Source organism: Symphalangus syndactylus, chromosome 2 (genome assembly GCF_028878055.3).
Source record: "Symphalangus syndactylus isolate Jambi chromosome 2, NHGRI_mSymSyn1-v2.1_pri, whole genome shotgun sequence".
Taxonomy (NCBI): Eukaryota; Metazoa; Chordata; class Mammalia; order Primates; family Hylobatidae; genus Symphalangus; species Symphalangus syndactylus.
The window spans coordinates 62,082,419-62,154,507 of record NC_072424.2 but is presented as its reverse complement, the minus strand read 5'-3'; the positions used below and the strand labels follow the sequence as shown (position 1 = coordinate 62,154,507).

General features: G+C 42.0%; 1 long non-coding RNA gene across 1 annotated transcript; it reads left to right on the top strand.

Moving 5' to 3' along the window:
• The first annotated feature begins 16,357 nt into the window (after positions 1-16,357).
• Positions 16,358-30,725, top strand: LOC134735810 (uncharacterized). The gene is made up of 3 exons (XR_010119319.1): positions 16,358-16,418; positions 28,141-28,275; positions 30,628-30,725. It is a non-coding gene; the product is annotated as an uncharacterized lncRNA (long non-coding RNA).
• Positions 30,726-72,089: the final 41,364 nt, after the last annotated feature.

The window sequence follows — 72,089 nt, the reverse complement described above, 5'->3', positions numbered from 1 at the left end:
CGGTCGCCCAGCACTGATGCTAGGCAATCAGCCCACCGGTGAGGTGAAAAAAAGGAGACTCAGGAAGCTTAACTGCCTGAGAGACGTATGGAAGCCGAGAGCTCCAGGGTCATCAGACCTGCCCAATCCAGCAGAAACAGGTTTGGAGAGAGAAACAGTGATGACATGGATCTCCAGGAATGCTCTCCCTGATGGACTGCGGAGTCATCTTGGTAGAAGATATTCAGCCTGACCAAGAGGCATCTAGGCCCCTCAGAGGCCGCGGAGACAGAGCAGGAGGCAGGACAGAGCACAGGCCAGGGCCCAGGCAGGGTTCAGCGCCGTGCCATCGCCACCGGCACAAGGGGAGGGGTGCGAAACGGGTGGCTTGTCCAGAGAGGCCAGCGTTCCAGGGACAGGGATTGTTGCCGTCTCCCATTCCCGGCTTCCTCTTCCAGATTGTATCCTGCTGTGGCTTCATTTCGCAGAGAAGAGCCTTGGAAAGGTACAACCATCTTCTTGGACATGGGTCCGCTCCTCTCCTGCCGGACAATGTGCTCCTGTGGGGCTTTTGTCCTGGGCTGGAGTGTGGTCCACGTGATCCCAGAAAAGAGGCCGCTCGGGATGGGGATGGGACTTCCATTGCTCCCGGACAGACGCATCTCCTCACGTGATCGAGGCCTTCACAAACCCGAAGTGGAAGCGCCGCGACAACGATGGACAAACGGCCACAGCACCCAGGCAGAGACGCCGAAAGAGGCTCACCAAAGACTGGCCGACATGCAACAAATCGCCTTCTGAGGCACAGGGAACATTCGTGCAAAGACACACACTCACACGGGCACACACACACACACACACACACAAACACACACACACACCCCGAAGGAGAGAGGGAGAGAAGCACAGAGAGGGTGAGAGACAGAGAGAGAAGAGAGAATGGGAGACACACCCACACAAGCAGTCCCCCAGACGTGGCACAGAAGTAAACGCCCCGAGGCAACACCTGCGGCTGCGGGGTTCTGCTCTCGATGGCAACGACCCTCGGGTGAGAGAACAGCCCACGGACACGCAGGCAGACCTGTCCTGGAGATCTCGGGGGCACAACCTCTGGGGAGACTCACCCGAACACCGTCCGGGCAGGCCTGAGGCTGGGATGCCACGCTGCTTCCCCCGGACTCCGCCTGCGGTTTCGTCATCCTGCTCGGCCCTTTGCCACGCCTGGCAGCCGGAGACGTTCCTGTGGACCCCGTGGAGAGGTCAGGCCAGAGGCTCGGAGGCCCGACACCCAAGCGCTGCCACGGAGGGCTCCCGCGTTGCCCAGCCTCAGGGACTGGTTTCTAAGACAACCGTGGGAACCACTGTGACGCGAGAGTCAGCTCGCGCCTCGCGCATGCGCATTGGCTAGGCCAACTTGCGCTCCGCTCCTGGCAGTCAGGCTGCGTCCCGTTTAAATAGCGGCGGCTGCGGGGCGGCTCATCAGGGGGCTGCTGCTGCAGCCGCAGCTGTGGCCGCGGCTGGATCCGGGGTCCAGTTTGGGGCCGCGTGGGAGAGGGGGCCGCCGGTGTCCCAGGGCCAAGACCCCGGGAGTCCCGTCTTCAGGACCTCCTTGAGCCGACTTCCACCCATGGAGCGGGAGCTTCAGGGCGCCTGCTGGGTTCTCAGGACTCCTCTTCAGATGCGATTTTGGACCCCTCCGGATGAGAAAGGATGGGCTCACCACATCTGGCGAGGCAGGCAGGGCCTCCCTGCAGCACGGAATGATCCCATGGCCCTCAAGGCGTGGTGTCAGCTGAAAGTTCACTGATCCGTGAGCCCTCTGCCTCCCGCCTCCTTTGAAAGAGCGGTGGCCTGCCCCGCTTCTAAAAGGCCTGGCGCTCCTGCAAGCCGACACCGCTTTCCAGGACACATGAAGACAGGTACTGGACGAATGCGAGGTGTAGATAATGCGATCATGCGTGGCCCTGGCGTATCCCATAGCAGATGGCGTGAATGTGTCACCGGAGGCATATGGTGCGATGCGCAAACCAGCAATGGTGTCCAGGCGTGTGCCCCTTGGAATGCGTGCAAAGGTGACATTTCCATCAATGTCGAGGAAAATCAAAGAACACCTGCAAACCACCGCCACGGGCATAAGTGTAGGTTAGCCAAATGGGTGACTTGTCCTGAGAGGCTAGGGTTCCATTCAGAAGAATCATGCCTTGTCCTGTTCTTAGCTTCTTCTTTTAGATTTTGTGGTGTGGCTTCGTTTCTCAGACAAGAACCACACGGAGATATTACGATCTCCTTTCCCGTTGGTCTGCTCCCCTCCTGCAAGACAAGCTGCTCCTGTGAGACTTTTTTTTTTTTTTTTTTTTTTGCCTTTATTGTGGTCCTGTTGATCTTAGAAAAGAGGCAGCTGAGGATCTGGATGAAATTTCAATGTCTTTGAGGCTGACGCATCTCCTCACTTCTTCAAGGCCTTCAGAAACCAATGTGGAACCACCCTGGAAACTATGGACAACCGGCCACATGACCCAGGCAGAAATGCAGAAAGAGGCCCACTAAAGACACGCTGACATGCATGAAACCTCTTTGTAGCTCACTGGGCACATTGTTCCCAACACGCACACACACACACACACGCACACACACACAGAGAGAGAGAGAAAGAGAGACAGAGAAAGCAAGAGAAACAGGCAGAGTGAGAGACATAGACAGAAGAGAGAATTGGAGACACAGGCACACAGATATACAGCAGTGGCAGAGAAACGCACATCCCCAGGCAATCCCTTAGTCTGCGGGGTTCTGCTCTTCGGTAGTATGACCCTCAGGTGAGAGAGCAGCCCACGGGCACACAGGCCGACCTGTCCTCGAGATCACGGGGGGCACGTCTTTTGTGGGGACTCACCCGAACGCTGTCCCTGCAGGCCTGAGGCTAAGATGCTGCGCTGCTTTCCCAGGACTCCCTCTGCTTTTTCTGCATCCTGGTCAGCCCTCTGTGTATCGTGGTGTCCTGAAACTGTTTTTTCGACCCCCTGGATTGGCCAGGCTGGAGCCTCAACACCGACGCACTGACCCGAAGGGCTCCTGCTTTGTTAAGTTTCAAGGAGTCGTCCTCAACCAACCGTTGGTGTCACTACGACAGGAGAATGGGCTTGCGCCTCGCTCATGTGCATTTCCCAGGCAGACTCCAGCTTTGCTGTTCAAAGTCCGGCTGTGGCTCCTTTAAACAGGTTCTGCGATGCGTGGACTGGGGTTTCTGTGGCAGTCGCGGTGGTTGCTGGAGCGGGAATGTAGTAGAGGGCATTGTGGGAATGGGGGCTTCGGGCCCCCCAGGGCCAGACCCCCGGGAGTCCTGTCCTCAGGACCTCCTTGAGCCGATTTCTACCGGTGGAGGTGGACCTTGCTTCAGGGTGCCGGTTCGGTTCTCCGGACTCATAAGCTGGTGTGCATTGTTGTGATCACAGCTCACTGCAGCCTCAATCTCCCAGATTTAAGCAATTTTCTTGTCTCAGCCTCCCACGTACCTGGGACTACAGGCATGTGCCCCCACACTCAACTACTTTTCTTCAAAAACATTTTTGTACGAATGGGGACTTACTATGTTTCCTGGCTCATGTCAAACTCCTGGGCTCAAGCCGTCCTCCTGTGTTGGCCTCCTCGAGTGCTGAGATTACAGGTGTGAGCTTCCACATGCAGCTAAATTCTTCTATCTTAAATCCCTACTTCCCACAATAAGCAGATGTTAGGCCCACTTATTTTATAACTTTTTACTGTTTATGTCTCTTTTTGTTCCTGGACACAGGGATTAGCAGCCCACTCTCCACCAAATTTCAAATCATTAGGGGAATTATGCCCTGTCCCAGGAGTGGCTGAGGCTTCAAGGACCTGCTGCTCTAACATAGGTCTGCTGAGAAGTACAATTCATCTTGTGTTTCTGTGTTGTTTAACAACCTTCCTGAGATCCTCTAAGTCAGTCTATCCTGCCACAACTGGCAAGAATCAAGAAACTCTCCAAGAAAATGTTTATCAACTTGCCTGTTGTCAAGTAGAAGACAGGTCTGCTGACCATGGCGGGCATGGCAGGGCTTGACAGTGAGCGCCCCCGACCGTGTTTGCTCTTCACTGCATGTTCCACCTGAACTTTCCTGTCTGCTCAGTGAGTCTTGACAGTGGGGTCAAGGGGACTCACTCTCAAAGACCAAGGCTGACCCTCTCTGAATACAATGCCATGACCTAGTTACTGTCACTGTGGTTTTGTCTTCAGGGACTAAAGGATACAATAAGAATTTGTTCCTTTAATTTTCCTGTTGATGCACAAAATACTTAAATGCTTCTACATAGGTAGAAGCATTTGCGCCACAGAGCACTAAGGGAAAGTCCCCACAATAAATGTGCTTTTCACCTGAGCTGCTACATGTGACAGTTAAGCAGCTAAAGATTAAAAAAAATCAAAGCTCCCCAAATGTTGTGGGTATGACAGCTGGTCCAACTTCACTGTCTGTACCTTCCCTCTGTAACAGCTTGGATAAATACAGAGATAACTAGCAACTGATACCCTAGTGTGCCAAGCAATCAATGTATCTGTGTGATTAAAAACCAGCATTTAACCATACTCTAGATACATTAAAAATCAACCCCACACTCAAAGACTGTAATTCTACTTTGCTTCCAGATGGCAGTTACAATTGGAAAGGAAATACCTAGTTTACTGGAGGCATTAATACTCCATTGTTGCAGAAATGGAAGCCTTAAAAGAACATATTCTGGACTTTCTGACCTGGATACTAACAAATAGTGGAAAATATGTATCTAAGAATACACTTGGAACAGAAATGTGAAAAACCAAATGTAAGAGATATTATGAAGGATCAAATATAAAATGACCCAGTGCTAAAGAGGCAACAAAGAAAATTGTAGAAGAAAATGACAAGAGGCACTATGCCTTAATGAGTTTGTGCTACTATATAAGAAAATACACTAGGCTGGGTAATTTCTGAAGAACAGAAACGTATTTCTCACAGTTCCATAGGCTGGAAGTCCAAGATCAAGGTGCTAGCAGGATTGGTGTCTGGTGAGGGCCTGGTCTCTTCATCCAAGATGGCACCTGTGCACTGTGTCTTCAGGAGGAGATGCACTGTGTCCTCACATGGCAGAAGGCGGAAGGGCAAAACAGGGGAAGCCCACTCCCTTCAGTCTTTGTGTAAGGACCCTAAACCCATTCGTGAAGACTCTCCCTTCATGACTGAATCACTACCTAAAAGCCCTACTTCCTAATCCTATGACATTGGTGATTAATTTTAGGGGGACACATTCACAACACAGCACACTATATTCAATTTCTTAAAAATTATTTTGTTGTTTTGCTTTTCTGTTTTTCAAATGGCTTAAAGTGCAGAAAATTGGATTAATCATAATCCTTGGCTCATAGCATACCTTGGCTCCTATTTCATCCTTGTCCATGCGTGGGCCTCTATGTAAATGTATTTGGACAATATGGTAATCACTTGTGAACCCACAACACAACCCAAGAACTAGGGTTCTGACCCTAACATCTGCTCCTCCGCTGTCCTTTTTCCTGATTTACACCCTTCAGCCCGAGGGTAACTACTACCCTGAATTTATGTTTAGGATTGCTTTCCTTTAAAAAAAAAACATTGTTTTATTGCATACATATGATTGCCCTAAATGACATATTATTTAGTTTTTAAGGGTATAATTTATTTACCCATTTTTCTATTAATTTACCCATTCTCCTATTAATGAGCATTTGGCTTATTTCCAGATTTTTGCTATTATGAATGGCATTACATGAGCATTTATTTTTTTACTACTTCTGGTGCATATGGGCAGGAGTTTCTCCAGGGCCTATGGTAGAGGAATTACTTTGCCATAACATATGAGAATGCTCAAATTTATAAGATAATCCAAATTGCTTTCCAAAGTGGTTGTTCTAATTTAAACTCTCACCTCCTGTATTAGTTCGAGATGATCTTGTTGATCTGCAGTCTCTCCATATTTGGTGATATGGTTTGGCTGTGTCCACACCCAAATCTCAGCTTGAATTCTATCTCCCAGAATTCCCACATGTTATGGGAGGGACCCAGGGTGAGGTAATTGAATCACAGAGGCCAGTCTTTCCTGTGCTATTCTCATGATAGTGAATAAGTCTCATGAGATCTTATGGGTTTATCAGGGGTTTCTGCTTTGGCTTCCTCCTCATTTTCTCTTGCTGCTGCCGTGTAAGAAGTGAACCTCCTGCCATGACTCTGAGGCCTCCTCCACCATGTGGGACTGTAAATCCAATTACAGTTCTTTTTCTTTACACCTCTTTTTCTTCTCAGACTTGGGTATGTCTTTATCAGCAGTGTGAAAATGGACTAATACAGTAAATTGGTACCAGTGGAGTGGGGTGGTGCTGAAAAGATACCCAAAAATGTGCAAGCGACTTTAAAACTTGGTAACAGTCAGAGGGCTGTTACCAAGTTTTTGGAGGGCTCAGAAGAAGACTGAAAAATGTGGGAAAATCTGGAACCTCCTAGAGACTTGCTGAATGGCTTTGACAAAAATGCTGATAGTGTTTTGAACAATAAGGTCCAGGAAGAGGTGGTCTCAGATGGAGATGAGGAACTTGTTGTGAACTGGAGCAAAGGTGACTCTCATTATGTTTTAGCAAAGAGAATGGCAGCATTTTGCCCCTGCCCTAGAGATTTGTGGAACTTCGAACTTGAGAGTGATAATTTAGGGTATCTGCTGGAAGAAATTTCTAAGGAGTAAAGCATTCAAGAGGCTACTTGGGTGATGTTAAAGGCCTTCGGTTTTATAAAGGAAGCAGAGCATATAAGTTTGGAAAATTTGCAGCCTGACAATGTGATAGAGAAGAAAATCCCATTTTCTGAGGATAAATTCAAGCTGTCCCTAGAAATTTGCATAAGTAACAAGAAACTGAATGTTAATCCCCAAAACAATGGGGAAAATGTCTACAGGACATGTCACAGGTCATCACAGCAGCCTGTCCCATCACAAGCCCGGAGGCCTAGGAGGAAAAAATGGTTTTCTGGGCTGGGCCAGGTTCACTGTGCTATGTGTAGCATAGAGCCTTGATTCTCTGCGTTTCAGCCCCTCCAGCCATGGCTGAAAGGGGCCAACATAGAACTCAGGCCATGGCCTTGAGAGTGCAAGCACCAAGCCTTGGTAGCTTCCACGTTGTGTTGAGCCTGCACATGCATAGAAGTCAAGAATTGAGGTTTGGAAACCTCCACCTAGATTTCAGAGGATATATAAAAACACCTGGATGTCCAAGCAAAAGTTTGCTGCAGGGGTGGTGCTCTGATGGAGAACCTCTGCTAGGGCTGTGCAGAAGGGAAATGTGGGGTCAGAGCCCCTACACAGAGTCCCTACTGGGGGACTTCCTAGTGGAGCTTTGAGGAGAGGGCCTGTCTTCTCTAGACCCCAGAATGGTAGATTCACTGACAGCTTGCACCATCAGCCTGGAAAAGATGCGGACACTCAACATCAGCCCATGAAAACAGCCCAGAGGTGGGCTATACCCTGCAAAGCTACAGGGGAAGAACTACCCAAGGCTGTGGGAGCCCATCTCTTGCATCAGCATGACCTTGATGTGAAACATGGAGTAAAAGGAGATCATTTTGGAGCTTTAAAATTCGACTACCTTGCTGGATTTTGGACTTGCATGGGGCCTGTAACCCCTTTGTGTTGGCCAATTACTCCCATTTGGAACAGCTGTATTTACTCAATTACCTGTACCCCCATTGTATCTAGGAAGTAACTAGCTTGATTTGGATTTTACAGGGTCATAGGCAGAAGAGACTTGCCTTGTTTCAGATGAGACTTTGGAGAGCAGACATTTGGGTTAATGCTGAAATGAATTAAGACTTTGGGGGACTGTTGAGAAGTCATGATAGGTTTTGAAATGTGAGGACATGAGATTTGGAGTGGCCAGGAGCAGAATAATATGGTTTGGCTATGTCCCTACCCATGTCTCAACTTGGATTGTATTGCTCAGAATTCCCACGTGTTCAGGGAGGGACCCAGGGGGAGGCAGTTGAATCTTTGGGGCTGGTCTTTCCCATGATATTCTTGTGATAGTGAATAAATCTCACAAGATCTGATGGGTTTATCAGGGGATTTGTCTTTTGCTGATTTTGCTTCCTTCTCATATTATCTTGCCACTGCCATGTAAGAAGTGGGGTTCATCCACTGCCATAACTCTGAGGCCTCCTCAGCCATGTGGAACCCTTAATCCAATTAAGCCTTTTTTTCTTCCCCATCTCAGGTGTGTCTTTATCAGCAGTGTGAATATGGACTAATACATTTGGTATTGTCAAACTTCTTAATATTTGTGGAGAGAATAGATGTGTAGTATGTTGTGCATTTTCCTGATTACTAATGAGGTTGAGAAAATTTTTATGTTTTGCAGGCTTTCTTTTTTGTGAAATCCCTATTAATGTCTTTTCCCAATTTTCTGTTGGGTTGCTATTTTTAAAATTAATTCATAGGAGCTCCTTATTCAAAATTAATTTATAGGAGCACTTAGTTGGTATGATATTAATCTTTCATAGGTTTTAGGTACTGCAAATATATTCTTCTAATTTATAGTTTATCTTTTCACTTTTTTACTTTTATTTTTTAATTTCTATTTCTTCTTGAGACACAGTCTCACTCTGTCATTCAGGCTGGAGTGCAGTGGCTCACTGCAACCTCCACCTCCCGGGTTCAGACAATTCTCGTGCCTCAGCTTCCCAAGTAGCTAGGATTACAGGTGTCTGCCACTAATGCCTGGCTAATTTCTTATACTTTTAGTAGAGATGGGGTTTCACCTTGTTGGCCAGCCTGGTCTCAAAGTCCTGACCTCAGTTGGTCTACTGTTGGGATTACAGGCTTGAGACACTGTGCCAAGCCTATTTTTCCACTTTTTGATGTAAAAAGTCCTTAATTTTGTGATAGTCAAAATGTCTACTCTTTTTTAATGGTTAAGTGGCTTTTTGTGTCTCGTTCACTTACATTTTCTACTAAAAGTTTTAAAGTTTTTTTTCTGACATGTAGTCTTTTGTCCACCTGGAATTTAATGTTTGTATATAGAGTGAACTAGGAGTATAATTTCATTTTGTTTCCTATATCAATAACCATTATTTTTCTGTTCTATTTATTGAAAAGTCCTTTCTTTCCTTGCTGATCTGCCATGTCACCTACATCACATATCAAAGATTAAATTTGTGGAGATTTGCTTGGGAGCTCTCTATTCTGTTTCATTAGTCAGTTTATCAGTGAAGACCACACTGTCTTAATTGCTGTAGCTTTATAAAAGTTCTGATATTTGACAGGAGCCCAGCTCCTGGGCTCAAGAGCTCCTCCTACCTCAGCCTCCCAAGTAACTGGGACTCTAAGGCATGCACCACCACATCCAGCTAATTTTTAAAAAAATTATTATTTTTTGCAATGATGGGGATCTTGCTATTCTGCCCAGGCTGGTCTCAAACTTTTGGCCTCAAGCAATCCTTCCACCTCAGGCTCTCAAAGTGCTGGTATCACAAGAGTGAGCCACCACACCTGGCTTCCTTTCCATATTTTAAGGCCATTTTTTAAAAGCTGCTCAAGACTGCTTTTTTCTCTTCGTGTTACTTGCAACTCCCTTACTAGCCTTGGAAATGCTGTTAGTGAAGAAAATCTAAAGAGTCAAAAAATAAAATATTCTTTCTTTTCTTCCAATTGCAAAAGAGCAGACACCCTCCTGAATCATAAAGCTAGTTTTGATAAATTGGTGAACTGAGAGCATACACAGTATTATTAATTCTGTTCTAATTTCTGCTTCACTGTGGAGTGTCCTCACAGAGTCTTAAAAGATTATTGCAATGAAATATTCTTATACATGTAACACATAACCTCTACAATTCTGCAGTTGTACTTGGCTGTCTTACCTAATATTCAGTTGCTTTGCTTCATAATATTTAAATTGGCATCTCTAATTTCCAAAAGGCATAAATACTAGTATAGATTTTTAGTTAAGCCAGAAGTATGTAGACTTTATTTACTAACATAACTTATATGTAAACGTTTAATAAATCTCCCTGCTTCTTTTCTTTTGCATCATAACAACCACTGAAAATAATATTTCTATAGCAGTTGGGGGTAAATGGACAATGGCTTTTGTGGCCAGAGGTGAATGGCCCAGGGGCTCCTGCACTCCAGGTCCCACTGAGCCTGCCACACAGCTGAGGGCATCAGTATTTCCACATACCTGTAGTGCACGCTGTCCCAGAACACAGATCAGATGCTCTCCTTTATTCAAATGGGGAGTTGAGAGTATTGTCATTGTAATTAAAGTAATAGATACATATTTATGCACTTAAAATCTGGTTGGATTTGTGTCCCTTCACAAAACAAATCACTTAAATGAAACCATAGAGTTAATATAATTGAGTACATTTGCTTCTATAAGATGCTCTTTTAAATGGAATTAGAATCTAATTTGAAATGTCAGTTTAAAGTTTAAATATTCAACTCAATTACATTTAGATTTTTATTTTGTTTTGTTTTAAGACAGAGTTTAGCTCTTGTCACCCAGGCTGGAGTGCAATGGTACAATCTCAGCTCACTGCAAGCACCTTCTCCTGGGTTCAAGCGATTCTTCTGCCTCAACCTCCCGAGTAGCTGGGATTACAGATGCCTGCCACCACACCTGGCTAATTTTTGTATTTTCAGTAGAGATTGGGTTTCACCATGTTGGCCAGGCTGGTCTTGAACTCCTGACCTCAGGTGATCCACCCACCTCGGCCTTCTAAAGTGCTGGGATTACAGGCATGAGCCACCACGCTCGGCCTTTTTAGATTATTTTACTTTATTTTACTTACTTGTTTTTATGACTTTATTGTTATAAAAATGCTAATTTAAAAAAATCAATCAATATAACAAAGAACATAGAAGATGATCAACAAGCATTCCCACCTCTGTGATCTAGAAATAACTGTCATCAATCCAAAAGCTTACACATGGTGAATCCCTTCACACCAGTTCACAGTACAAAGTAATCACTTGCTTGTAGAAAACATTATTATTATCATTATTATTTTTGAGATGGAATTTGTCTCTTGTAGTCCAGGCTGGAGTGCAATGGCCCGATCTCAGCTCACTGCAACCTCTGCCTCACAGGTTCAAAGGATTCTCCTGCCTCAGCCTCCCAAGCAGCTGGGATTACCAGCGTGCACCACCATGGCCTGCTAATTTTTGTATTTTTGTAGAGATGGGGATTCACCATGTTGGCCAGGCTGGTCTCGAATTCCTGACCTCAGGTGATCCACTCACCTCAACCTTCCAAAGTGTTGGGATTACAGGCAGGAGCCACCACACCCAGACTAGAAAACATTATTCAATAGCAAACAATAGCAGTATTCTTGGGGGTTTTAGGATTGATTATTTTCAAATCTCTAGAAAAGCTCAATGCGTTACCTTGGGCTATAATCTCAGGGCAGAGTCTCATCTGTTAATAGGGGGCTGGTCTAAGAGTCCTTCCAGCTCTCAGATTAATGGTTTCCCATGTTGAACTGCTCCCTGCCACCCACCCATCCTCGGTTTTGTTTGTTTGTTTTTACAGAGACAAGATCTCACTATATTGCCCATGCTGGTCTTGAACTCCTGGCCTCAAGCGATCTTCCTGCCTTGGCCTCCCAAAGTGCTGGAGTTACAGATGTGAGCCTTTGTGCTCAGCCCATCCTTGGCTGTTCAAGTGTGGAGGTAAATAGTAGATGCCAAATTTACCCCCAGGTCAGAAGGGGCAGATGTCCCAGGGCAGAATGATAACCACAACCAGGCCTCCCACTGCATGAAGACATTATGTTCTGAAGCTTAAACATGGACAAAGGTCTGACCAGTAGCACTGTGTTCATGAATATCAGGTCAAAAATTTAAAACTGGGACTATCCAGAAGAACCTGGTAGATGCAGTTGCAGTCCCCAGTCCAATGGTCAGCCACGATAACAGGCCACCTGTACTTTCTCTTTATCATGGAGTCCTTGATGTAAAAATTGATGACACCTTCTTGCTTCTGGTGTGCTTCCCTTTCTTCCTCATTTTCCATAAGTAGCTTCCTCCATTCCACCTCCCAACAGGCCACAGTCAATTCAGGATATTTTAACCATGAAAATGAGTCTCCATAACATGAATTTAGAGGCCAGGCAGGGTGGATCATGCCTGTAATCCCAGCACTCTGGGAGGCTGAAGTGGGAGAATGGCTTGAGCTTAGGAGTTTGAGACCAGCCTGGGAAACATGGTGAACCCTGTCTCTAACAAAAAAATAAATAAATAAAAATAAGCCATATATGGTGATGCATGCTACTAGTCCCAGCTACTCAGGAGGCTGAGGTGGGAGGATTGTGGAGCCAAGGAGGTCAAGCCTGGAGTGGGCCAAGATCATGCCACTGCAATCCAGCCTGGGCAATGGACTGAGACATTATCTCAAGAAAAAAAAAAGATTTAAAGGACAGGCTGACTTTCTTGTTACAAGCCAATGCTCATTTGCCATTCCATAAATCCTAGGGCACCTCTTAAGAATTATGCTAAATCTACTCTACCTGTGCTCTATAAATGGAACAGCAACACTTGGATGATATCAGAGCTGTTTACCACACGGGTTACTGAGTATTTTAATCCCACTGTTGAGACCTGCAGCTCAGAAAAAAAGATTCATTTCAAATACTTCAGCTTTTTGACAATGTACCTGGTCACTGAAGAGCTCTAATGGAGATGTACAGGGAAATGCATGCTGGTTTCATGCCTGCCAACACAACATCTATTCTGTAGTCCATGGACTGAGGCATCATTTTGACTTTCAAGTCTTATTATTTGAGAAATATATTTTATAAGGCTGTTACTGCCATACGTCATGATTCCTTTGATGTATCTGGGCAATGTAAATTGGAAACCTTCTGGAAAGGATTCACTATGGTAGATGTCACTAAGAACATTCATGATTCACCAGAGGAGGTAAAAATAGCAGCATTAATAGGAGTTTGGAAGAAGTTGATTCTGACTCTCATAAATGACTTTGAGGGGTTCAAGACCTTAGCAGAGGAAGTAACCACAGCTGTGGTGAAGATAGCAAGAGAACTAGAATTACAAGTGGAGCCTGAAGATGTGACTGAATTGCTGCAATCTTTTTTTTTTTTTTTTTGAGATGGAGTTTTGCTCTTGTTGCCCAGGTTGGAGTGCAATGGCGTGATCTCAGCTCATTGCAACCTCCGCCTCCTGGGTTCAAGTGATTCTCCTGCCTCAGCCTCCTGAGTTGCTGGCATTATAGGCATGTGCCACCACATTTGGCTAATTTTGTATTTTTAGTAGACATGGCGTTTCACCACGTTGGTTAGTCTGGTCTCAAACTCCCAACCGCAGATGATCCATCCACTTCAGCCTCCCAAAGTGCTGGGATTACAGGCATGAACCACTGTGCCCGGCCGAATTGCTGCAATCTTAATGGAAATAAATGGAATTAGATGGAAAAAAGTTTAGCCTGGGGCTCAGGGTCGGCTCTCCCTTTACTACCACATTCTCATGCAGAGCACCAAGGAATCAGAGAATTCTACACTAGACTTTGACCTTGTGGGTTATTATGGCAGTATATTTATTGAAGTAAGAGAATAAAACATATTTAACTATGTGTTAGCTTCATTTATAACTTATAATTATTTGGACATAATGCAAATGTGGGCTGGAATTCATGTTCTGATTTTTTGTGGCCTTGAGCTAAGGAAAAGGGACCCAGGGAAATGGGCTTTATATGATTGGATGGCTTCATGGACTCCCCAACTGCTTTAGCCTCTATGACGACTCAAGGTTGTCACTAAAATCCACTTTGTATCATCTTTAAAAACCAAGGGATATTATTTTTGCTTTTATTATATTACATATTATATATTCTATCATATAATGTTATATATAATATAATATAATATATATAATTAATATATACTATAATATATATTATATTATTTAATATATATTATTTATATTATATAATTATACATAATTAATATGTATAAAATAATGTATTATTATTGCTTATTATGAATGAGCAAAGAAAGTGGTTTCTTGGGATGGAATCTACTCCTGGTGAAGATGCCGTGAACATTGTGGAAAGAACAACAAAGGACTTAGAATATTCCATAAACTTAGTTGATAGAGGAGTGGCAGAGTTTGAGAGGATTCGTTCCAATTTTGATATAAATTCTACTGTGGGTAAAATGCTACCAAACTGTACAGCATGGTACAGTGAAATCTTTTGTGAAAGGGAAGAGTCAGTCAATGTGGCAAACTTCATTGTCATCTTATTTTAAGAAATTGCCGCACCCTCTCCAGCCCTCAGCAACCACCACCCTGATCAGTCAGTAGCTATCAACACTGAGGCAAGACCATCCAGCAGCAGAATGATGATGACTTGCTGAAGGCCCAGATGATGGTCAGCATTTTTTGGCAATCAAGTATTTTCAAAGTAAGGTATATACATTACATTTTAGACATAATGCTATTGCACACTTAATTGACTACAGTAGTTTAAAGATAACTTTTTTTTTGAGATGGAGTCTGGCTTTGTTGCCCAGGTTGGAGTGCAGTGGTGCGATCTTGGCTCACTGCACTTGACTCTGCCTCTCAGGTTCCAACAATTCTCCTGCCTCAGCCTCCTGAGTAGGTGGGACTACAGGCACGCACCACCATTGTTGTATTTCTGGTAGACACAGGGTTTCACCATGTTAGCCAGGCTGGTCTCGAACTTCTGACCTCAGGTGATGCACCTGCCTCGGCCTCCCAATGTGCTGGGATTACAGGCGTGAGCCACCATGCCTGGCAACATAACTTTTATACGCACCAGAATGCAAAACATTTTGTGTGACTTGCCAAAAATTTTGTGTGACTTGCGCTGTTGTGATATTCACCTTATTGTGGTTACCTAGAACGTGTAATATCTCCAAGGTGTGTCTGTATCCCTAAAAGCAGAGCTGGAATAAGGAACTGAGTGTGGGTGGTTTATTTGGGAAGTGATTCCAAGAAGCAACAGTCAGAAGTGGGAAGAGTGAGACAGGCAAGAAAGAAAACCCAAAATAATGGCATGCTATTGAGACTCCTGCCATGGAATTTTTTCTGCAGGACCTTCTGAGAGGCTCCGGAAAGTTATCCAGAACTGTCCACCTGAAACATGAGCCTCGAGCATTTGCCCACCTGTCCCACACTGGTTGAGGTCTTCCCCTGAGGCTGTTAACCTGCAAGTGTTTCTGGGCTGTATTTTTGCTCAGGAAAATTCTACAATAGTGGAGATGTCCTAGGGCAGAAAGTGTAGCTTGAGTTTGCTGGCAGCACAAGGGAAGCCTGTGCTTCCATGGAACTCCCCACTGAAGGTGGCTGAGACTGAATGAAAGGTGTGCTGAGAAGACATGACGCAGGCGCCATTGCACTAAGCAATCGTAGCCTTCGATCTGGGCAAGAGGACCCCTGCCCTGAATCCTGCCCTTGAGAAGGTGCCTCTCTGGCTCTCCACTGACTGTACCCCGGCCCACCCAGAGCTCCCACCTTCTCTTCTAGGGCACACACTGGGCACTCAGGCCCCTGGTCCATTTCAAAGCGCAAATTGTGCTTGTCCAAATGGTGCCCAAGGCTCTGCTGTCTGAAGGGGTGAGAATTAAAAACCAAGGGATATTATGTAGGTCAGTAGTTAGAAGGCACTTGACTCAAAATACCTATGAACCAAAGGATATAAATGACTAAAAGCAGGAGGATTATTACCTGAAGGGGTGGAGGGTTGATCTCAGGATATGACCTGTGAGATCCTTCCTGCTGCCTCAGTGCTGGCTGAACATGGGTTAGGAGAGCCCCAGGAGCAACACATATCTGGGACAGGAGGGAATGCGGGGAGGAAGGAAAGAGAAATAGGCATTTTTGTTTTTATTGATACATGACAATTATACATATTTCTAGGGTACATGTGATATTTTGATACATGCATAGAATGTGTAGTGATCAAATCAGGATAATTTGCATATCCATCACCTCAAACATTTATCATTTATTTGTGCTGAGAACATTCCACATCTTTCCTCTAGTCATTTTGAAATATATAAGTTATTGTTAATGATTGTCACTCTACTGTGCTATTGAACACTAGAAATTCTTCTGTTCCTTCTATCTAACTGTATTTTTGTGCCCATTAACCAACTTCTGGGAAGGGTAAAAGAGTGAGTGGATGAAAAGGGCCCTTTTTAAGGAAAAGTAAATTTTACGAGAAGGGAAGACATTTTAGGAGGAAAAATAAAAAGTTGGACCATGGGCTTAGAGTGGGGGCTGCAGAAATTGAATGGCAAAAAGAACAAACCAACTTAGCGATGTGAAAATACATCTCAATGTCATTCCTTTCACAGGTCCAATGTCTGATATTCTTTTGGGAAGCTGGATATGAGGTAGGAATCTTTCTCTGAGTTGTACATTTTTATGATTATGATTGTTATTGAATGATAGCTGACAATTATTGAGAATAATTATTGAGGACAATAATTGAGCTTTGACAAGCTCTTTTCAAAGGCATTTACATATATTTTCTCCACTTCTAATTGTTAGATATTCTTATTATTCCCATTTTGTAGATGAGGGATGCACAGGCATAAAGCTTATATGGAGGCAGAGAGCAGCTAAGTAACCTGACCATGGCCCAACAGCAAACAAATGATGGGGCCACAGGCAAATCCAGGCAGAACCCTTCTATTATATGAAGCTCAATGTTTTCTTGTTTTCATCTTGTTATAAAAACACCTATTTGCAAAGGGGTTTTGAAGCTACTTTAAAACATTCTGTGGCTGTGTGTGGTGGCTGACACCGGTAATCCCAGCATTTTGTGATACCAAGGTGGGCAGATTGCCTGAGCTCAGGAGTTTGAGACCAGCCTGGCCAACATGGTGAAACACTGTGTCTACTAAAAATACAAAAAAATTAGCCAGGCATGTTGGTGTGCACCTGTAATCCCAGCTACTCTGGAGACTGAGGCAGGAGAATTGCTTGAACCTGGGAGATGAAGGTTGCAGTAAGCCGAGATCACGCCACTGCAATCCAGCCTGGGCAACAGAGTGAGACTCTGTTTCCAAATAAATAAATAAGTAAATAAATAAGATTGAATTTTGAGCTCCTGACCATGTCCCTAGATTGTACTCATACATATTTTGATGTATAATAAGATTTATTCTTAGTGCATTTTTTAAGTTAAAGTATTTATTGAGCATCAACTGTATATCATGTACTGAGATAGGCAACAGTGGTGCAGGTAACATATGGCACAGTCTCTGACCTCAGGTAACTTTCACTCTCATACATATGTATTAGGACACCAATACATGTGTGAATATAAGATAGCATGATAGGCATTGCAACAAGTAATTATTTACTATACACCTATTTTATAGGATTTTAAACTTAAAATACTTTCACCCTATTTCCAAAAAAAGTATTGCATAACTTTAAATGGATTCTCAGTTTGAAATCATCATACAAACTGCAGTAGCATCTGCTGGTGAAATACTGCTTTGTATCTATTAGAATAGTCCAAACAACTGGGAGAGAACTGCATTATTAGAGCTGTAAAAGTTATTGTCCAGAAATCTCAGAAAAGAAGAGGAAGTTCTATGGTAGATGAATAAGATGACATCTAAACTGTTCTCTTAAGCTACTGAAGTTCTGTGGATATCTCACAGCATAAAGTTCAAGTGTATGCCCACAACTCCTCATGCCACAAGATGTGACACCTTTCCAATCTCTTTTTGCAAAAGTTTCCAGTTATGTCTCTTATAAGATGTACTTTTTATACCCACATATTCCAGATTTTATAGTGCACGCAAAGGCAAGTTGGGAAGGGGCTTCCATTTGTTGATGCCAGCTGCTCTATGGACCAGGCCCTGCCCATGCATCCATGTTGGTTCTTTTATCCCTACATCAGCCATAGCCCGTAGGCATTAACCTCCATTGTACAGACGAGGAAATTGAAACTCTAAGTGAATATGCAATTTACCCAGAGTCATGCAGCTTGTGTATGTAAAGGTTGGAATGAAAATCCAATCTGTGTGAATCCCAAGTCCCCTTCTACCATATGGTTTCCATTTCATTTTGCAATCACCTTGGCTGGGATATGTCTACTCTAAAAGATAATAAGTAGGAATACTTGTCTCTATGCCTTAACCTGACATCCATGGGCTTGCTTTTTGTATTTGGATGTGTCATAATATTATAATAGTAATTTGATTTTGTTTGAACAGTGAATATTATACTACTCAGTCTAGAGATTTATGACATCCCATTCTAAACTGAGTGATAGCAATGAAGCTTCTTCAAGGAGACAAGTATGAGTAATAAGGTAGAAATAAGTTGAATTTCCATGGAGTTGCTACTTCTGAATTTAAAACTAGTTGAGGTTAAGTAGACATTCAAAAAGATCGCTATAATCTTCACTTGAATAATATAAACATTTATTATTTTTTACATATGTATTTATGGAAAATAGATGTAATTTTAAAACAGAATTTTTGCAAATTGTATTAAAATATATTAAAAACATAATACATTATGACCCAATAGAGTTTTTCAAAGTAACTCAGTGTTAGTTTAAAATGTGAAATTCAAACGATATAATTCACCATAGAATACAGTGTGTATGTCAATATAATATATATCAAAATTGGAAAGAAGTAAATTTATCTTTGTTTTTTAATAAGATGAAATTAAAATTTTAATGAATTTCAACTTTCATTTTAGATTCTGGAGGGTACCTGTACAGGTTTATTACATGGGTGTATTGTGTGATGCTGAGATTTGGGGTATGAATGAAGGTGTGAGTGCCTGTCTTGGACTTGCACCCAGAGCAACCTCCCCTGATCAGCAGAGGGTAAACTAGCTTGAATTACACTTGAATTTTTTAGGAGAGCAGGTCACAAAGGGCAAATTGTGGTCCAGAGACAAAAGTGCTCGATGGTCTAAAATGAGCCTGCCATATCACGGAGGGTACAGGTCTTCACACAAATATATTTCAGAAAGGGGTCAAACCTTTGTTTAAAGATAAATGTAAGCTGGGTGTGGAGACACATGTCTATAATTCCAGCTACTCAGGAGGCTGAGGCAGGCGGATCCCATGAGTTCAGGAGTTTAAGACCAGCCTGGACAACATAGGAAGATCCCATTTCAATTTTTAAAAATGAGAAAAAAAATAGATAAACTTAAGCATATTAAAATTTTAAAGAGTTTATTTGAGCGAACAGAGATTCATGGATCAGGCAGCTCCAAGCTGAAAGTGGCTGGAGGATCTACTGAAGGCGTTTGTAGGGAAGGCTTTCATAGGGTGAATATAGACGTAGAGTAGAGAAATTATTTGATTAGCAAAAATTTGGGCAGTTGCATTATTTGAACTACCCTGGTGGTAGGTCTCTCATTACACAGCTAATACTCAGTGGGCCACTTGTTGACGGGCTAAGCTTGTTTCACTTTTTCTATGTAGGAACCCAGGCCATGGGAGCTGTCTCAGCCTAATGCTCTCCCATTAAGTTATTTTACACCTTCTCTCTGTATCAGGGTAAGCGGGGGTCTTCCCCACGAGGGTTCTTACCACCCTGTTTCCCTCAGCAAAATGAAACTGTCCCTTTTGTAGGCAATCTTCTGAACAGGGCTTTCCTAATATTCTTAACTCATCTTATTTTATCTTATCCTCTTCTCTGTACCTTGTTTACACACTTCTGGAACACTTGTGTGTCTTGCAGCCATCCCCTGCATTATTTAGGCAATCCTAAAAGAAGACCTCTAGGATGGATTGGTAGAGAACTGCTGGCATATTAAGCCCTCTCTCTTTGTATCTGGAACTTTCATATTTACCTTAGCTCTCCAGGCCAATTTTGCAATTATCTTTGTTCTCCACCTCAAAATACATTGACCTCTGACAGAAGCTGAGCACATAAAAGGGACCTTGTCCAGTGGTACTTATGAGGCAGGAGACGTGATATATTTAAAATTATAAACTAAAAGCTTTCTGACACCAAAAGCATGAGTAACACAACAAAAAATAAGTAAATTGGACTTCATCAAAATTTAAAACTTTTGTGCAATCAGAGGACAACTGGCAGAATGGAAGAAAATATTTTAAATAATATCTTTGATAAGGGATCAATACCCAGAATATATAAAGAACTCCTACAACTCAGGAATAAATAAACAACCCAATTAAAAAATAGGCAAAGGACTTATATAGAAATTTTCCCAAAAAAGATATACAACTGGCCATCAAGCCCATGAAAGACGCTCAACATCACTGATTACTAAGGAAAAGCAAATCAAAACCATAATAAGATACCACTTCATACCCATTAAGATGGAAATCATCAAAAAACCAGGGAATAATAAGTGTTGGTGAGGATGTAGCCAAATTGAAACTCTTGTGAATTGCTGGTGGACTCTACAGTGGTATAGTCATGATGGAAAAGAGTACAGCGGTTCCTAAATTTAAAAAAAATGGAACATAGGCTGGGCTCAGTGGCTCATGCCTGTAATCTCAGCACTTTAGGACACCGAGGTGGCCAGATCATGAGGTTAGGAGTTCAAGACCAGACTGACCAACATGGTGAAACCTCATCTCAACTAAAAATACGAAAATTAGCTGGGCATGGTGCTGCGTGCCTGTAATCCTGGCTACTCAGGAGGCTGAGGCAGCAGAATCCCTTGAACCTGGGAGGTGGGGGTAGCAGTGAGCCGAGATCACACCACTGCACTCCGGCCCGGGTGAGAGAGCCAGACTCCATCTCAAATAAATAAATAAATAAATAAATACAAACAAAACACAGAATTACCATATGAGTCAGCAAGTCCACTTCTGGGTTTAAACCCACAAGAATTGAAAGCAGGGACTTCAACAGATATTTGCAAATTCATGTACATAGTAACATTATTCATGATAGCCAAAAGGTGGAAGCATTCATTGACAGAGGAATGGATAAACAAAATGTGGTACAGAGATACAGTGGAATATTACTTAGCCTTAAAAAGGGACATTCTGATGCATGCTCCAACATGCATGGACTTTGACATAATGCTAAGTGAAAGAAGCTGGATACAAAAAACTAATACTGCCTGATTCCACTTATATGAGGTATCTAGCATGTAATATTCATAGAAAACAAAAGTAGAATGATGGGTCCCAGTTACTGGGAGAAGAGATTAAGGAAGGGCTATTGTTTAAAGAATGCAGAGTTTCAGTTTGGGAAATTGAAAAAGAGAAACTTCTAGAGATGATGGATGGTGGTGACGGTTGTACAATCAGGTGACTGTATTTAGTGACACTGAACTATGCACTTAAAAATGGTTAAAATGGCAAATTTTATGCTATGTATATTTTGCCAAAATAAAAATTACAAACTTTTTTAAAATTAAAAGCTTTATAGGCCGGGCATGGTGGCTCACGCTTGTAATCCCAGCACTTTGGGAGGCCGAGGCGGGCGGATCACGAGGTCAGGAGATCGAGACCACGGTGAAACCCCGTCTCTACTAAAACTACAAAAAATTAGCCGGGCGTGGTGGCGGGCGCCTGTAGTCCCAGCTACTCGGAGAGGCTGAGACGGGAGAATGGCGTGAACCCGGGAGGCGGAGCTTGCAGTGAGCCGAGACTGCGCCACTGCACTCCAGCCTGGGCGACAGAGCGAGACTCCGTCTCAAAAAAAAAAAAAAAAAAGCTTTATAATAATTAATTAAAATAAAAGTAATTAAATCTATTTTAAAATTAAAGCTAAAAAGAATTCCTCTTCAATCCCAATAACTATGTGCCAAAAGTGCTACTTCTGCTCTGATCATTCTACCTACTGTGAATATCCATGTGTGACTTTTGGCTAGTTCATAAAATAAACTTGAATGAGCATTAATTTTTTCTAATTCTCTTCCTCTATCCACCAGCTACATTCTACATCCTACAACATGCAGACCACACCTGATACAGATGAATCATTTTTCTGCTCCCTCTCACAATTCCCTCTAGTATCTGTGATTTATATATGCCCTCCTTCTGCTCTAGGTCCAATTTCTGTGCAGTCGGATGTCTTGGTATTGGTAACTCTTGGCCTGGGTAAGCAAGAAACACAGTGAAATTGATGTTTTCTCTTTGAAGTTGACCCTGAAATAGGAGAATCCAGATGGTCCATCCATGTCCATTCATTCCTGTTAACAATGTTAACAAATATTTTCTGGCTTAGGACATTAAAGAAGGAGAATTTTATTTTTTTAAATTTTACTTATTCATTTTTTCATTATTATTTTTTTGAGATGGAGTCTCTCTCTGTCCCCCAGGCTGGAGTGCAGTTGTGCAATCTTGGCTCACTGCAACCTCGGCCTCCCAGGTTCAAGTGATTCTCCTGCCTCAGCCTCCCAAGTAGCTGGGATTACAGACTCGTGCCACCACGCCCGGCTAATGCTTTGTATTTTTAGTAGAGACGGGGTTTCACCGTGTTAGCCAGGATGGTCTCAATCTCCTGACCTCGTGATCCGCCTCCCTCGGCCTCCCAAAGTGCTGGGATTACAGGTGTGAGCCACTGTGCCCGGCCTAAAGAAACAGAATTTTATTAATTTATCAGCTGAGTTTGCATTATAGCAGCTTACAAAGCATTTGCCATTGTTTGAGGTTGCAGTGAGGACAACATGAAACATCTGATGAAAAACTTCCACAAAACCTGGTCTGTTTCCAACAGCTTTGCTATGTAAGAATAGCTTTTATAACATGACAACCCTAAAAATAAAACCATTTTAAAGTTAAAGCTGTCCTTCCAGTTGCTGCTTCAAATTTTATCCCAAGAACTGAGGTGCCATTCAGTAAAAGGCAACTAGAGGCTTCTCAGCAGTAAGGATAAGGACTTGTTTTATGTTTTATGGTGATGAATTTATTTCTCGTCTTTGAGTTTGCAATGACAACTATAAAAGTGATTGTCAATAGTATTAGTATAATTTAATTTCTAGTAGAATGAGTTTTCCAAGTATGTGTTAGTCAGAGCTATGATATTCTTAATAATACCAGAACTTATTTTATGCTCTATGATGATGATGATAGTAGTGATCTGTTTTCTCAGCAATATTTTACAGTGCTTCAGACTATTAATACACTTATCTGTGTTTTTGGCTGGGTGCTGTGGCTCATGCTGGGGTTCCAGCACTTTCGGAGGCTGAGATGGGTGGATCACTCAAGCTCAGGTGTTTGAGACAAGCCTGAGCAACATTGCCAAACCCCCTCTTTACTAAAAACACAAAAATTAGCTGGGTGTGGTGGCGGGCACCTGTAATCCCAGCTACTTGGGAGGCTGAGGCAGGAGAATCATCTGAACCTGGGAGGCGGGGGTTGCAGTGAGCCAAGATTGCACCATTGCACTGCAGCCTGGGCAACAAGAGGGAAAGTCCATCTCAAAGGAAAGAAAAAGAGTAAATAGTAAGATCAGGCGTGGTGGCTCATGCCTGTAATCCTAGCACTTTGGGAAGCTGAGGTGGGCTGATCACCTGAGGTCGGGAGTTCGAGACCAGCCTGACCTACATGGAGGAATCCTGTCTCTACTAAAAATACAAAATTAGCCAGGCTTGGTGGTGCATGCCTGTAATCCCAACTACCTGAAAGGATGAGGTAGGAGAATTGCTTGAACCCGGGAGGTGGAGGTTGTGGTGAGCCAAGATCATGCCATTGCACTCCAGCCTGGGCAACAAGAGTGAAACTACATGCAAAATAAAATAAAATGAAATAAAATAAATAAAAATAAATAAATAAAATAAAGAGTGAATAGTATTCCTGTGTGTGTGTGTGTGTGTGTATATAACATTTTCTTTATCCATTCATCCAATGCTGGCCTCCTACATTTCTTCCATATCTTAGCTATTATGAATAATGCTGCAGTGAATATGGTAGTGCAGTTATCTCTTCAGTTTGCTGATTTCAATTCCTTTAGCTAAACACCCACAGGTGGGATTGCTGGAACATACAGTAATTCTATTTTTAGTTTCTGATGAATATCCATATTATTTTCCATAGTGGCTATATTAATTTACATTGGGAAATGTAATTACTTTTGATGCCGTTGGGAATGCACTGGTTTATTCAATAAATCGTGTTAGGTACATTGACTAATAGTGTGTAGGAGTTAAGTTATATTTACTGAATTCTTTACATTAAGGTATAGTTAAAACAGACTGAATAATTAAATGTAAAAATGATCTGGAGAAAACCTTTGTTTTGTTTTGTTTTGTTTTTTTGAGATGGAGTCTCACTCTGTCATCCAGGCTGGAGTGTAGTGGGGCGATCTCAACTGACTGCAACCTCACTCTCCCAGGTTCAAGTGATACTCCTGCCTCAGCCTCCTGAGTAGCTGGGATTACAGGCATGTGCCACCACACTCGAATAATTGTATATGCTTTAAAATAGGAATAGATTTTCTAAGCTAAACTGAAGGGAAATGCTAAGGAAAGAATGAGATTTGACTTGATAATTATGTGTCTGAATGAATCAGCCAATTAATAAAATGAAAAAAGGCCAGGGACAGTGGTGCATGCCAGTCATCCCAGCACTTTGGGAGGCCAAGGTGGGCAGATCACTCGAGTCCAGGAGTTTGAGATTAGCCGGAGCAACATATCAAAATCCCATCTCTACAAAAAATACAAAAATTAGCCAGGTATGGTGGCTCATGCCTATAGTCCCTGCTACTTGGGAGGTTGAGGTAGGAGGATCACCTGAGCCTGGAGATATAGAGGCTGCAGTGAGCTGTGATCATGCCACTGCACATCCAGCTTGGGCGACAGAGTGAGACCCCGTCCCAAAGAAACTAAACTAAAATGAAATGAAAACAAACACAAGACAAAAATTGATGGACTTATTTTAACACATAGCATGATGAACATACATAGATAACAATACTAACCCAATGGGTTTTTGTCGATCAAACTCATGGTCACTAGTCTGAAGGAAATAGGAATAATGACTATGAATTCATAACCATTTACAACATTAGAAATACAAATTATCGTCAGATATATCAGACTCACAATTATTTGACCTTTTAAGAATTCATCCTGCTCTCCATAATGAATAAGAAAATATTGATAACTCTTTTTTCCCATAACTTAGCCCTTTGTGCTCCTGAATCTCTGAATTTGTGTTTATATCTTAACACTCTTTTATGGAATTATTTTCTGCAGCTTTTTGCTCTTCACTTGAAACATCTCCTATATTCTCTTTACACTTTTCCACAAATGACTCAATTTTTTTCATAAGCTTCATTGATGAGTTCCACGTATGTGATGATAGGGTAATGATAAATTATCAATGTGGTTTCCCTCCAGTCTTGTTCATTATTCAAGTAACTCTCCTTGGTTGAGCAACAGGCTAGGAGGTATCTATGACATTTTGTTCAGGTTAAGCAGAAAGAAGAAAACAAAATCTACATTATCTTTTTCATATTTTAAACACAAGCCAACAATTAATTTGGAAGGACCCATGACTAGACAGTGAGGATTTTATGTTCCCTCAAGAGTAATTGAGATTGTTTAATTGTATGGAGGAATGAGCATATCTCAAGGGGAAGCGAGAAGATATAATATTTAGATGACAGAATCACTAAGAAGTGGCTTTGCACCCTGGCTACAACACTGCACACAGGAAATATTAGGGTGCAGTGGTGCATGCCTGTAATCCCAGCACTTTAGGAGGCTGAGGCAGGTGGATCACCTGAGGTCAAGAGTTCAAGACCAGCCTGACAAACATGGTGAAACCCCATCTCTACTAAATAGAAAAAATTAGCTGGGTGTGGTGGCACATGCCTCTAATCCCAGCTACTTGGGAGGCTGAGGGAGGAGAATCACTTGAATTTGGGAGGTGGAGGTTGCAGTGAACTGAGATCTCACCATTGCACTCCAGCCTGGGCAACAAGAGTGAAACTCTGTCTCAAAAAAAAAAAAAAAAAAAAAAAAAAAAAAAAAAAAAAATCACTGCCCCACCAACTTTTTCACATAGGATGATTAAGGATTCCAGAGCCCATGCTACCTCTAGGGACTCCTACCCCTGCCACACCACACATATATCTTGACAGGGCCTGTTACAGAGAAGAAAAGGCCCAGTAAATTAATATCACAATCATTGCCACATACCCACCAAAAGACTCAAATTAAAATTTTAACAATATTAAGTGTCAACAAGAATGCGAAGATTTGGGAATTATCCGACACTGTAAGACTGTCAGTTGGTGTGTTAACATTGGGATGAAACCAATAATACCTAGTAAAACTGACGATATGTTTACTCTGTAACCTATGGTTTCACCTCTTGCTTTATACTGTACATAGATACACACTAATGGTAACCAAATAGAAATACAAACATGTTCACAACAGCATTATTTGTAACTGACAAAAGTGAACACAACCCACATGTCCACCAACAATGAAGGGATACACACTGGTGTACTGTATTTTCATTTACTTTTATTTTTTATATTTATTTTATGTATATAAATATAAATTTATATTTTTTTTTTTTGAGACAGAGTCTTGCTTAGTCGCCCAGGTTGGAGTGCAGTGGTGCGATCTCAGCTCACTGCAACCTCTGCCTCCCGGGTTCAAGCAATTCTCCTGTCTCAGCCTCCTGAGTAGCTGGTATTACAGGCACGTGCTGCCACTCCCAGTAAATTTTTGTATTTCTAGTAGAGATGGGATTTCACCTTGTTGGTAAGGCTGGTCTCAAACTCCTGACCAGACGTGATCCACCTGTCTCGGACTCCTAAAGTGCTGGGATTACAGGTGGCAGCCACTGCGCCTGGGCTTTTTTTTTTTTTTTTTTTTTTTCTGAGACTGTCACTCTATTGCCCAGGTTGGAGTACAGGGCGCGATCTTGGCTCACTGCAACCTCCACCACCTCCCAGGTTCAACTGATTCATTCTCCTGCCTCAACCTCTCGAATAATTGGGATTACAGGTGCACACCACCACGCCTGGCTAATTTTTTTTTTTTTTAACAGAGTCTAGTTCTGTCACCCAGGCTAGAGTGCAGTGGCGTAAACTTGGCTCACTGCAACCTCTGCCTCCCAGATTCAAGTGATTCTCCAGCCTCAGCCTCCCGAGTAGCTGAGACTACAGGCATGTGCCACCATGCCTGGCTAATTTTTTGTATTTTTAGTAGAGATGTGGTTTCACTGTGTTCGCCAGGATTGTCTCCATCTCCTGACCTTTGATCCACCTGCCTTGGCCTCCCAAAGTGCTGAGATTACAGTCATTAGCCACCATATGGCCCAATTTTTGTAGTTTTAGTAGAGATGGAGGTTCACCACGTTGGCTAGGTGGTCTGGAACTCCTGACCTCAAGTGATCTGCCTGCCTCAGCCTCCCAAAGTGCTGGGATTATAGGCATGAGCCATCATGCCTGGCTGGTGTACTGTTTTAATAGAATGCAGAAACAATGCTAAGTGTGAATCTTAAATACTTAATATTGAGTAAAAGGGGCCAGATGCACCAGGATACAGACTTTTACTCCAATTATGTAAGAGAAAAACCAGGCAAAATCAGACTTTAATTTAGGCATATAAAAATGCATAATAAGGCCAGGCACTGAGGTCAGGAGTTCGAAACCAGACTGACCAACATGCAAAACCCCATCTCTACTACAAATACAAAAATTAGCCAGACGTGATGGCACATGGCCCGTGCCTGTAATCCCAGCTACTTGGGAAGTTCAGGCATGAGCATCGCTTGAATCTGGGAGGCAGAGGTTGCAGTGAGTCAAGATCATGCCACTACACTCCAGCCTGGGTGACAGGGCAAGGCTCCGTCTCCAAAAAAAAAAAAAGAAATACATAATAAAATTATAAAGAGAACCAAGGAGAAGACGGCAGGTATCCACAGGTAATGTGGATATCTGTTATACTGTTACTAATAAGGGGAAGGAAGACTTTAGGATCAGTTAGGGGCATACAGAGGACTTCTCAGTGGTGATAGTGCTGTATTTCTTCACCTGGATAGGTATCACACAGATGTTTGTTTAATAACCAATGTATCCATATCTTTGTATATTTTAAAACAAGAATGAAATAGAGGAAAGGAAGGTGAATGGAAAGAGATTTCTCCACTCATCAAAATTTTAAAGTCATGTTTTTCTTCAGGTTCTTCTCCAAGCTCAGTCTGAAATGGTGAAAGCAGCCAAGTGCGGTGGCTCACGCCTGTAATCTCAGCATTTTGGGAGGCCGAGGTGGACGGATCACCCGAGGTCAGGAGTTGAGACCAGCCTGGCCAACATGGTAAAACCCCATCTCTACAAAAAATACAAAAATTAGCTGGGCGTGGTGGTGGGCACCTATAATCCCAGCTACTCGGGAGGCTACAGTGAGCTGACATCATGCCACTTGACACAAAAGAGTGAAACTCTGTCTCAAAACAAAACAACAATGACAAAATGAAACAGGGAAACATCCTCAATAATACAGGACTTATTAAACTAGGATGCAGCCACTCATACTGTGTCTTGATTTGTAGATTAAGGAAACGATGACCCTCCCTAGGTACTGATTTAGAGTGACATTTCTGTGAAAATAGAGAAATACTTATATATGCATAGAACACATATATGTATTTAAAATTGTATGTGAGTATGACATATACATACATATTTGTGTGTATGGCATCTGCATCACTGTATATGAAAATAACTTCTGTGTTCAGCCCTAAAAAAGAACAAGATCTTTCCATTTGCCGTAACACGGATGAACCTGGAGGGCATTATACCAAGTGAAGTTAGCCAACCACAGAAAGAAAAACATTGCATGACCTTACTTATATGTGGAATCTTAAAATGATTTTCACATATAAAGGAATAGAAGGCTGGAAGCGGTGGCTCACTCCTGTAATTTCAGCACTTTGGGAGGCCAAGGCGGGAGGATCACGAGGTCAGGAGTTCAAGTCCAGCCTGGCTAACACAGTGAAACTCCAACTCTACTAAAAATACAAAAAATTAGCCAGGTATGGTGGCATATGCCTGTAATCCCAGCTACTCAGGAGGCTGAGACAGGAGAATCTTTTGAACCAATGAGGCAGAGGTTGCAGTGAGCCCAGATCATGCCACTGCACTCCAGCCTGGGCAACAGAGCAAGACTGTGCCTCAAAAAAAAAAAAAAAAAAAAAAGAACAACGGAGTGGTTACCAGGTAGAGAGGAAGGGAGGAAATAAGAACATGTGGGTCAGAGATACAAAGCAGCAGATATGTAGGATGAACAATCCTATACATCTAATATACAACATGAGGACTATAGGTAATAAAATTGTACTGTATGTGGGATTCATGGTAAATGAGTAGATTTTATCTTCCCTTGCCACACTAAATAAAATGTGGGTATCTGTGAGATGATAGATATGTTAATTTGCTTCACTACAGTAGCCCTTTCACTATGTATATGTATCCTATAACATCATATTGTGTACCTTAAATATACACAATAAAATTTATTTTAAAAAAGAAAAAATTGGCCAGGCATGGTGGCTCATGCTGGTAATCCCAGAACTTTGGGAGGCTGAGATGGGTAGATCACAAGGTCAGGAGTTTGAGACCAGCCTGGCCAACATGGTGAAACCCCGTCTCTACCAAAAATACAAAAAAATTGGCCAAGTGTGGTGGCACACACCTGTAATCTTAGCTACTCAGGAGGCTGAGGCAGGAGAATTGCTTGAACCTAGGAGGCAAAGGTTTCAGTGAGCTGAGATTGTACCACTGCACTCCAGCCTGGGTGACAGAGTGAGACTCCATCTCAGAAACAAAACAAAACAAAAACAAAAAGAAAACATTTTGGCCAGGAGTGGTGGCTCCCACCTGTAATCCCAGCACTTTGGGAGGCTGAGGCAGGAGAATTGCTTGAGCCCAGGAGTTCAAAAACAGCCTACGGTCTGGGCAACATAGTGAGACCCTGTCTCTATAAAAAAGAAAAAGAGGCCAGGCGCTGTGGCTCAAGCCTGTAATCCCAGCACTTTAGGAGGCTGAGGTGGGCAAATCACGAGGTCAGGAGTTTGAGACCAGCCTGGCCAAATGGTGAAACCCCATCTCTACTAAAGATAGAAAAAATCAGCCACGTGTGGTGGCACGTGCCTGAAATCCTAGCTACGTGAGAGGCTGAGGCAGTTGAATTGCTTGAACTCGGGAGGTGGATGTTGCAGTGAGCCAAGATCTTGCCATTGCACTCCAGCCTGGGTGACAGGTGGAGACTCCATTTCAAAAAAAAAAAAAAAAACCAGATAAAGAAAAAAATTATGAAAGTATGCACAACAAAATTAAAATGTTGACTCAAAAGTGAGCACTGAATGACTGGGGTGCATGAGAGAAAAGATTACTTAACATTTTTATACCTATTGAATTGTATCCTATGTATGCATTATAAATTTAAATGTTCAATAATGCTGATAACTGAAATGTGGGTATGCATTGACTAGGACTTCGCATTTCCCATTTGCTCAAATTCCTCATGATTCTAGATGCATATGAATAGAAATACAAAATGTAAGGAGACACAGGACTTCTGATAGCCCTTTCTTCTTTCCACATTTTGTGTCTCTGGCTGTAGTTTACCATATGAGTCCATATGGCTAATGAGCAAAATATTTTTCAGATGGATACCTGTGACCAAACATTGCAAGTTAAAGATATTTCTGAATCTTGGACCTCTTATTTACAGTGAAGCCCGGCCATGCATAATAAAGCAGAGAGAATGTAAAAGGTTGCTGCATCAATAATCAATTTCTGGTGAGCAATAATTATAGGTAATGTAAAATGAGAAAACTATTGCTTTTCATAATATTTTGAAAGAACTCCTACAGTCAATGATTTTGAAAAAAGCATCTAAGTTCCCTCTTTTCTTTTCTATAATGAAAAGACATTATCCAGAAGAAGTTCAAGAGTAAAATCTGAAGGCAACTTATCTGACCTGGCCACATGGTCTTGCCACTTATTAAACATAACTTTCTACACACTAACATCTCCAGACCTCAGATCTTCAACTCTCTAAAATGGAAACCTAGTAGTATTTACCTCTAGAACTGCAGCTGAACTGAGCATTTTAGGGAAGGAACAAACACACACACAATATATATAGTCAGATTATGAACCCAGTGTAGCCCAGAATACAAAAATTTCTCAGTAATAGAGATCAAGAGAAAAATGAGATGTAGCCTATCTCAGTGACCTTTCATGTGGTAAATGAAAAGTGAAAGTCTTTAATGAGAAAGACATGGGCAACCAGTAACACCATCCATTCAATGTAGACTCTCAACATCTCTGACAGTCATTACCTGTTGTACCCCAACCTGCTTATATATTGGGGTGATATTACCTTTTGGTCAAAACATGCATAAACCTTAAGCCTCAGTTAGAAATATTTATGGACAACCAGATATTCTGTGTTTCCAGTCAAAACTTAGGTAGACCACATTTTATGTGACAGGAGAAGGCACAGTTGATGCCAAGCTAACCCTGAGATCATCTCTGCCTGCAGCTTCCTATCATCATAGCAAGCTCTTTCCCTGCAGTCCATCATCTGTAACTGCCCTTTACTATATAGGTAGCAAAAATAAGCATCTGAAAAGATGCTCAACACCATATGTCACTAGGGAATTCAAATTAAAACAATGATGAGATACCACTACACATCTATTAGACTGGCTCAAATCCAAATGCTGACACCACCAAATGCTGGTGAGGATATGGAGCAAGAGGAACTCTCACTGATTGCTGCTGGGAATGCAAAATGGTACAGCCACTAAGGAAGGCAGTTTTGCAAATTCTGGCAAAACTGAACATAGGCTTACCATACGATCTGGCAATTGCATTCTTTGGTATATATACAAATGATTTGAAAACTTATATCCACTCAAATCCTGCACATGAATGTTTACAGCAGCTTATACACAACCGACAAAGATTGGAAGTAACCAAAGTATCCTATAACAGGGAAATGGATAAGCTAACTCTGAAACATTCATACAATGGAATATTCTTCAGGAATAAAAAGAACTACCAAGGCATGAAAAGACACGGAGGAATCTTAAACACATATTTCTAAGTGAAAGAAGCCAATACAAAAAGGCCACATATTGTAGAGTTCCAATTATATGGAATACTAGAAAAGGCAAAACTAGGCAGATGGTACTATAAAAAGTTCAGTGGTTGCCAGAGGCTTGAGCAGAGGGAAGGATGAATAGGTGGAACACAGAAGATTTTGAGGGCAGTGAAACTTTTCTGTGTGACTCTATAATGGTGAATATATGTCCTTAAGCATTTGTCAAAGCCCATAAATGGTAGAACACAGAGTGAATGAACTTAATAATATCAATATTGGCTCATCAAGCATAACAAATGTACCACACTAACAAGATAACAGAGGAAGTGTGTGTACTATGGTGTGAGGTGGATATTAGAGCTCAATATGCCTTCTGCTCTATTTTTTTGTACACCTACAACTGTTCTAAAAATTAAGTCAATTGTTTATTTATTTATTTATTATTCATTTATTTTTTGAGATGGAATCTCACTCTGTCACCCAGGCTGGAGTGCAATGGTGTGATCTCAGCTCAAGGCAACCTCCGCCTCCCGGGTTCAAGCGATTCTCCTGCCTCAGCCTCCCAAGTAGTTGGGATTACAGGCACCAGCCACCATGCCTGGCTAATTTTTGTATTTTTAGTTGAGACAGGGATTCACTGTGTTAGCCAGGATGGTCTTGATCTGCTGACCTCGTGATCCACCCACCTTGGCCTTCCAAGGTGCTTGGATTACAGGCATGAGCCACTGCGCCTGGCCTTATTTATCTTTTTGAGACAGGGTTTAGCTCTCTCACTCAGGCTGGAGTGCAGTAGTGCAATCATGGCTCAATGCAGCCCCAACCTCCAGGGCTCAACTAACCCTCCCGCCTCAGCCTCCTGAGTAGCTGGGACCACAGGCATGTGCCACCATGCTCGACACATTTCTTAGACCTCTGAAAAGATGCTCAACACCATATGTCACTAGGGGATTCAAATTAAAACAACGATGAGATACCATTACACATCTATTAGACTTGCTTGAATGCAAACACCAACACCAAATGCTGGTGAAGATATGGAGCGACAGGAACTCATCTCTATTTCTGCTGAGAATGCAAAGTGGAACAGCCACTGTGGAAGGCAGTTTTGCAAGTTCCTGTCAAACTAAACATATGCTTACCATGCGATTTGGCGAAAAAATAAAATTTTAAAAATATATTTTATATACTTAAAACATACACATTTAAATAAATATATATTTTATATATATTTAAAAGTGTATAATTTTATATATATTTTAAAAGTGTATATATTTTTATTTTTTGTAGAGACAGTCTCTACAGACTATAGCCTGCAGAATCTATTAATTTTAAAAGCGTTTTAAACTCTTGAACAAGAAATTATTTGAAAAGTAAAAAATAAAATGATAGAGTATTGATTGGTAAATTCCAAATGTTGTATATTACATAATTTGGATTAATTTTAAATTCCAAAAAGTGAAACTTTAAAAAATATTTTAAAAATTTCCTAATCCCAAGTCAATCCATGTTCAACACATTCAAGAGCCGATTTCAGAGGAGAGATAAGTGGTCAACATGTTCTTAGGCTTTGACTTTGTTTTCCGACTATTTGTGTTTGTGAATGGTGAATTTTTAGATTTTTTGTTCCTTTCTTCTTAGGGTATTGACTAATATTTTATTAAGCCAGAGAGACAGTAAATTAGAATTATCTGTTTGTCCATTTTATCTGTTATAAATATTTCCTCCAAATTCACTTATCTAAAGTTTTTGGTTTATTTAGTCGGGCGCCGTGGCTCACGCCTGTAATCTCAGCATTTTTGGAGGCTGAGGTGGGGGATCACTTGAGGTCAGGAGTTCGAGATCAGCCTGGCCAACATGGCAAAACCCCGTGCCTACTAAACATACAAAAATTAGTTGGGCGGCTGGGTGTGGTGGCTCACTTCTATAATCCTAGCACTTTGGGAGCCCGAGGTGGGCAGATCACCTGTGGTCGGGAGTAAAGAAACAGAGAGTAAAGAATTTCTGAGACCAAAAAGTCTGAGAACAGCTGCTCAATATATTCATTCAACAAAGATTTGTCTCCTTACCATGTGCATGGTACAGTTCTAGGCTCTAGGGATGAATAGCATTGAACAAAATTGACAATATAGCCTGCTCTCATCAAGTTTACATTCTAGTGGACATAATATAAGAACAGAGATGATTTGTCAAAAAGCAGTCCGGGCACAGTGGCTCATGCCTGTAATCCCAACACTTTGGGAGGCTGAGGCAGGGAGATCACTTGAGGTCAGGAGTTCGATATCAGCCTGGCCAATATGGTGAAGCCCTGTCTCCACTAAAAATACAAAAATTAGCCAGGGCTGGGTGCGGTGGCTCACCCCTATAATCCTAACACTTTGGGGGGCCGAGGTCGTTCGGATCACCTGAGGTAAGGAGTTCAAGACCAGCCTGGCCAACATGGTGAAACCCCATCTCTACTAAAATACAAAAAAAAAAGTTAGCCAGGCGTGGTGGCAGATGCCTGTAATCCCAGCTACCTGGGAGGCTGAGGCAGGAGAATCACTTGAACCTGGGAGGCAGAGGTTGCCTAGAGCCGAGATCACACCAATGCACTCCAGCCTGGGTGACAGAGCGAGACTCCATCCCAAAAAAAAAAAACAAAAAGTTTTAAGTGCTATGGAAAAAAAAGGAAGTGGTAAATAGTTTCAATTTCAGATAGGATGATCTCTGACAAGGCAAGAATTATGTTAAGACATGAAGAAAATTAAGACAATGATCTTTACAGGTATATGCAGGAAGAGCTTCTTTTCTTTTCTTTTCCGTTTTTTTCTTCTTTTTTAGACAGAGTTTTACTCTTCTTGCCCAGGCTGCAGTGCAATGGCACCATCTCAGCTCATTGCAACCTCCACCTCCTGGGTTCAAGCGATTCTCCTGCCTCAGCTACTCTCTCCCGTGAAAGGTGACCAAGAGAGCCATTGAAAATAGTGAGAGTGGCCGGGTGAGGTCCCAGCACTTTGGGAGGCTGAGATGGGTGGATCATGAGGTCAGGTGTTCGAGACCAGCCTGGCTGAGAGGGTGAAACCCCATCTCTACTAAAAATACAAAAATTAGCAGGGCGTGGTGGTGTGCCCCTGTAATCCCAGCTACTCCGGAGGCTGAGGCAGAAGAATCACTTGAATCTGGGAGGTGGAGGTTGCAGTGAGCCAAGATCATGCCACTGCACTCTAGCCTGGGTGACAGAGCAATATTCTGTCTCAAAAAAAAAAAAAAAAAAAAAAAAAGAAAGAAAAAGAAAAAGAAAATGGTGAGAGCACCACATTTGGAAAGTGGTCCAGGCACTGGGGTAAGGGGTGAGTGTCAGCCAAGTCATCAGCTATCAGAACAGGAAGCCATCAGGTAATATATCAAGCTGATATATTGAAAAGGAGCAAGATCTACCTATTATATAATACAGAGATAATCACTCAGATACATAGATTAGAAATAGTTTAGAAAATTTAAACATTTGATTATTCAGGAAGGAGACCTGGGAGCATTGGAGAAACAGGGTGGGGGAGTAGACTGCATGGAAAGCCCTTTCTTAGTTTGTGATTTTTCAATTATGCACATAGATTTCTTACATAACACGTAACATCCAATTAAAGAAGAAACAACGTTGTGTTTCGCTGTACTCCAGCATGGACGAAAGAGCGAGACTGTCTCAAAAAAAAAAAAAAAGAAACAAACAACGTTGTCTTCTGAGGTCCCAAAAGTTTAGTCATGAATTAGAAAGACTCACAAAACCCAGTGAAGCTGTTATACTCATAGTTTATTACAACAAAAAGATACAGATTAAAAGCAGCAGCAGAAAAAGGTGCATAGGGCAGAGTCCAGGAGAGACAAAGCACAAGCTTCCCATTGCCATCTCCCAGTGGCATCATGTGGACAGTGCTTAATTCACCCAGCGATATGTGGCAGAAAGTACAGAATATACTCCCCAACAAAAAGCTTACCTGAGCCTTGGTGTTGAGCATTTTACTGGAGGTTGGTCACATGGACAAGAGCATCCATTTGGATGACCTTAGTTTCTCTGTCTCCACCCTTCCCAAGGTCAAGCTGACACTGCATGGTCCAAGGTCCCCATAATAAATCACATTGTTAACTCCCAGATAGACAGGAGATTCCAAGGACTTAGAAGTTATTTCCCGGGAGCTAGGATAGAATTAAACCTTTCTTTGGCGTGTGAAGGGTTTGGACAATTCAGGCCTACTAAGTTTCCTTGACTGCACACAAGTGGTAGTGAGTATGTAGGAAATGAGTAGTCACATATATTGCTGGTGAAAGTACAGTGTTATATAACCCTTTGGAAAAAATCGAGTGTGTAGCACATAAACATTTTATTTGGTTTATTTTTGTTTTTGTCTGAGACAGAGTCTCACTCTGTCACCCACACTGGGGTGCAGTGGCATGATCACAACTCACTGCAGCCTCGACCACCCGGGTTCCAGCTATCCTCCCATCTCAGTCTCCTGAGTAGCTGGGACCACAGGCACCTGCAACTGCACCCAGCTAATTTTTGTGTTTTTTGTACAGATAGGGTTTCACCATGTTGCCCAGGCTGATTTCAAACTCCTGAGTTCAAACAATCCCCTACCTCAGCTCCCCAAAGTGTTAGGATTACAGGAGTGAGCCACAGCACCCAACGTATATTTGTATATATATTAAATTGTAAATGTTAGGCCAGGCGCGGTGGCTCATGCCTGTAATTCCAGCATTTTGGGAGGCCAAGGTGGGAGGATCACTTGAGGTCAGGAGTTTGAGAGCAGCCTGGCCAACATGGTGAAAACCCAGCTCCACTAAAAAAACAAAGTTAGCTGGACATGGTGGCAGATGTATTCCCAGCTACTCAGGAGGCTGAGGCAGGAGAATCACTTGAACCAAGCGGTGGAAGTTGCAGTGAGCCGAGATCACACCACTGCACTCCAGTCTGGGTGAGAGAGCAAAATTCCATCTCAAAAAATAAAACAAAAAAATTGTATGTGTTATTGTATGTATGTGTATATATTAAGTTGTATATACATATTAAATATATATACATATATTACCTTTTATACACATACACTTGTTTCCTCATGCAATTTGTTTCAGCAGAAGTAAAAATTAATAAAGATATAAGGAAAAGAATATTTACAGAAGCATTATTTTTGGTGGCAAAAGTACTTTAATATCTTAAATGCTCATATAATGAAAGATACTTTAACTCTTACAAAGAATGAGTTACCTTTTTATCTACTGTAAAGGTATCCTAATATCTTTATATCTAAAGTGATATCTGTTGCAAATTGTTATATTAAAAAAGGATAATGCTTTATAATTAAAGAAAAAAGAAAGAAACGTTATATAGTAGCCCTCCCTTATCTGCAGGAGATGTGTTCTAAGACCCGCAGTGGATGCCTGAACCTTGGGTAGCATTGACCCAACTGCCATCAATCAGAACGCATTTCTGTTTATGATTTCCACGCAGAAATTTAATGCCTTTTTCATCTTAACTAAGCACTTATCACACACGTGGCTGTACTTTTTAGAGCTTGGGGTGCAACAAACAAGACTAACAGAAATTTCTTTTTCCTTCTTACACTTTCACCACTAGAGGATTTGTTCTTACCGTCGATCTTAGCAACCTGAGCACACAACTTCTCTCTTTTTCTTTCTTTCTTCCTTTCTTTCCCTCCCTTCCTTCCTTCCTTCCTTCCTTCCTTCCTTCCTTCCTTCCTTCCTTCCTTCCTTTCTTTTTCTTTCTTTCTTTCTTTCTTTCTTTCTTTCTTTCTTTCTTTCTTTCTTTCTTTCTTTCTTTCTTTCTTCTTTTCTTTCTTTCTTTCTTTCTTTCTTTCTTTCTTCTTTCTTTCTTTCTTTCTTTCTTTCTTTCTTTTTTTCTTTCCTTTCTTTCTCTTCTTTTTTTTCCTTTTCTTTCTTTCTTTCTTTCTTTCTTTCTTTCTTTCTTTCTTCTTTCTTTCTTTCTTTCATCTTTCTTTCTCTTTATTTTATGTATTTACTTATTTATTGAGATGGAATCTCAGTTTGTCGCCCAGGTTGGAGTGCAGCAATGTGATATCAGCTCACTGCAACCTTCTCCTCCTGGGTTCAAGAGATTCTCATGCATCCGCCTCCCAAGTAGCTGGGATTAAGGTGCCCGCCACCACGCCCAAATAATTTTTGTATTTTTTGCAGCGATGGGGTTTCACCATGTTGGCCAGGTTAGTCTCGAACTCCTAACCTCAAAAGATTCACCCATTTCAGTCCCCCAAAGTGCTGGGATTACAGGCATGAGCCACCATGCCTGGCCTGTATAATGCTGTTGTTTGCTTGCCAATACTTATATGAATCTTGGAGAACATCATGGAAAGATGTTCATCATCTTGTTAACTGGTTATTTCAAGAGTGGAACTGAGGGAGAATACGCCTTTCCTGTGTATTTATTTGTAATGTTTCATTTTCATTCTGAACATGTGTTATTTTAATATGTTTATTAATAAAGACAGCTAAATACATGTAATTTTAATTCAAGCTGAAATCATCAAGGCAATCATATATAATTAAATAGATGGAGCAAAGAAAACACTTAAAATCCCTGAAGGAAAAGGAGGAAAGGTCAGGCACGGAGGCTCACGCCTATCTCAGCACTTTGGGAGGCCAAGGCAGGTGGATCACTTGGGGTCAGAAGTTCGAGACCAGCTTAGCCAACATGGTGAAACCCTGTCTCTACTGAAAATACAAAAATTAGCCAGGCGTGATGGCATGCTCCTGTAATCCCAGCTACTTGGAAGGTTGAGGCGGGAGAATTGCTTGAACCCAGGAGGCAGAGATTGCAATGAACCGAGATTGCGCCACTGCACTTCAGCCTGGGTGACACAGCGAGACTCTGTCTCAATCAATCAATAAAAGGAGGGAGAAAAATACAAGTGAAAAACAAGTGATTCAAAAGTAGCAATGTATCATAATGCCTAAATTTGTGTAACTGCTGGGGCATGGTGGCTCCAATGTATCATAATGCCTAAATGTGTGGGATTGGCGGGGTGTGATGGCTCCCGCCTGTAATCCCAGCACTTTGAGAGGCCAAGGTGGGTGGATCACCTGGTCAGGAGTTCGAGACCAGCCTGACCAACATTGTGAAGCCCTGTCCCTACTAAAAATAAAAAATTTAGCAAGGTGTGGTGGCAGACACCTGTAGTCCCAGGTACTAGGGAGGCTAAAGCAGGAGAATCTCTTGAACCTGGGAGTCAGAGGTTGCAGTGAGCAGAGATTGCCCCACTGCACTCCAGCCTGGGTGACAGAGCGAGACTCCCTCCAAATAAATAAATAAATAAATAAATAAAACTTTGTGGGACCAATTCCAATCAAGTCCAGGGGAGCACACACTGGCGACCAACATCCCCCCTCAGGCCCCTTCAGGGTCGACAGAGTGCATCTGGAACAGACTGGGAAACTCCAGCAGGCAAAGTAATGTGCCAGGAATAAAGACACTGCCTGATACATTCTTCATGTTCCCTCTACCCACCCTCTCCCCGCCAGGCTTCCATCAGGCTCCAATTCTGCACTCTCCCCAAGAGCCTCAGATTGAAACATTGCAAGGAAGACACCGATACTCAAAGACACAGGCTTAGGAATCTGAGTTACAAAGAAAAATGAGCCCCTGCTACCCCAACTCCCTGGTACTCCTTTCAGCACTGCTGCCCTGCACCTGCCCCCTCCTCCATAATTTGAACTGCCTTCAAAGAAGCTGGAGAGACGGCCCTTCTGTCAGGAAAGAGAGGACCAGCATGCAGCAAATGCCTGGGGTAGGTAGGAGCAGATGGTGAGATTAGCACAGAGATGTAAGAAACAAGTGGTTCTCACCAGAGGTACAAGGAGGAGCTAGTACCATTCCTTCTGAAACTATTCCAATCAATAGAAAAAGAAGGAATCCTCCCTAACTCATTTTATGAGGTCAGCATCATCTTGATACCAAAGCCTGGCAGAGACACAACAATAAAAGAGAATTTTAGACCAATATCCTTGATGAACATTGATGCAAAAATCCTCAATAAAATACTGGCAAACCGAATCCAGCAACACATCAAAAAGCTTATCCACCATGATCAAGTGGGCTTCATCCCTGGGATGCAAGGCTGGTTCAACATACGAAAATCAATAAACGTAATCCAGCATATAAACAGAAACAAAGACAAAAACCACATGATTATCTCAATAGATGCAGAAAAGGCCTTTGACAAAATTCAACAACACTTCATGCTAAAAACTCTCAATAAATTAGGTATTGATGGGACATATCTCGAAATAATAAGAGCTATCTATGACAAACCCACAGCCAATATTATACTGAATGGACAAAAACTGGAAGCATTCCCTTTGAAAACTGGCACAAGACAGGGATGCCCTCTCTCACCACTCCTATTCAACATAGTGTTGAAAGTTCTGGCCAGGGCAATCAGGCAGGAGAAGGAAATAAAGGGTACTCAATTAGGAAAAGAGGGAGTCAAATTGTCCCTGCTTCCAGATGACATGATTGTATATCTAGAAAACCCCATCGTCTCAGCGCAAATCTCCTTAAGCTGATAAGCAACTTCAGCAAAGTCTCAGGATACAAAATCAATGTACAAAAATCACAAGCATTCTTATACACCAATAACAGACAAACAGAGAGCCAAATCATGAGTGAACTCCCATTCACAATTGCTTCCAAGAGAGTAAAATACCTAGGAATTCAACTTACAAGGGATGTGAAGGACCTCTTCAAGGAGAACTACAAACCACTGCTCAATGAAATCAAAGAGGATACAAACAAATGGAAGAACATTCCATGCTCATGGGTTGGAAGAATCAATATCGTGAAAATGGCCATACTGCCCAAGGTAATTTATAGATGCAATGCCATCCCCATCAAGCTACCCATGACTTTCTTCACAGAATTGGAAAAAACTACTTTAAAGTTCATATGGAACCAAAAAAGAGCCCGCATCGCCAAGTCAATCCTAAGCCAAAAGAACAAAGCTGGAGGCATCACACTACCTGACTTCAAACTATACTATAAGGCTACAGTAACCAAAACAGCATGATACTGGTACCAAAACAGAGATATAGACCAATGGAACAGAACAGAGCCCTCAGAAATAATGTCGCATATCTACAACTATCTGATCTTTGACAAACTTGACAAAGACAAGCAATGGGGAAAAGATTCCCTATTTAATAAATGGTGCTGGGAAAACCAGCTAGCCATATGTAGAAAGCTGAAACTGGATCCCTTCCTTACACCTTATACAAAAATTAATTCAAGATGGATTAAAGACTTACATGTTAGACCTAAAACCATAAAAACCCTAGAAGAAAACCTAGGCAATACCATTCAGGACATAGGCAAGGGCAAGGACTTCATGTCTAAAACACCAAAAGCAATGGCAACAAAAGCCAAAATTGACAAATGGGATCTCATTAAACTAAGGAGCTTCTGCACAGCAAAAGAAACCACCATCAGAGTGAACAAGCAACCTACAGAATGGGAGAAATTTTTTTTTAATTATACTTTAGGTTTTAGGGTACATGTGCACAATGTGCAGGTTTGTTACATATGTATCCATGTGCCATGTTGTTTTGCTACACCCATTAACTGGTCATTTAGCATTAGGTATATCTCCTAATGCTGTCCCTCCCCCCTCCCCCCAACACACAACAGTCCCCAGAGTGTGATGTTCCCCTTCCTGTGTCCATGAGTTCTCATTGTTCAGTTCCCACCTATGAGAGAAAAATTTGCAACCTACTCATCTGACAAAGGGCTAATATCCAGAATCTACAATGAACTCAAACAAATTTACAAGAAAAAAACAAACAACCCCATCAAAAAGTGGGTGAAGGACATGAACAGACACTTCTCAAAAGAAGACATTTATGCAGCCAAAAAACATATGAAAAAATGCTCTTCATCACTGGCCATCAGAGAAATGCAAATCAAAACCATAATGAGATACCATCTCACACCAGTTAGAATGGTGATCATTAAAAAGTCAGGAAACAACAGGTGCTGGAGAGGATGTGGAGAAATACGAACACTTTTACATTGTTGGTGGGACTGTAAACTAGTTCAACCATTGTGGAAGTCAGTGTGGCAATTCCTCGGGGATCTAGAACTAGGAATACCATTTGACCTAGCCATCCCATTACTGGGTATATACCCAAAGGACGTAAATCATGCTGCTATAAAGACACATGCACATGTACGTTTATTGTGGCACTATTCAGAATAGCAAAGACTTGGAACCAACCCAAATGTCCAACAGTGATAGACTGGATTAAGAAAATGTAGCACATATACACCATGGAATACTATGCAGCCATAAAAAATGATGAGTTTGTGTCCATTGTAGGGACATTGATGAAACTGGAAACCATCATTCTCAGCAAACTATCACAAGAACAGAAAACCAAACACTGCATGTTCTCACTCATAGGTGGGAATTGAACAATGAGAACACATGGACACAGGATGGGGAACATCACACAGCAGGGACTGTTGTGGGGTGGGAGGAGGGGGGAGGGAGAGCATTGGGAGATGTACCTAATGCTAAATGACGAGTTGATGGGTGCAGCACACCAACATGGCACATGTATACATATGTAACAAACCTGCACGTTGTGCACATGTACCCTAAAACTTAAAGTATAATAATAATAATAAGTATTCTATCAAAAAAATAATAAAATAAAATAAAATGAGTCATTTAAAAAAAAAAAAAGAAACAAGTGGTTCTCAGACCAAAGAAGACTCTGCGGGAGACGGCACACTAGGCCTTCATGGGGGCGTGCACTGGACAGGACCTCCCCAGTTACCGAAATAATTATGTGAGAAAGGCTCTGATCTGGCCCGAAACGCCCTTGGATCCCATGGCAACGCCTCAGCCTCTGGCAGTAATAGGCTTCTGTGCCCAGAATCTCTAGGTCTGGAAGTCCCGCCTCCGCCAGCCTCTCACAGCCCAGAGGTACCTCCCACTGGCACCTAATGGGTTAGGGAGGCTATTCTTCCAGCTGTGATAGATCCAGCCTATGTGTGCTCCTGGGTCTTTCTTAGTTGTTTCTTCTCGCACACCTGCCACTCAAAGCCACAACCCACTTGCACGCCACCGTGAGGACACCTTAAAACGACCGTCTAGATCTGAACTGCACTGAGGGAATGGTCAGCTTCGCTCCCATTAGATGGCTTGGCCCAAAGGACCTAGCAATCGCACAGACAAAAATTTCTTCCTAAAAGCTGCATGTGTCTCTGGTCTCTAAAAGGCAAAACCAAACCCTAAAGAAAAAGCCAACCCACACCCACCCCTATCACAAAACAAAAACAAAAACAAAACCCACCACCAACCCACCTTTCATGTGAGGAGTCCTTGAGAAGGGCCTTTCCAGCCAGGACCAGGTAAGGGAATGTGTGCACTTGGCCAGACCCAGAACACACAGTGTCAGGGAACTGACAGTCACACTCTGACCCCATAGAATTTCCCACACTGACACACAGATCAGGATGTGTCAGCCTGAGAGATGACACCACAAATCTGGCCTTCACAGATTGATTCCACACTTTCTCATTGATTCCACACACATCCCATCACCGACACCAGATTCCCTCATCACTGACCCTACATACCCACAAGAATTGATTCCATGGACCTTATCACTATCCCAAAGACCACCCATCACTAATCTACAGACCCCCATCTCTCACCCCAGGGACCTCACAGATTCCCCATCCCTGATTCCAGGATCTATAGAACCTCATCTCTTACCCCCACAGACCTATTAATAAGAGGATACATTCATGGGAGACTGTGTTGACCATTTTACACACCCATTGTGTGTGTGTGTGCTGATTAATGGACTTAGGTAAACTTTAGTGTTTTGGTAGGCAATGCAATTTTTCAATGTCTTTTCTTTCTTTTTCTTGTAGGCCTTACTCCAGTAAGTGTGCATTGTAGTTTATTAATGCCTATCCCTTATTGAGTCCTTGTCATGCATATTTGTTATTAATCATAATTCACAATTCTTATAACTCAGAGACACCAGAGATTCACATAAGAAGAAGGGCTGTGGGTATTTATTTATTTATTTATTTGTTTTGGTTTCTGCAGGTTATCATTCATTTGTATCAAGTCACTAAGTGTATACTTTGTTTTCTAAAAAAAAATTCTAACTAAAAAAAAATTTTTTAGACAGGGTATCGTTCCTTTAGCCAGGCTGAAGTGCAGTGGTATGATCATGGCCACTGCAGCCTCAATCTCCTGGGCTCAAGTGATCCTCCCTCCTCAGCCTATGTAGTAGCTGAGACCACAGGCATGCACCAATATGCCCACCTGATTAAAATATTTTTTGTACATATGTGTGTCTCATTATGTTGCAGAGACTGGTCTTGAACTCCTGGGCTCAACTGATTCTACCACCTCGGCCTCCAAAAGTGTTGAGATTACAGGTGTGAGCCACTGTACCCAGCTGATAAAATCTTAAACAGAGTAAAATAATTTGGGACCTAATGTAAAATTTCCACTGAGATGATGCATCAGAAATTAAGGTAGAATAAGATGGCCCTAGGGCATCAAAACAATGGAAACTAAATCTTGGGCTGGCACAGTGGCTCATGCCTGTAATCCCAGCAATTTTGGAGACCAAGGTGGGGGACTCACTCGAGGTCAGAAGTTTGAGACCAGTCTAGCCACCCTGGTGAAACACTGTCTCTACTAAAAATACAAAAATTAGCCTGGAGTTTGCAGTGAGCCAAGATTGTGCCAATGCACTCCAGTCTGGGCAACAGAGGGAGATTCTGGAAAGAAAAAGAAAGAAAGAAAGAAAGAAAGAAAGAAAGAAAGAAAGAAAGAAAGAAGGAAAGAAAGAAAGAAAGAGAGAAAGGAAAAAGAGAGAGAAAGAAAGAGAAAGAAGAAAGAAAGAAAGAGAAAGAAGAAAGAAAGAGAAAAAGAAAGAAAGAAAGAAAGAAAGAAAGAAAATCTTAATTTCTTCATCAAATGTAAAAAATGTGGACTGGACTCTGGAGGAATAATACATAAAAAGACACACAGGCACTATTTTTTTTGAAGTTTTATTGAGAAATATTGATAACATACCACAGAAGCCACCGATTTAAAGTGTAAAATTCAATGGTTTTCAGTATATTTGCACTGTTATGCAAACATCACCACTATAAATTTTAGATCATTTTCATTACCCTGAAGTAAACCCCATATCCCTCCATTTCCCCCCAACTCCCCTAACCCTGGGCCACCAATAATCTACTTTCTGTTTCTATGTATTGGTCTATCTTGGGCATTTTATTTAAATGGAATTACATAACATGTGGTCCTTTGTGACTGGCTTCTTTCACTTAGCATAATATTTTCAAGGTTTATTCAATCTTGCATGTGCAGAGGGGGCACTTTACATAAGGATAAACCTGGGGTGGGGGGTGCTTACTGATTGATTTTGAAACTTCCCTCCAAAATTGTAAAGGGAAATGATTGGTTTCAAATAGAGGAAAAACCTATTCAGGCTAAAATCCTGTTTTCAGCAGTTTGTAATGTGGGGTTTTATTGCAAAGAATGGCAAGATTTTTAGGCTTATTTTCTGCAAATTCTCCCTGTGTTTGGGGAACAGTCACAGAATGTGGAGGAATGCGCTTCTGAGTTCTGTGGCTGGAGATTCGCGTCCAGGAGAACTCAGGTCCCAGGGTAGGCAGAGAAAAACAGTGTAAGAGTGCCAATAGAACCCTTTGAAATGGAAAATTTAAAATGTTCCCTCCAAAAGGAGTCCCAGATAACCACACAAAAGAGAACTTTACTGAGCAGGTCGATCGCAATTGTTCAATAACAAGACGCAGACAGACTGCGTAAGAAGGAAGTTTATTTCTGCAGCCGGTTACAGGCAGAAGCGCCAGGTAATTCACCAGATCAACTCAAAGTTACAAGTTTTTTTTCTAGTGCTTAAGGTCCATGTGGGATTGCACCTACAAGCAGGAGTGTTTCATTCAATGAACATCTAATCTTTAACTCGGGTCTAGGGTCTGGAAAGATTTCTCTAGAGTCTTGGAAAGTTTCTGAATCTTAAGACAGGCCGAGGTGAATGTGTAAGAATGCTATCATTATTCGATCAGACTTTAGGGTCTGAGAAAACCCAGGCGGGGTCTCAATGGGTTTGTTCTCACATTCCATCCCTGATAGTCAGGCACCAGTTTCTCCATTTCTTTAGCGTTAACTTATGCATTCATCAAAATTATAGTAAAGGGTTAGTGAAACTGTTCTGGTTGCTGTTGGAAACCTGGCCTGCCACACTGCCATAGGAACTGAAGCCCATTGCAGAACATTGAAAATGCCTGCAAACACTGACTTTACTGACCAGTCAATTAAATTGCAGAAAAGCAAGCTCACGCTGCCTCCCTGATCTGTCCTCCGGAATTGCTAGTTACAAACGTGCATATTGTCCTAGGTTCAGTTTTGCAAAGACGGAGCCTGGCAGTGAAAGCATTTGTTTGAGTTCATGCATTACTGTTTGCTTTGTCTATTTCTTTTATATGAGACAGAGTTTCAATCCTCTTGCCCAAGCTGGAGTGCAATGTCATGGTCTCGGCTCACTGTAACTTCTGCCTCCTGAGTGGAAACGGTTCTCCTGCCTCAGCCTCCCAAGTAGCTAGGATTACAGGCATGTGCCACCATGCCCGGCTAATTTTTGCATTTTTAGTAGAGATGGGGTTTCACCATGTAGGCCAGGATGGTCTTGAACTCCTGAGCTCAGGCAATCCACCCGCCTCGGTGTCCAAAGTGCTGGGATTACAGGCATGAGCACCCTCGGCCGGCCTATTTTATTTTAAGATGGAGTCTCGCTCTGTCACCCAGGCTGGAGCACAGTGGCGCGATCTCGGCTCACTGCAACCTCTGCCGCCGGGATTCAAGCGATTCTTGCGCCTCCGCCTCACGAATAGCTGGGATTACAGGCGCCGGCCACTATGCCTGGCTAATTGTTCTATTTTTAGTAGAGACGGGGTTTCACCATGTTGGCCAGACTGGTCTTGAACTTCTGACCTCAAGTGATCTGCCTGCCTTGGCCTCCCAAAGTGCTGGAATTACAGGCATGAGCCACCGCGCCCGGCCCTGTTTCTTTTATTTTATTTATTATTTTGAGAAGGAATTTCGCTCTTGCCGCCCAGGCTGGAGTGCAGTGGAGCGATCTCAGCTCACTGCAACCTTCACCTCCTGGGTTCAAGCGATTCTCCTGCATCAGCCTCCAGAGTAGCTGGGATTACAGGCACATGCCACCATGCCCAGCTACATTTCCTTTATTTTATTTTTTATAATTTACTAGCCTGTTTGTTGATAACAAGACTGGCGGTGCACAAGGTTGGGTCTCGGTGCTCACTGGGCGGCGGGGATAGACCAGGTGGGAGGGTCTCCAGCGCCTGGTACAAATCTCCAAGAAAGTGCAGGAAACGGCACCAAGGGTGACAGCAAAGTTGTGCTTTGGCAGGGCGGGTAGGCATTCCGGCGCAGAAATGCGCAGGAAAGGTTTTGCTGTGCTTGTACGCAGGTCATCCCCAAGCGCTTCTTATTGGCTTGCAGCAGTGAGATGAGATCGCGCCACTGCACTCCAGCCTGGGCGACAGCGAGACTCTGTCTCAAAAAAAAAAAAAAAAAAAAAAAAAGGGAATGAATATCCATTGATGCATGAAATGGCTGCATTAAAGGAAAACCAGCCAAGAAAAGACAAGACAAAAAAAGTCAAGGATCACTATGAAAAATAAATATATTTTAAAAGATTTGTTTTTAAAGCAACAACACGGGTTTAAATTTTAAAGGGAAAGAAGTAGCTCCAAGATAGAGGAAACAGGATGGCTTCTGAAGAAGGGAACGTTATTCTTTGAAATGGGAGGAAATTATGACAAGAGGGTAGCACAGACTGAAGAGGTGGAGGTAAAAGGGGGTTCTTGGCCAGGCACAGCGGCTCACACCTGTAATACCAGCACTTTCGGAGGCCAAGGCAGGTGGATCACCTGAGGTCAGGAGTTCGAGGCCAGCCTAGCCAATGTGGTGAAACCCCCGTCTCTACTAAAAATACAAAAATTAGCTGGGCATGGTAGCGGGCGCCTATAATGCCAGTTCCTTTAGAGGCTGAGGCAGGAGAATCGCTTCAACCCGGGGACGGAGGTTGCAGTGAGCCGAGATCGCATCACTGTTCTCCAGTCTGGGTGACTGAGCAAGACTCTCTCTCAAATTAAAAAAATAAAAAAAGTGTGTGTGGGGGGGGTATCTTGACTTTTCTCCATGTGTCTTACGCCACAACTCTTACACGGGACCTTGTGGAAGAGATTCCTCAGCCAATACCTTTACGGTGCTGCCTCCCTGATGGGCTGGGTTCTAAACAGCAGTGCCTTCCCCATCTGCTCAGTCCTTCCTTACTCACCTGGGCACCATCCTCCTAGTACGTCCCTTGAAACCATCCAGGGCTCTTTCCCTTGCTCCAGTAAGGAAATCACAGCAGGCTTTGGGATAGAGAGACCTGTTTATAAGAAAAGAAGTAAGATGGCCAGGCATGGTGGCTCACTCCTATAATCCCAGCACTTTGGGAGGCCAAAACAGGTGGATTGCTTGAGGTCAGGAGTTCAAGACCAGCCTGACCAACATGGTGAAACCCCGTCTCTACTAAAAACAGAAAAATTGGCCAGGCGTGGTGGCGGGTGCCTGTAATCCCAGCTACTCAGGAGGCTGAGACATGAGAATTGCTTGAACCTGAGAGACGGAGGTTGCAGTGAACCGAGATTGCGCCATTGCACTCCAGCCTGGGCGAGTGAGACTTCATCTAAAAAAGAAAAAGAAAAAGAAAAGAAAAGAAAGAAAAAGAAAGAAAGAAAGAAAGAAAGAAAGAAAGAAAGAAAGAGAAGAAAGAAAGAAAGAAAAACATACTCATGCTGTTCCTGAATTCGAAGTTAGTCCCTTAGTACTCATGAAGGACTAGAGGAAGGTGTAAAGGTCTGAAGCATGGAGAAGATGGATGGACCCCAAAGAGCTGCCCATCTATTAATCCACAAAACACAAAACAGTTCCCTAGGCAGCAGGTGAAAAGTCACCCAGACAAGTGAAAGCTACACCCAAAATTCATGAGCTATTTGGGGATAGACATCCTTACCTAGTGAGACCAGGCTGCTATAGTTCTCCATCATGACATCTCTGTGTAAATCCTTCTGAGCAGTGTCCAGGCACTCCCATTCCTCCTGAGAGAAGTCTATAGACAGATCTTGGAACATGCCCAACCCCTGAAATGACAAACCCAGGCAGCGCTGTTGAAATTAAAGGAAAAGTTTTTAAGATGAAGGAAGAGATAAAAGGGTGCTGAAGGATGGAGAGAATATAGTGAGCAGACCGGCTAGGCTGAGAGTGGGGAAGAGTAAAAAAATTAGTGTAACTTCAACAAAGTACCGCCATGTTCATGAATATTCCTGTTGCGGCCAGCAAACCTCCTTCATAGAATGGGACATTCCCAGTATTCCATGCTTAGAGCTGGGAATGCATAAAGTACATTGATATATTATTTCCCAAATAAATGAAATAGAGTAGAAAAGCACACAGCAAGCTGTAGGCCTAGCAAAGCTTAAAGAATATTACAGTAAACATCTGATATGCAAGTTACTATTTACAAAAAAAGCTTAATAAATAGGCACTCCCCCCTTACCATTTTTTTCTTGTTTTTTTCTTTTCTCTTGTTTCATTTTTCTGTTTTTGTTTTCACTTTGAGACAGGGTCTCGTTCTGTTGCCCAGGCTGGAGCTCAGTGGCACAATCACAGCTCACTGCAGCCTCAACCTCCCAGGCTCAGGTGATCCTCCCACCTCAGCCTCTGTATTGGCTTTGACTATAGGCGTGCACCACCATGCCCAGCTATTTTTTTTTTTTTTTTGTATTTTTAGTAGAAACGAGGTTTTGCCATTTGGCCAGGCTGCTCTCAAACTCCTGAGCTCAAGCAATCCACCTGCTTTGGCCTCCCAAAGTGCTGGGATTACAGGCATGAGCCATCACACCCAGCCTTTTCTCTTTTCTTAAAGGAAGACAGGATCTTTCAAAAATATCTACAAAAAGTTTATCTATTGGCCAGGCACAGTGGCTCACGCCTGTAAACCAGCACTTTGGGAGGCCAAGGCAGATGGATCACCTGAGATTGGGAACTGGAGACCAGCCTGACCAACATGGAGAGACCATTTTAGTCTCTACTAAAAGTACAAAATTAGCTGGGTGTGGTGGCGCATGCCTGTAATCCCAGCTACTTGGGAGGCTGAGGCAGAAGAATTGCTTGAACCTGGGAGATGGATGTTGCAGTGAGCTGAGATCTCACCACTGCACTCCAGCCTGAGCAATAAGAGTGAAACTGTCTCAAAACAACAACAACCACCACCTCTATTGCACTTTGATAATAAGTACTTCCATAAAATAGTATAGATAGTACTTCGATAATTAAATGTACATTGGCTGGGTGTGGTAACCCACACCTGTAATCACAGCACTTTGGGAGGCCAAGGCAGGTGAACTGCTTGAGCTCAGGAGTTCAAGACCAACCTGGGCAACATGGCAAAACCCTATCTCTACGAAAATATATATCATATACAAATTAGCCAGATGTAGTGGGACATGCCTGTAGTCCCAGCTACTTGGGAGGCTGAGGTGGGAAGATTATTGAGCCTAGGAGGTCAAGGCTGCAGTGAGCTGTGATCCTGCCACTGCACTCCAGCCTAGGCACCAGAGCAAGATCCTGTCTCAAAAAAATAAAAAAATAAAAAAAAGACCAGGCGCAGTGGCTCATGCCTGTAATCCCAGAACTTTGGGAGGCCGAGTAGGGCGGAACATGAGGTCAAGAGATCGAGACCATCCTGGCCAACATGGTGACACTCTGTCTCTACTAAAAATACGAAATTAGCTGGGCATGGTGGTGCATGTCTGTAGTCCCAGCTACTCGGGAGGCTGAGGCAGGAGAATTGCTTGAACCCAGATGGTGGAGGTTGCAGTGAGCCAAGGTTGCGCCACGGCACTCCAGCCTAGTGATAGATCGAGACCCCCTCTCAAAAAAAAAAGTGGGTATCATGGTAGGAATAAGCTGCACACAGGTCAGACAAAAGTTATAAGGGCATCTGCCAGTATAAACAAGTTCCCTGTGAGACACCTGGTCATGAGTCAGATATTTGAGCATTAGGCTGTGGGCCAGGAAAAAGAAATGTCCGGTGAAAGGCTGCTCTAAAGACCCACAGGCCCGTTCCCTAGAGCCCCATTAGAGTGAAGTAGAGTTTATAGCCATTCTCCTGAGAGGCCTCAAGACCCAATTAGAAGAAAACTATAACATTTGTTATATAGAAGGCATTTTCCAAAGAGTAGTTCAAAGATAAAAGATATAGTCTTCCTTTGGATACAAAACAAAATCTCAAGATACACCAAAACTGTTTTGCTTTTACTGAATAATTTTTGTGCATATGTGCTTTAGCTGCAAGTGGCTGACAAGCTGTGATTTTCTTTTCTTTCCTTTCCCTTTTTTTTTTCTTGAGACAGTCTTGCTCTGTCGCCCAGGCTGAAGTGCAGTGGCCTGATCTTGGCTCACTGCAACCTCAGCCTCCCGTAGCTGGGATTACAGGTGCCTGCCACCATGCCCAGCTAATTTTTGTATTTTTAGTAGAGACGGGGTTTCACTGTGTTGCAGAGGCTGGTCTCGAACTCCTGGCATCAAGTGATCCACCCACGTTGGCTCCCAAAGTACTAGGATTACAGGCATGAGCCACCATGCCTGGCCAACTCTGATTTTCTAACTTGCCTCATGTATTAGGTTCATACTGGGAAAAAAACAGGTCAGAGCCATTGGAGCCACATGTACAGATGTGCAGTAGCCCTGCTAGCAACACTGCTGCTTGCTTCAGCTCTTAGGACAGATGAGTTCAGCATGTGTCTGCCCTTGCTCTAGCTGTCTCTGATTCCCCCCAACAGATGCACAATCATGTCACTCCGTTAGATTCACTTTGGATATCCCATCATTAGATTAAAACCAGCAGGCCAAAAAGCTAACTTGACAAAATGCTTTCACATCCACAGTGTTCTCATAGGGCCAGTATCATTTAGATATGTCAGGACTGTGGTTGCAGGGGACAGAATGAAGTGTCATCCTTAACTGGCCATCCAATGTCATCAGCATGAACAGGAGAACTTTAGAGGATATTATCTGATGTTTTCTGAATATTACCTTACAAATGATGCTTTATTTATAACTTAAGAATAGGGACCCTGTGTTTTAAAGCTTTATGTATCCTCAAGTAAAGGGTTTTCATATTAAATCCATTAATAATATCTAGTGGCTGACCTGGAAATTCCATTTCTAAGTACTTATCCAAAGTAAAGATTTTTTTTCTTTTTTTGAGACGGAGTTTCGCTCTTGTTGCCCAGGCTGGAGCACAGTGGCGCGATCTTGGCTCACTGCAACCTCTGCCTCCTGGGTTCAAGCGATTCTCCTGCCTCACCCTCCTGAGTGGCTGGGATTACAGGCATGCACCACCACACCCAGCTAATTTTGTATTTTTAGTAGAGACGGAGTTTCTCCATGTAAGTCAGGCTAGTCTCAAACTCCTGACCTCAGGTGATCTGCCCACCTTGGCCTCCCAAAGTGCTGGGATTACAGGTGTGAGCCGCCACGTCCCACCAATAATTTTTTTTTTTGAGACAAGTCTCAATCTGTTACCCAGGCTACAGTGCAGTGAGGTGATCACAGCACACTGCAACCTCTGCCTCCTGGGTTCAAGTGATTTTTGTGACTCAGCCATCAAAGTAGCTTGTAATACAGGCACACACCACCATACCTGGCTAATTTTTTTGTGTATTTTTGGTAGAGAGCAGGTTTCACCATGTTGGCCAGGCTGGTCTCAAACTCCTGGCCTCAAGCAAGGCCACTGGGAGGCCGAGGTGGGTGAATAACCTGAGGTCAGGAGTTCAAGACCAGCCTGGCCAACATGGTGAAACCCTGTCTCTAATTAAAATACAAAAAGTAGCCAGGCATGGTGGCAGGTGCCTGTAATCCCAGCTATTCGGGAGGCAGAGGCAGGAGAATCGCTTCAGGCTGGGAGGTGGAGGTTGCAGTGAGCTGAGACCATGCCACTGCACTCCAGCCTGGGCAACAGAGCAAGACTCTCTATCAAAATATAAATAAATATAAAAATACAAAAAAGCCTGGCACAGTGGCTCATGCCTGTAATCCCAGCACTTTGGGAGGCCGAGGCAGGCGGATGACTTGAGATCAGGTGTTCCAGACCAGCCTGGCCAACATGGCAAAACCCTGTCTCTACTAAAAATACAAAAATTAGTCGGGTGTGGTGCCTCACCCTGTAATCCCAGCTACTTTGGAGGCTGAGGCAGGAGAATCGCTTGAACCCGGGAGGCAGAAATTGCAGTGAGCAGAGTTCGTGCCATTGCACTCCAGCCTGGGCAACAAGAGCGAAACTCCATCTCAAAAAAAAAAAGAATACAAAAAATTAGCGGGGTATAGTGGTGCATGCCTGTAATCTAAGGCTACTCAGGAGGCTGAGGCAGGAGAATCACTTGAACCTGGAAGGTGAAGATTACAATGAGCTGAGATTGCACCACTGCACTCCAGCCTGGGTCACCAGAGCCAAGAGTGAGAATTCATCTAAAAAAGAAAAAAAAAAAAAAAAAAAAAAAAAGAACTTCTATTTGGGGGACAAAAAAAAAAAAGAAATGGAGTGAAAAGAATGTAAGAAATTGAAAGTCAACAGGCCAATAAATAATGATGGATCAAAGAAATCAGTGTTGGCCAAATAAAACCAACGTGTCTTTTAATATTTTTTCAAAATTTTAGACAAAGTTTTCCAGTACACGGAGACACTTCTACTATCAAGACTATAATATTGGCTGAGCACGGTGGCTTATACCTATAATCCCAGCCCTTTGGGATGCCAAGGCAGGAGGATCACTTGAGCCCAGAAGTTCAACTCAAGCCTGGGAAATATAGGGAGACACCGTCTCTGCAAAAATAAAATAATAAAATAAAATAAAATAAAATAAAATAAAATAAAATAAAAAAATAAAATAAAATAAAATGCCAGGCATGGTGGTATACATCTGTGAGCTGTGACCACCCCACTGCACTCTAGCCTGGGTAACAGAGCAAGACCCTGTCTCAACAAAAAAATGAGAATATAAAATAAATGACATTCAGGTAAGTGGAATATTAGATGTTCAATAAACGTAGGTTATTCCCGCCCTACCTCCATAGAATCATCAATTTTTTTTAAAAGAGAAGTTTTGATTAGAATCTTTAAAAATATCAATACTTCTCTTTCCAAAAAAGGAGGGAAGATTTAAATATAACAATTTCTTGGGTATTTCTATTTATTTTCATTGTCGCTTAATATTACTCAGTAATGAAAATGCAATTGCTCTCTTTCAAACATGGTTTTAATTAGTTGCACAAAATGCCCCCTTATAGTCTGATGTACTTCAAATTTCCCTATCTATGAAAGCTAAATTTGGATATTATCATCTCAAGGATATTAAAATCTCTGTCTTTAAATCTATCCAGGGTTCTACCTTTTCTGTAACCGTTAGTGAATCTCACTATAGTCCTCCTTCCCTTTAAAAATGCAGTGATAGGCCAGGTGCAGTGGCCCTTCCCTGTAATCCTAGCACTGTGGGAGGCTCAGGTGGGAAGATAGCTGGAGCTCAGGAGTTCAAGACCAGACTGGGCAACATGGCAAAACCCCGTCTGTGCAAAAATTACAAATATTAGCCCGGCGTGGTGCCATATGCCTATAACCCAGTTACTTGGGAGGCTGAGGAGGGAGGATCCCTTCAGCCCCAAGGTCAAGGCTGCAGTATGCCATGATCCTGCCACTGCACTTTTGGAGGCCGAGGTGGGTGGATCACCTGAGATCAGGAGTTCGTGACCAGCCTGGCGAATATGGTGAAACCCTGTCTCTACTAAAAATACAAAAATTGGTTGGGTGTGGTGGCGAGCACCTGTAATCCCAACTACTTAGGAGGCTGAGATAGGAGAATCACTTGAACCCAGCCGGCGGAGGCTGCAGTGAGCCGAGATTGCACCACTGCAGCTTAGCCTGGGCAAGGCAGAGTGAGACTCTGTCTCAAAAAAAAAAAAAAAAAAAAGAAGAAAGAAAAAGAAAATCAGTGATAGGTGAGGCAGCTCATGCCTGTAATCATAGCACTTTGGAGGCAGAGGTGGGAGGATCACTTGAACTCAGGAGTTCAAGACCAGCCTAGGCAACATAGTGAGTCTTCTTCTCTACTGAAAATTATTTTTAATTACACAAGAGTGCTAGTGTGCACCTCTGGTTTCAGCTTATTTGGCAGGCTGAGGCAGAAGGATCACTTGAGCACAGGAGATCAAGGCTGCAATGAGCTGAGATCGTCCCGCTGCACTCCAGCCTGGGAGACAGAGTGAGACCCTACCTCAAAAACAAAAATAAATACATAAATAAAAATTCAGCGATGGAGTTGATGGATTCGAGGTTGAGGACCCCCAATGTGAACCTATTTGGAAAAAACTCAACCTGTGTTCTTCCTCTGCTTCACACCAAAACCACAACAATCAACCTAGAAGACTTCTGTGGCCTCAAAATATGAGGAGATTTCTCCCTATCAGCAAGCAAGGAATGAGTTCTGCAGCAGACACCAGCTGGGTGTCCACCAATTCGATTCTGACACTATCTACCATGCAATAGTGTCACCCCACAGACTGAGGGCTCAGCCCCCAAAACTGCCCCTCTTTCAGACACTAGTCACAAGTCCCAGCCTCTGGAAATTCTGACTGACTGGTTTAATTTGGGGTTCTGACTCCCTCTTTGAGTTTGATTGATTTGCTATAAAATGGCTCACAGACCTCAGGGAAACACATTTACTGACTGATTATAAGGATATTCCAAAGGATATAGATGAAGAGATGCCTAGTGCGAGGTATGGGGGAAGGGGCACAGAGCTTCCATCCCCTCCCTGGGCACCACCCTCCAGGAACCTCCATGTGTTCGGCTCTCTGGAAGCTCTCCGAATCCACTCCTTTTGGGTTTGTAAGGAGGCTTCATTACATAAGCATGAGTGATTAAACCATTGGCCACTTGCCATCAACTTAATCCTCAGGCCCCTCCACTCCCCAGGGGTGGGAGGGTAGGGGCTGAAAGTCCCAACCCTCTAATCCTGCCTTGGTCTTTCTGATGACCAGCCCCCATCCTGAAGCTATCAGTCAATCACTAACACAAAAAGCCAAAGCCTGGGTGCGGTGGCTCACGCCTGTAATCCCAACACTTTGGGAGCTCGAGGCAGGCAGATCACCTGAGGTCAGGAGTTCGAGATCAGACTGGCCAATATGGTGAAACCCCGTCTCTACTAAAAAAGAAAACAAAGACAAAAATTAGCCGGGTGTGGTGGCGCATGCCTGTAGTCTACTCGGGAGGCTGAGGCAGAAGAATTGCTTGAACCCGGGAGGCAGAGGTTGCAGTGAGTGGAGATCGCGCCACTGCACTCCAGCCTGGGTGACAGAGCAAGACTCCATTTCAAAAAGAAAAAGCAAGCACTTAGGAGATTCCAAGGATTTTAGGAGTTGTATGCCAGGAAATAGGGACAAAGACCAAATCTGTATTTGACAAAATCACAGAACCGTATTGAGTATTTAATTCAATACAGACATGGAAACTGGCTCAAGCATTTACTCACAGTTGACTGGGCAAATCCCTGGTCCTACGGGTACAAACTATTGATCAAACTCCCAATCTCATTCCTACCCCTAAAATATAGCAAAGTGAAAGATCTTATTCCCTATTTGGACTGAGATTAACACCACCCCATAAACTGCATGGCTTTCAATCCCAGGGCTATGGCGTGTGATGCCACATAGAATATGCACTAATCTTCTCCCCAGCAATTGAGTTGTTAGGGTAAAGGCTCTTGTCTTTGCCTTCTTTCTCTCAACAGCCAAGAAAATTAAGGAACGTGGACACAAAGGATGAGGTTGGAACGGAAGTTTAATAAGCAAAAGAAGAGAGCTCTCCAAAGCGGAGAGGTGACCCGAAAGAGGGTTGGCAAGGTTGGCAACTAGGAGGCTGAATCTGGGGGTTTTGTGAACTGGGAAGAAGAGGAATGTGCTCACTGCTCTGTGGGCTGTCTTGGACAAAGCACTACTTCGCTTGGCCCCGGGACCTTAGCCTGCGACCAATCAGAGGCAGAAGTGAAATTTTGGCCCAGGACCAATCAGGGGCTGAAGTGAAAGCTTGGCCCAGGACCAATCAGGGGCTGAAGTCTGAAGTGAAAGTTTGGCCCAGGACCAATCAGGGGCTGAAGTCAGAGTTTGGCCCAGGACCAATCAGGGGCTGAAGTCAGAGTTTGGCCCAGGACCAATCAGAGGCTGAAGTGAAAGCTTGGCCCAGAACCAATCAGGGGCTGAAGTGATGATTCATAGAGGCTCGGCTCACAGTCCAAAGCATGTCCAGAAAGGGAAAGTGGCCGCGGGAGCCTGTTAGTCCAAGCTGCACCGTTTTGTAAGCCCCCACCATTTCACAGACCCTGGTCAGAGGGAAACATTCCGCTGGGGTTTGGGCTGCGAGAAACATCCTCTCCAACAGCCTGACTTTCTTGTCACATCCTGCTGGGGAAAGGCCCAAGAAACATCCTTATCAACATTCTCCCAGGCAACAAGCCATACTGCCCACACCCCTCCTGCCCAGGCCTATAATTACTCCAGCCTGTAAGCGGCAGTGGCCTCTGGCATTTAGTTGGTCCCCTCCATACAGCCGCCAACTCTCTCTTTCTTTAACCTTCACCTTCCCTTCAAAATCTAACAGAGCCCACTGTATACATGCCCACAAAAAAGTGACTATTTCCTGGAAGCCCGCTGGTCACACAAAGGACAAAGGCGTTTCTATGTTGGGCCTCGGTCCCTTATCAATGCAGCTGAGGAATGTCTTTAGGACAACCCCCTTTGCTAGTTTTCCTCCTCGGTGCCTGCAGTCTGTTTATAACATGCCTTTATCAGGGGGTTGGGGTGTGCGACTAATTCCCAACTTTCTGGCACCATAAAGTGTTTTGATTCATCTGGTATTTTCCCTGACCCAGACATGGAATAAACCAGTTATTTAAAGATCCTTGGTTTATTTTATTGAAAAGTATTATTTACAAAGCACCAAAATCTTGGGCTGGGTGAGGTGGCCCAGGTCTGTAATCTCAACACTTTGGGAGGCTGAGGCAGGAGGATCCCTTGAGGCCACGAGTTTGAGACTAGCTTGGGCAACACAGTGAGACCTCCATCTCTATTTTTAAAAACCAAACAAAAACAAAATCGCCAAGATTGGGGTGACACGTGTGCTCATTGCTATGGGTGTGTCATTGCTTCTAAGCCCTTTTAGTGGGCAGAACTAGGAAATATATTGTATGTATACTAACACACATGCCACATGCCTAATTTGTATATTTATTTAGGCTTACTGGAAGCATTCTCTTTTTTTTTTTTTTGAGACAGGGTCTCACTCTGTCACCTAGGCTGGAGCGTAGTGGCATAATCTCAGCTCAAGGCAACCTCCACCTCCCAGGTTCAATTAAAGAAGAAACAACATTGTGTTTTGGGTCCCAAAATTTCAGTGATCGATTAAAAGGACCCACAAAACTGAGTCAAGCTGTTATACTCATAGTTATAGTTTATTACAACAAAAGGATACAGATTAAAATCAGCAGCAGAAAAAGGTGCATAGGGCAGCGTCCAGGAGAGACAAAGCACAAGCTTCCAGTTGTCCTTTCCCAGTGGCATCATGCGGACAGTGCTTAATTCACCCAGTGATATGTGGCAGAAAGCACGGAAAATACTCCCAAACAGGAAGCTCACCTGAGCCTTGGGGTTGAGGGTGTTACTGGAGGTTGGTCACATGGACAAGAGCACCCATTTGGATGACCTTAGTTTCTCTGTCTCTACCCTTCCCAAGGTGAAGCTCACACTGCATGGTCCAAGGTCCCCATAATAAATCACATTGTTAACTCCCAGACTGGCAGGAGAGTCCAAGGACTTAGAGGTTATTTCCCAGGAGCTGGGCTACAGTCAAACCTTTCTTTGGAGTGTGCAGGATTTGGACAATTCAGGCCTACTAAGTTCCTTGACTGCACACCAGTGATAGTGAGTATGTAGGAAATGAGTAGTCGCATAGATTGCTGGTGAAAGTATAGTGTTATATAACCCTTTGGAAAGAAATAAAGTGTGTAGTGCATAAACATTATATTTGGTTTGATTTGTTTTTGTCTAAGACAGGGTCTCACTCTGTCACCCACGCTGGAATGCAGTGGCATGATGACAACTCACTGCAGCCTCGACCTGCTGGGCTCCAGCTATCCTCCCACCTCAGTCTCCTGAGTAGCTGGGAGCACAGGCATGTGCCACCACACCCAACTCATTTTTGTGATTTGTACAGAGAGGGTTTCACCATGATGCCCAGGCTGATTTCAAACTCTTGGGTTCAAACAGTCCCCTACCTCAGCTCCCCAATGTGTTTGGATTACAGGAGTGAGCCACTGCTCCCAACCTATATTTGTATATACATTAAATTGTATATGTTAGGCCGGGAGAGGTGGCCCACAGCTGTAATTCAAGCACCTTGGGAGGGCAAGGTCGGTGGACCACTTGGGGTCAGGATTTCGAGACCAGCCTGGCCAACATGGTGAAAACCCATCTCCACTAAAAAGAAAAAGTTAGCTGGACTTGGTGGCAGATGCCTGTATTCCCAGCTACTCGGGAGGCTGAGGCAGGAGAATCACTTGAATCCAAGACATGGAGGTTGCAATGGAGCCGAGATCACACCATTGCACTCCAGCCTGGGTGACAGAGCAAAACTCCATCTCAAAAAACAAACAAAAAAAAATTGGGTATGTTATTGTATGCATGTGTATATATTAAGTTGTACATACACATATTAAATATATATACATATATTATATTTTATATACATACATTTGTTTCCTCATGCAATTTGTTTCAGCAGAAGTAAAAATTAATAAAGATATAAGTAAAAGAATATTTACAGAAGCACTATTTTTGGTGGCAAAAGTACTTTAGTATTTTAAATGCTCATATAACGGAAGATACTTTAACTTTTACAAATAATGAGTTAGCTTCTTATCTACTATAAAGATATCCTAATATATACCTAAAGTGATATCAATGGCAAATTATTATATAAAAAAGGAGAATGCTTTATAATTAAAGAAAAAAGAAAGGAACGGTATATAGTAGCCCTCCCTTACCTGCAGGAGATGTGTTCTAAGACCTGCAGTGGATGCCTGAATCTTGGGTAGCATTGACCCAATTGCTGTCAGTCAGAGCGCATTTCTGTTTATGATTTCCATGCACAGATTTAATGCCTTTTTCATCTTAACTAAGCACTTATCACACACGTGGCTGTACTTTTTAGAGCTTGGGGTGCAACAAACAAGACTAACAGAAATTTCTTTTTCCTTCTTACACTTTCACCACTAGAGGATTTGTTCTTACCGTCGATCTTAGCAACCTGAGCACACGACTTCTCTCATTTTCTATTTTTCTTTCTTTCCTTCTTTCTTTTTCTTGCTTTCTTGCTTCCTTTCTCTGTCTCTCTTTTTCTTCCTTTTTTCTGTGTTTCTTTCATCTTTCTTTTTTCTTTCTCTTTATTTATTTATTTATTGAGATGGAATCCCACTCTGTCACCCAGGTTGGAGTGAAGTTATGAGATATCGGCTCCCTGTAACCTTCATCTCCCAGGTTCAAGTGATTCTCGTGCCTCCGCCTCCCAAGTAGCTGGAAATACAGGCGCCCGCCATCACGCCCAAATAATTTTTGTGTTTTTTTTAGCAATGGGGTTTCACCAGGTTGGACAGCCTAGTCCTGAACTCCTGACCTCAAATGATCCACCCGGTTCAGTCTCCCAAAGTGCTGGGATTACATGCGTGAGCCACCACACCTGGCCCGTATATGCCATTGTATGATTGCAAATAATTATATGAATCTTGGAGAACATCATGGAAAGATGTTCATCATCTTGTTAACTGGTTATGTCAAGAGTGGAACTGGAGGGGGAATACTGCCTTTCCTGTGTATTTATTTGTAATGTTTCATTTTCATTATGAACATGTATTATTTTAATATGTTTAAATATTAATAAACACAGGCAAAAATATGTAATTTTAATTCAAGCTGAAATCGTCAAGGCAATCATACATAACAGATGGAGCAAATAAAACATTTAAAATCCGTGAATGAAAGGGAGGGGAGGCCGGGCACAGTGGCTCTCGCCTATAATCCCAGCACTTTGGGAGGCCGAGGCAGGCAGATCACTTGGGGTCAGAAGTTTGAGACAACCTTGGCCAACATGGTGAAACCCTGTCTCTACTGTAAATAAAAAAATTAGCGGGGTGTGATGGCACGCGCCTGTAATCCCAGCTACTCGGAAGTCTGAGGCAGGAGAATTGCTTGAACCTGGGAGGGGGAGGTTGCAGTGAGCCGAGATAGTGCAACTGCACTCCAGGCTGGGTGACACAACAAGACTCTGTCTCAATAAACAAACAAACAAACAAACAAATGGAGGGAAAAACACAATATAAAAACCAAGTGATTCTAAAAGTAGCAATATATCATAATGCCTAAATATGTGCAATTGGTGGGGCGTGGTGGCTCTGATGCATCATAATGCCTAAATTTGTGGGATTGGTGGGGCGTGATGGCTCCCACCTGTAATCCCAGCACTTAGAGAGGCCAAGGCCGGTGGATCACCTGAAGTCAGGAGTTTGAGACCAGCCTGACCAACATTGTGAAACCCTGTCTCTACTAAAAATAGAAAAAAATTAGCCAGGTGTTGTGGCGGACACCTGAAGTCCCAGCTACTAGGGAGGCTGAGGCAGGAGAATCGCTTGAACCCGGGAGGCGGAGGTTGCAGTGAGCCGAGATCACCCCATTGCACTCCAGCCTGGGTGACAGTGTGAGACTCCCTCAAAAAAAAAGTTTGTGGGACCAATTCCAATCGAGTCCAGGGAAGCACACACTGGCAACCAACATGCCTCCTCAGGCCCCCTCAGGGTCTAGAGAGTGCGTCTGGAACAGACTGGGAAACTCTAGTAGGCAAAGTAAGGTGCCAGGAATAAAGACACCGCCTGACACATTCTCCATGTTTCCTCCACCCACTCCTCTCTCCACCACTCTTCCATCCGGCTCCAACTCTGCCCTCTCCCCAAGAGCCTCAGATTGAAACCTTGCAAGGAAGACAAAGATTCTCAAAGTCACAGGCTTGGGAATCCGAGCTACAACGAAAAATGAGCCCCTGCTCCCCCAACTCCCCCGTACTCCCCTCGGCACTGCTGCCCTGCACCTCCACTCCTCCATCATTTGAACTGTCCTCCCGGAAGCTGGAGAGGCGGCCCGCCTGTCAGGAAAGAAAGGACCAGCACGCAGCAAATGCCTGGGCTACATAGGAGCAGACGGCAAGATTAGCTCAGGGATTTAAGAACAAGTGGCTCTCAGACCAAAGAAGACTCTGCCCGACACGGCACACTAAGCATTCATTAGGGGCGTGCGCTGGACAGGAGCTCGCCAGTTACCCAAAGAATTGTCTGAGAAAGGCTCTAATCTGACCCGAAAGGCCCTTGGTTCCCACGGCAATGCCTCAGCGTCTGGCAGTAATAGGCTTCTGTGCCCAGACTTTCTGGGTCTGGAAGTCCCGCCTCTGCCAGCCTCTCACAGCCCAGAGGCACCTCCCATTGGCGACTGATGGGTTAGGGAGGCTGTTCTTCCAGCTGTGATAGATCCAGCCTGAGGACAGATCGTGTGTCTTTCTTAGTTGTTTCTTCCCGCCCACCTGCCACTCAAAGCCATAACCCACTCGCATGCCCCCGTGTGAACACCTTTAAGCGACCGTCTAGATCTGAACTGCTCTGAGGGAATGGTCAGCTTCGTTCCCATTAGATGGCTTGGCCCAAAGGACCTAGCAATCGCCTAGACAAAAATTTCTTCCTAAAAGCTGCATGTGTCTGTGGTCTCTAAAAGGCAAAACGAAACCCTAAAGAAAAAGCCAACCCACCCTCGCCCCTATCACAAAACAAAAGAAAAACAAAAACCGCCGCAAACCCACCTTTCTTTTTTTTTTTTTTTTTTTTTTTTTGAGATGGAGTCTCGCTCTGTTGCCCAGGCTGGAGTGCAGTGGCGCAATCTCGGCTCACTGCAAGCTCCGCCTCCCGGGTTCACGCCATTCTCCTGCCTCAGCCTCCTGAGTAGCTGGGACTACAGGCGCCCGCCACCACGCCCGGCTAATTTTTTGTATTTTTTAGTACAGACGGGGTTTCACCGTGTTAGCCAGGATGGTCTTGATCCCCTGACCTCGTGATCCACCCGCCTCGGCCTCCCAAAGTGCTGGGATTACAGGCTTGAGCCACCGCGCCCGCCCGCAAACCCACCTTTCAAGTGAGGAGTCCATGAGAAGGGCCTCTCCATCCAGGATCAGGTAAGGGAATCTGTGCTATCAAAATATCTTTTGATAACAAAGATTAGCAACATTTTCTGTGGCCCTGAAAGTAGCAATACACTGCTCTCCCACCATAGATGTTTAAGAACCTCCAAGTTTAGTGACAGCCAGTGCTGGGGTCCATCACTTTTTATTAAGAGATCTCTCTTCACTTGGTTTACTTCTACTTTTTATTTAGCCAGTACTATCGGTATGTTAATAATTACAATAAACAGTAAGCTGATGTTTTAAAGATTTTATATGCATGGTTTATTTACTCCTCATAAGTGCCATTTTAAAGTTGAGAAAACTGACTCAGAGAGGATAAACGACTTACCCAAAGTCACACATACTGGATAAGAACTAAAATTTAAGTTTATTTGATTCTAAAGTGTTTATTTAGAACAGCTGTAAGAAGCTACACTTAGTTGCTCTAAGAAGTAATAATAAACAGTTAACACTTATATGGTCATTAAACATCAGAGTTAATTTTAATGCTATCAGAGATATTAACTCATTTAATCCTTAAAACTATATTATGAAAACTAGATAGGTTCTATTATTATCCTTATTTTAGAGATTATAAAATGGAGGCACAGATAGTTCACATACCTAATAATTGGCAGAGCTGGGATCTGAACCCTGATGCTCTGTTTTTGGAGTTCATGATCTTAACCTCTAATCCGTGCTGACCATGTGCTGCCACATCATCTGCTGGTTTTGATTCTAGCCTAGTTTTCTCTTTTTTTTCTGATTACCCCGCAACCCGTAACTGGCCAAGGAAATAGAGTTTTCATATGTTTATGGCCTTTAAATCTTATCTCATGTTGTATTGACTTATTTGGGAAATGGCAGATGGCTATAAGGTCAGCTCAGTTAAGGTTACCTCGGACTCACTTTAGCTTTGTGTAGTTGGAGAGATCAGACTGTTCTTTCCTATATGTGCCCTCATCTGTTTAAGTTGACCTCAATTACTGCCAAAAGTTCCTGGGACATGTATTCCAAATGAAGCACCCACATGCCACATACAACACATACAGGTGTACCAACAAACCACAATGGGGTGTATTAATAAAGGGTACAAATTATAAATGTGTATGAATGTGTTTGTGTATGTGTGTGTGCATGTGTGTGGTGTTGACCTATTTCCTCCTGTCAGGTGGGTGTAGTACTTTCCATGATCATTATATTTATCTAGATTTTCCTTGCCTCTCTCATTAGACACTAAGCCTCTGAAGACAAGGAAATTTTAAACTAGTGCAACAATACAACTTAAAAACAATCTTAAATACAATTTACTTCCTAAAGTCTAGGGAACTTTAATGTTTGTGGGACTACGACTTTGATCTATTTGCAAATAAATTTCTGACAACTCATTCTCCCCCATACACCACTCCCCTACTTCTGCCACAATTCTTTCCTGTAATATTCTCTTTGCCCATTATTTTATGTTCTCTTTGTGATGTATTTGGAGCTTATGGACCATCAACTATTGTAAGTTAGACATTCTATCTGTGTCATAAGCCTTTCAACCTAAAAATGCTACTGAAATCCAGAAATTATTCCTAAAATCAAGTTTAAAAAGTAAAGTCAATACAGAATGATCCAAACACTCATGGTGGGGGTGGGGGGTCCAATTAATTCTCAGCCTTAAGACATGTATTTTGAATCATCCATAAATTCTTTACAACAAAAAGATTGCACTTACCCAGCTTCTATTAACAAGTGTGAATAAATAGAGAGTGGGAGTTTGGAATTCCAGAGCTGAAAGGGAATTTGAGACCTCTCTTAACTCCTTCCCTCCAGCCAGAAACTAATTCTTACTAGATAGGTGGGCATATGTCTTACTTTTTGAGTATACGCAACTCTTGCAACACTTACTAATGTTTACTAAATATTCAGCTACAACATTTACAGTGGAGAAAGCTGACAAACACTACCACAGCCAGATAATCAAAGGCCACATCGATGGTGGTAAGTCATGTTGATTACATGTATCCTTGCCTTGATATGATGTATTGAGAAGGCACTTTACATGTGTGGTCTTCCTCCCCATAACCCACAGTCCTAAGAGAAAAACATCAGACAAACATCAGTTGAGAAACATTTTACAAAATACCTAGAATTTTGGGACTAGTACTCTCCAAAACTGTCAAGGGCATCAAAAACAAGAAAGTCTGAGAAACTGTCACAGCCCAGTCAAGTCTAAGGAGACATGACAACTAAATGTAATGTGTTGCTCCAAATGGGATTCTGGAACAGAAAATGGTCGTTAGGGAGAAAGTACCAAAATCTGAAGTCTAGATTTTAGTTAATAATACATTAGCAATATTGGTTCATTGGTTGTGATAAGTGTACCATACTAATATGTTAATAATAGTAAAAACCAAATACAGTGTATGTGAGAACTCACTGTACTGTCCTTGTAACTTTTCTGTAAAAAAAGATTTTTTAATTAAAAATTTATTTAGACATGAAAAAATTGTGCAGCTACAGAAATGTTCTTTTTCATTTAGACAAAAGAATACCTTGCTGTAAGCAAAGATGCATGTTTGTCCTGTTTTACTCTAATGACCAAAGCTGTTACATAATTCTTGATTATGATAAATGTTAGTATTAGGGTTGGTTATCTGTATGGACATTTGAAAATCCAGAGGATTTAATCAGCAGTCCCGCCTTTTAAAACTAAACCAATGGCTTCTTATCCTTTGGCAATTTCTGTTAAATTGAGAGTCCAGTTATAAAGAAAAATGTCTTGTTCATGCTCAATTTATTTCAAAGAGAGTTAACATCAATAGGAAGGATAACTATTTCCAAAAATTTTAGGAAACAATATTGCTATGGTCATTTAACATAGGCCAGGGATCCTAACACGTCTTAAAGTGGTGTCCTAAAAATAGCACACTAATTTTTTGTATAACCAGAGCCGTGGTTCTATTTTATTTTATATTCTGAACTCCCTCTTTAAGAATCTTGCCATTATATTTTTAAAGTCTTATATAGAGCAAATATTTCCGACTTTGATCATGTCTTATTCCAAGAATGCATATAGTTTATGCCAGCCTGGGTCATCATTCTTTCTCTGAACAAATAATGTAAAGATAATAATAGTTATATTGTATGTCTCTATAACTATATTATTTAATTTTTTTGGATTGTTTTTAAATTTTTAACTCAAACAAATAATATAGAAACACTTTCAATGCTTTGTATAAAATTTTCTGTGACTCAGAAGTACATAAATCCATTTATTTGACCTTCACAATGAGGTGGAGTTGATATTGTAAGGTTAATGAGGCAATTATTCTTATACAGAACATCAGTCATAAAGGCACAGTTTCTTCCTCCCTTTAATATGCACATTAATTAAAATAATTCTTTCTTTGCTATTTGCATTGATAAGTAATCAATGAGGTAAGGAATAATTAACATTCTAATTATCTCCTATGCAATTTCGGGCCCTAAGTTTCATGGTATAAAACTTTTTGTGGAAAAATATGTACTTTCAGACATTCCTTGTTTTTTTTGTGTGTGTGTGTCTCTCTCTTTCTATTTATTACAGAGGCAGAAACACGTGGTGTTGCTGTGACTATCAGTTGTTTGGGGAGAACTTATACTGAAAGTGTTTCTAGAATCAGACTTTGACTATTACCCCAAGTGCAACTCTGTTGGTTAGCTGTTACAGTTAATCAGAAACTAATAGTTAAAAATTATTTAGTGAGCTTTCCTTTAGGTTGGTCTATAGAATCTATTTTAGGACACAGTAAAAATTACTTTTTATTTATAAATATACTTACCATAACACAGATTTTAATGTTTTTACTCACATAAAATAAATCTACCATAAGAACAAACAAATCTGATCTATGAGTACATAAAATTATTTTCTTTAAAAATATAAAAATAAAAAAAACAGGAGCTACTTAATGAGGTTTTTTTTTGAGTTTTTGTTTTGTTTTTTAGACAAAGCCTCACTTTGTTGCCCAGGCAAACAGTGCAGTAGAGTGCAGTGGTGTGATCTTGGCTCGCTGCAACACCCACCTCCCAGGTTTAAGCAATTCTTCTGCCTCAACTGCCCGAGTAGCTGGGATTACAAGTGTGCACCACCACACCTGGCTAATTTTTGTATTTTTAGTTTCACTACGTTGGCCAGGCTGGTCTTGAACGTCTGATCTCAATTGATCCACTTGCCCCAGCCTCCCAAACTGTTGGGATTACAGGTGTAAGCCACCATGCCCAGCCTTGAATGTTGAATTAAATATTACTTGGCTCATGTGCAGTAACTTGCCATGCTATATGTAAATTAAATTTAATTACAGTTTAAATATACTTACCTGTTTTGTAGCTATATTTAGAAATAGATACTTATACACACATATTGAAGACAAAATATAATTGCATGTTGTAAAACTAAAAATGTATCTGCTTCTAACTAACAAGAATGGAATAATTTTTCTCAGGTTGACTTTTTTTCATGTGAAAGGTAAAGAAAAACTAGGGACCCCAATTCACTGTGCCAAAAAAAAAATTAAGATGAAAGCTGAGTCATGCAAGAAACTGCCTTTCCTTTTGTTCCTAAGCAGATAGCTACAAATAAAAGGTTAAATATCTCCACAGGTAGCTGCTCTATGTTCATCTTCTCTTATACAAAGTACAGATTTACTGAGCACAACATGAATACATAACTGACTATTCTCCTTCCTGTTCTGTTTCCCTTGTAATATGTGGATTATGATACCCTCCCTCTTTCCTCTTCACCCATTTTTCCCTGTAAATATTGAATCCCTCAAAATCAATTTCGGAGAAAGGCACAGATCACAGACTTTCTGTGATTCCATGATATGTTTTCTTCTGGGCATGTCCTTAACCTTGGAAAAATAAACTTCTAAATTTATTGAGACTTTCTCAGATAACTTTTGGTTTTCTAATTGGTGACCAATGGAAGGAACTCTGAGTGGAGGTGGCCCTGACCTTTGACACATCTCCTATGGGAGCTTGGTACCATCCTGGACTATCTTTATGGCTCAAACCAATAAGACAATTTGCTGAGGCCTGGGAGCATTCCCCTCCAGAGAATCCCTAATCTGCTAAAATCTGGTTGAGATCTAAGGTTTACTTTGCTGTAGAACTCCTTTTCTGGAGTTTTACCGACTTCCACCACGGAAGGCAGGTTTTCCTTCTTCTAGGATGATGAGGGCAGACAACTTCTTTCTGGAGTTTCAGCTCACTTCCAACAGGATAGGCAAGTTTGAGTTTTCTGTTGCTTCTGAGGTGGTAGAGAGCAGTATTAAGCCTGGGCCCTATTCCTAGGTAAGTTGCTAAATTGGGGTTTTGTCTTTAAAATCGTCCTTAATGACTAAAAGTTAAGATTAACAACCAGCTGACATTAATTTCTTTTTACCATTAGAGTGCTTAGTAATTGTGTTGTTTGTTTTTTGTTGTTGTTGTTTTGACTTTTCTCTCATCAGATTTGACCCACTCTACCCAGCTTTGTCAAATACAAATGAGGATTCAAAATTATGAGGAACAAGGCCTCTGAACTAAAATTCCCCACAGCTTCAAAAAGAAAGATAAAACCACACACTTGATTTCTCTGTTCACTTTCTTTCTTAAAAATTGTTCTTTCATTTATTTCTTTCAACCACACTATTTCTCTTCTCCTTTTGCCATCTTCAGTACTGAGGAAAAAAAAACCCTAGAGAAGACATCTAATGACTCAGACCCCTTAAACAACTCTGAATAAATGTACCACTCATCTCTTTTGGAGATGTTCTGCTTTCTTTGTGGAGTTTCAAGAATCATGGGTAGAGTCTTCTCAGGTCTACAGCTCTGCTTTCTTGCATCATATTACTTGATTTATTTGGCTTTTGGTGGTACCAAAGAATACTTTGTACTATGAGAGCATTTGATCTTGGTGTGTGTAATGGTGGATGAGAGCTACAACATTAGGGGGTGACTGCAAAGAGTTTACAGGAAATGGTCATTACTACAGGGACCTACTTGTTTGTTTGCATATTTGATTAAGAAAGTCATGGTTTAATCCCTAAAAACTGCATGCTTTCTTGGCCCTGTTCCTTAAAAGGCTCCACCCTAAAGCCAGTAATCTAATCAAGCCAAATTAAAAGGATCACCTGTCAAAATCAATCACTTTAATTAAATACTTTGTAAAGGAAATTTACAACTTTAAAGGAAATCACATTTTGTAAGGGCATCTCTGTCTCTCCCCAAAACCACTAGGAAGTTTAGGGGAAAGATTATAGCTTAAAGTTACATAACAGACCTTGACCTTGCTTAGATCAATCTGTCTATGCCATTGAGATGTACATTTTCTACCTCGTTTCACCTAAGTCATGCCTTTGGAGATGCAAACTGACAGTTGACTAGTTAACAATTGTTTAGGACATGGAACATATAATCAAGAGATTAATAGAAGGCAAGTAAAAAAACAGGCAAGTAAAAAAAATTATAAATCTAAAATATCTGCTTCTCTCTAGGTCTGTTATGTCTATATGTTTATATGTGTCATCTGGAGGTGATACTTTACTACCAAATTATATGAAAGAACTCTAAAAAATTTGCTTAAAAAAGTAAGCATTTATCAAACTAATAGAAACTAGCTTAGAGGCTTTTTAGTTCACATGACTTTTGTATTCTTTGGTAAGATTAATTTGGTAAATTTAGTCTCAAAATTATCTCCAGTAATTTAAAATCTTAAAGCCATGTTATGTTAAATTAAATAATTCTAGGCTCTCAACTGAGAATTAGGGTTACTAAGAATTAGAATAGCAGGAGAATAAGATACGTTTTGGATGAAGTTTAAAAAAAAATGAGGATATGGCTTTTTCCTAAGAAAATGTATTTTTCTAGTTTAGAGGACTTTTCTACTTGTGTTGAAATAAAACCCACTGTTTGCATCCAACCTTTTTTTGTATACTAGTGAGTTTTGATATCTCATGGCTAAAGTTCCAAAATAAAAGCTATGGGATCTTTGTTTGTATAAGTGTGTATGCATGCTCAGATGTGTTTATGTGTATGCATGTGTGTTTCGTTGTGTGTTGTGGCCACAAGGTACCAAACTGGCTTAAAACTAAAGGAGTATTCATAAAGTTAAGTAAATAAGCCCAGCTGCTTTTCAAGTTCATATGACTTAAATAATCTTTAAAAAAAAAAGCTTGCTTTAATATTGTTGGTAAAATAAAATTAGACATGTTTTCAGATTTGTCAGCATGCTTTATTGTTTAGATGTATTGATCAAATGGTTTTATAATTAAAATTTCTGCAAGATATTATAAGGTGTCAAAATTTAAAATTTTGCATAAACCCAGCCCAAAACAGAATGATCTTACTGTAATTTTTTGATAAATATGTTATCTAATATTGTTGATTTAATGAAAACAATTAAATCCTGAGTTATTGAAGGAAAAAAACCCAAAACATTTATTTAACCTTAAAATTCTTATTCAGGTAAACACCTGAAATTTGCAGGCTATAAAAATTGTTAATGAGGAAATAACTAAATAATTAATATCACAGTTTTCTTAAGTAATCTAAATAAACTATTAAAATTAATTAATTAAGTAAAGGTAAGGAAATAAATGCTTATAAAAAACTTGTCATATAATTTAGAATCCAAAGGTATATTAAATTAAATAATATATACCAACTAAATATCTGGGTCATTTCCAATTTTAAAAAAATTATATTATAGGAAAACGAGCTTCTAAAAAACTTTTACTAAAAGGAAATAATTTTTTTTATTTAAAGCCTTTTTAAGAAACAAGATAAAAAGAACCAGTAAATAACAGAGATGTAAAGAAAGTTCTAGACATAAAGAGGTATTTTGGTAAGAAAGGTTAAAAGGGAAATAATTCTCTATGAGAACGAATCGTGTATGGTAACTTCTTTGTCACAAAATAAAATGGCTGGTTATTTAAGAAAGAAGGATGGTTATAATAAAACAGGAAGTCCAAGCATGTCATAAACAGTTTATGTAAGTCACAATAAAGTTTGTAAAAAGAGAATTTATGGAAAAAAACTGCATTTGATCAAATTGGCTATAATTAAGAGGAAATTATAGTCTTTCAAGAGATTAGGTTTTGATATTTAAAATATTTTAATACTCTAAAAAATTGGCTAGAACAACAAAATTTTCTGAAAGTATTGACTTAATAAAATTACAAGAGATTTTAATTTTGTAAACCAAAAGTTTAACTCCTATTACATCATGCTGTTTTCAGGTTTCTCTCCCCTTTGAGGAGACCTGAGATAAGAATTCTCTCTTTCAACTTTTTTGTCAGCTCTTGTAATTTTTTTTCCCTCAGGTTCCAACTGCTGTTGTGGCCTGATGATAAAAATGTTTTATCTTAAAGGTCTAAAGGAAATGTTTTCTTCCAATATAACATTCTGTGCTCCTGGCTTTTCTTAATACGTCTAAAATGTTCTATGAAACCAAAAACCTTCACTTATGACCCAGGACACATTCTCCCTATGTTTAATTAATTAAG